Source organism: Artemia franciscana, chromosome 2, assembly GCF_032884065.1.
Source record: "Artemia franciscana chromosome 2, ASM3288406v1, whole genome shotgun sequence".
Taxonomy (NCBI): Eukaryota; Metazoa; Arthropoda; class Branchiopoda; order Anostraca; family Artemiidae; genus Artemia; species Artemia franciscana.
In genome coordinates, this window is record NC_088864.1 from 56,560,608 (window position 1) to 56,632,696 (window position 72,089).

General features: G+C 36.3%; 2 protein-coding genes across 2 annotated transcripts; both read left to right on the top strand.

Annotated features, from left to right (window-relative positions):
- Nucleotides 1-2,104: 2,104 nt before the first annotated feature.
- LOC136043807 (uncharacterized) lies at nucleotides 2,105-41,173 on the top strand. The gene is made up of 2 exons (XM_065728727.1): nucleotides 2,105-2,199; nucleotides 34,273-41,173. The coding sequence occupies exon 2, from the start codon at nucleotides 34,341-34,343 to the stop codon at nucleotides 36,153-36,155; it is 1,815 nt and encodes a 604-aa protein (XP_065584799.1). The 5' UTR covers nucleotides 2,105-2,199; nucleotides 34,273-34,340; the 3' UTR covers nucleotides 36,156-41,173.
- LOC136043806 (brefeldin A-inhibited guanine nucleotide-exchange protein 1-like) lies at nucleotides 19,416-29,771 on the top strand. Its single transcript, XM_065728726.1, has 2 exons — nucleotides 19,416-22,366; nucleotides 27,359-29,771. The coding sequence occupies exons 1-2, from the start codon at nucleotides 19,477-19,479 to the stop codon at nucleotides 29,749-29,751; spliced, it is 5,283 nt and encodes a 1,760-aa protein (XP_065584798.1). The 5' UTR covers nucleotides 19,416-19,476; the 3' UTR covers nucleotides 29,752-29,771.
- Nucleotides 41,174-72,089: the final 30,916 nt, after the last annotated feature.

A 72,089-nucleotide genomic window follows, 5' to 3' on the forward strand; every position in this document is an offset into this window, starting at 1 on the left:
AGAGAGTGGAGGAGGCTACCACTACTGAAGAAAGACTTGAAAGAAGGGAAAATGCCAGTTCTGCAGTTCTGGAACTTGGTATCCACCCTCAAGGATGGAATTGGAGATCCCGCTTTTACCGATCTACCCATATTTATGAAGGGTATTATGTCTCTGCCTCACAGCAGCGCTTCGGCCGAACGTCAGTTTTCGGCATTAAAGCTGATTCGGACACCACTCCGAAATAGATTACTGCCAGAAACGATTTCTGATATGATGCACGTGAAACGAGAAGTTCCGAATCCAGAAACATGGGATGTCCTTGCAGAACTGATCAGGAGCGCAAAGAAATGGAAGCCCTGATCAGCCAAGTAGGACGTCTTGTTTTGTGGCACCTTAATTTGTCTGTGATTGTAGAGAGATTGTAGAATACCTGAAGAAAACGAAAAAGGCAGAAATGTAGTAATTTAATATTGTTGTGTATAGGACTTCCGAATTTGTGACTGATTTATCCATGTTTGATAACCATTCTGAGCCTGTAAGCGATTGGAAACAGTTTGCTTGCTCTTTTTTAATTGTAGAATTACAGCTTCGTAGAAAAGTTTCATCAGAAAGGGGAGCTTGAAGCCTTCAAACTTTCCGTACATTTTGTGCTTCCTTATGGTAGGTTTTCAAACAACGGTTCTCTGACCAATAGGACACGAAACTCCGTCTTCGCTTAACAACTTTGAAGCCTTCAAACTCTCATTATAAAGAAAAATCTATTGCAAAAGTTTTGTTATACCAACAAAAAGAAGCCAGATTAACGCTCCAGCAATTCACTGGCTCAAAATGGTTAACAAAGGCCGATAATTTTAGTCTCGAAGTCGAAAGTCCTATACCTCCTAATGTTAAATATTTATGTTATGCTCCTGTGATGATGGTGTACCGATGATGCAATCTCTATACTAGTTACTTAAATAACTGAAAGATCTCTGTATTTTGTTAATTTCATACCTGAAATAAAAATGTTGCAATCTAAATTCTAGGGCACTATCAGCTACACAATTGTCCTAGCCCTCTGAACAAGAAACGAACCTTTCTGCAACTGGCACTATCAGCAAGTGCCACTGTTTGGCACTGTTCTGAAGAATTCGATATAAGTAAATCTGATAGTGCCCAAAACGTGTGTATCCTTATCTATAGGAGGGTTTTCGCGAGATCTCGGAATCACTTTCCGGCGAGCGAAGCGCATCGCGAAAACTGTGGGAAAGCGATTCCTGGAATCACTTTCCACTTTCCCGCTGGACTGATCGCGAAAACACATGGAAAGCTGATATCCCCGAGAAAATATTGAATTACAAACTATTTCGAATAAATATGGTTTACTTAATGGTTCTTTGATTCTCATACATTCCACCGAAGTCACCCCAATACCGCTTGCCATTTTTCTTTATTTATTAGTGATACTTGAACTGTTTTCTTTCAACAAATTTGAAATTCCCGCCGAAAATTCAACTTTCCGCGGAGCTTTCCACTAACCTCGTGGAATCACTTTCCCGGAAAGCTGCTTCGGTTTCCAACGCGCGAAAACCGATGTGGAAAGCTCGGCAACTTTTCGAAGCAGCGCGAAAACCACTGGAAAGTGATTCCGACTTTGCTTTCCAACTCGCGAAAACCCTCCTTATGTTAGGCTCGCCTTATTCAAGTATGCGACTGGCGCAATTTTTTTTTTTTTTTTTTTTTTTTTTTTTTATGTGCATTTTCGTGTGATGCATTTCTTTTTATTTTTTGTTGCCATGGCCCTCGGGCTGCTTAGCAATTAATAAATCTTAATCTTATTAGCTGAATAGCTTATCATTTCCTAGCAAATACTTTCCAAGACTGTTTGTAGGTGGACAAGATAAAACGGTCTCGAACACAGACACAAAAAAAATCATCTTGCTATGAGGTAAACCAAAGAGATAAATATCGGGTCGAATATGCGCGTGTTGCGTGAAGCGCAACACGCGAAAAATTTTTTGGAAAGTAGTACTTTTTTTCTAAAGTAGTACTTTCTGGTGGTTCTGACTAGTACCATTTATTTTGTTGGAGTGGCAACCCTGCTTCTGGGATGATGATGATGATGATTACGAATTTAATCCTCCTTCTCACTGTCGTGACTTGAGGATCATGCACTTTGGATGAACACTGCTGAAATAAAGAAAGTCAATCATAGGGATTTATCCCTTGAAATCTTGTGTAAGAATTCAATTGTTACTGAAATCACTGTTATATTCTCATCAGTTGCTGCTGAGCTACCAAGAAGATCTTGGTAGTCTTTAAGTTTGTTTACACACATAAGATCATGAAGTTTTTGTCTATGCCAGTCAGTGACTGGGCATTGGATGGTCAATTTGATTAATTAGCCTACGAATATGCAAGTTTTTTAAGGATATTAATCAGATAAATTCTATATAAAACAAGTGATATAGTGATTACAATATAAGAAGCCTCTTGAGTCCTTGTAGGAAGAGAGGAGGGATCATCCACTTCAATTTGATCAATAACCTAGATTCAGTTTCTTGGAAATCCTGACAGTGATTCCACTAGTCAAACCAGCTCTAGAGTGGTCTCCCCTTTGCAGGATATATTTTAATTCAACCAAAAGTAGATACTAATCTATATTTAGTTGTATTATTGAAGGAAAGGGAAAACTTAGAAAAGTAGTGCATCTATTTTGTTAATTAGCCTAGGAGGTGATGGGCTGAATCTTGGGTAAATGTGGGATTGACCTAGGAATAAAAGGAAAATATTACTTGGTGCCTTTTGTGTGCTCTTTTCAGGCACAATAATTGTTTTAGGCTGCTTTGAAATTCAATTTTAAGCCCTTTATAGACTCTTAAAGATTGGGTAGATATATATTTGGCTATCCTACTGAGAATGGGGCAAAGGTCTAGATTAGGAGCTGTTTACCCTCAACCTCTTAATGTGCAAATATGCATCAAGCCCAAACTAGCCTATATACTTCCCACATAGGTCTATTCCACCAAGGGACTCCACCCTATGACTATTATAGAAAAAATCACAGTAAATCTTTAGTTTTGTTCCAAATGCTCTAAAGTGTGTATTACTGCATAGGCTATAGCAAGATTATGATAATCACATATTGTTTCTTTGTCATTATCAAAGAAGCACGTCAAAATTTTTAGCTTTCTAATATCCCCCTCCAACAAGACTAAAAATGCTTAGGTGGGCTTTCTTACAGGTAAAGTGTATTAGTCCATGAGCCCTGCAGGCAGCAGGGCAAAGTCTGTATCCTATGCAAAGAGTGATAAAACTAAAAAAAATCTCAAAAAAGGTCTATTAAATAAATTTAGTATACAGACCTTGCCCCACTGCCTGCAGAGCTCATGGACTGACAAACTTTGCTCTATAGGTAATGTTACCTGTAAGCAAGCCCACTTCATACATTTTTAGTTTGCCTCATGGAGGAGGAGAGTCAACCAGAAATGGATGTTGTTCTAGAATTAACATTTTAAGTGCTCTTAACTAGAAAGTATGGTGCTTTGCAGCATAATTTCCAGTTTATAGCACTTGAAACAAAACTAAACATTTACCAAAATTACTTTATGAGTATAGAATGTTACTATCCTATGTCCTTATAATTAAAAATATTTTTGTCATCTAGTTGGAAAATTTGGCCCATCCTAACAAGAGAAATCTGTATTTACCAACTGGTTGACAAGAAACATTGCCCCAGCAAAACTTTCATTTTCCAACTAGTTGACTAATAACTTCTCCCCAGCAACACTTTATTTTGCCAGCCAGCTGGAAACAAATGTTGCCCCAGAAAACAATTTATGTTCTAACTAGTTGACTAGCAACTCCTCCCCAGCAATACTTTCATTTTCCAACTAGCTGGAAACAAGCTTATCCTATAAACACTTTTGTTAACCATCTAGTTGGCAAGTAACTTCTCCTCAGAATAATTTCTTAGTCAACAACATGAAGATAAAGAAGAAAACATACTATTCCAATTCCATTGATCTGACAGTATCAGCAAAATCAAAATGTGCTTTCAATAAAAGCACTGCAGCCAAGGTAAATCAATCAAACTGAATTTAGGAGTAAATAGTCTGGAAGCCATGAAGCTGAAAGTTTTCTCCCTCTATAAGTGTGCTTTCCAATCTTAGGAAACATTCTGCAGGATAGTCTTACCCCAGGTTCACAGAGATGTAATTTTATGAAAAAATGCAAATTTTTGTGCAACCTGCCAAGTTTGATCCATTGTCCAATGCCTATTTCTGTGTTACAACAGTTCAACACATGCATTGGTTAAAGTGCTTTGAGGCAGTTGATGGTGCTTTGACAAATGTACTGGACCAGATTGGTGTGAACAATTTCGCATTTTTACTGCATGCATTCTGTGTGAGAAAAAAACTGGATCTCTGTGAACTAAGGTTTATTTTAGCCATCAAATGAACCAGGATATAGATTAATAAAGGATGCTTCTATTTTTCTTGCATTTTACAGCAAGAACTATTTTGTAGCTAGACTCAAATCACATATTTTTTCTGCAACTTTACTTACTTAATTTGTCTTAACTAATACTTTCCTAACATATAGACCTTGGCTACATGGCTAAGATCTCCAACTTCTGTCAACATAGACTATGCAAATCGGCTTGCCTTTCAGTTGTCCCACATTTTTTATTCTTTTTGGATTTGGTAGTAGATTTTTTTGACAAGACAAAGGGTCATTGAATTTATTGCCAGGAAATTGTCCTAAAAATGGTTTCTGTGCAGAAGATTGTCATTGAGCAGAAACACTTAGATAAGCAACATATGTAGATGGAATGCAATCCTGTACAAGTAATCATACAAGCAAAGATCAATGGATTGGAAATTTATGCCACTCAAAACTACATTTGAACTACTCCAGAAGCAAGGAAAGATTCTACACTGGTTGTCACCCTTTTTCTGATAGTCTTCTACATGAAAAGAGATACTTAACCTGTGTCTGCTTTATTTTAATTGAAGCTGTTTAATTTTGTTTTCGTAGACTTTGGTTATCAATAAAATAAATCTTATAAGATACGTAATTAGCTGCACTCCCTGATAAGAATGATCACATATCTCCCTGGAACTAAACTTGTATCTTGGACCCTTTTTTATAGCAAGACATATGTAAAGATTTTTGGCAAATGAATGAAACTTAAATAACTAATATATATCTGTTTCTTTCTTGGACAATATACCAAGTACAGGGTTTATGGCTTCAAGATTAAAAAAGGTATGAGGTTTCTTTGTTTCCTTTAAAAAAAAAACATGGTTTTGAGATACAAAGTTAGCATGCAAGACTGTATTTGAATAGCCCCTTGCAGAAGGGAGACAATTGTGGCCTTAATAAATTATTAATGGAAAGTCACATCTGGAATTCCAGCTCAAACCAGGGTTACCACTCCATTTGAAGTTTATTTACTACCCCCTCTCCTTTATTTACTAGCCCATGTCCCTCAAATATCCGCATATGAACCCCTCTTGGCCCCCAACAAAATAGCTGGAGCTTTGCCCTTGGTCAAAAACAGTACTTCACAGAAGAACTAAATTGTGCAGAAATGTGGGTAGCTAAATGTGCAAAAACTGCAGTGTAAACTGCACTCAGGTGTAGTTTACACTTGCACAATTTGACAAAAAAAATGCATGTTTTTGCCTGATGTTGGTAATAAATAATGCAAGCAAAGTAAAAACACACTTGGTTTATTATAAAATCACAGAATCGAGTTGCTTCAGTGCTTACAGTCAGATCACTGAATCAATCTCTTTTGGTTACAATCAAAGTATAGACAGGTTTAGTTTATAATCAAATCTTAAAATCAACTTGCTTCAATGCTTATACTCAGATCACAGAATTAGTCTCTTTTATTTACAGTAAAAGTATAAACATGTTTGGTTTACAATCAAACCACAGAATCAACATGCTTCAATTCTTACATTTAGTCCACAGAATCAACCTATTTAATTTACAATTAAAGTATATTCTGAAAAGAATAAACACTAGACGAGCTACCTCCTTTTTAAGAATTGAAAAACTTTGGTTTTAGAAGGGTTGTTTGTATTAGTTCTTATTCTATTGGGGTGTATGAGACAAGCCCATGGCTTCATCCATTTTAAGAACTTAAATTCTTCCATTTTAAAAATTGAAAAACTTTGTTTTTAGAATAGTTGTTTGCTTTAGTTCTTATACTATTGGAGTGTATGAAACAGGCATATGGCTTCCTCAATTTTTGATTAAAAAAATAAACAACATACATTCTTATAACAGATACACTGTTCTAATAAACACTCATAACCAAAGCATGCCTTCTACAAAAGTGGCATATCAGCTTCAAATGCCTTGCTTTGCCAACATATTGAAGAAAATCTTTTCCCAGTTGGAATTATTGAAGACATCCCTCTCGATAAAATCATATTTATACTGAGTGCAAGAATTTCTGTCTCTTTTGTAGTAGTCCTTTCGTCAAAAGTGCACACTGCCAATTTTCATGGGGCCAATGGACTGGGAATGGTATGTTTTTTGTTTTCTCTTCATGTCATTGGCTAAGGAATTACTCTGAGGAAAATTTACTTGGCAACTAGATGGCTAACAAAAGTGTTTATAGGATAGGTTTGTTTTGAGCTAGTTGGAAAATGAATGTTTTGCTGGGTAGAAGTTACTAGCCTACTAGTTTGAAAATGATTTGTTTTCTTGGGCAATGTTTGTTTCCAGCTAGTTTGAAAAAATAAGTGTTACTTGGGAGAAGTTATTAGTCAACTAGTTGGAAAATGAATTGTTTTCTGGGGTAATATTTGTCTCCAGCTAGTTGAAAAGAAAGTGTTTTTGGGGAGAAGTTACATGTCAACTAGTTGGAAAATGAAAGTTTTGCTGGGGAGAAGTTACTAGTCAACTAGTTGGCAAATCAGATTATATCTATAGGGGTGGGCCAAATTCTCCAACTAGGTGGCAAAAAGGTTTTTAATTATAAGATTGGATAGTACCATTTTATATAAGCTTATAAACTAATTTTTTCCAATAGTCAAAGATCAGATATCCTTCCACTAATGTACCTCTCTTGTTTCAACTCATTTAGGCTACCTGTAAATTAAATCAGCTGGGACAAAATAAAAACCCGAAAAATAAGAGGGGCAGGGAAATGTATAATTTAGGCTATATATTTAGAAATCAGGGTTGGGGGAAATTATAGATGATCTATAGCCAAAGTGTGTTTACTGAAATCATTCTACTTTTTATGAAGTAAGGATTGTTGTTTTTAATTATTTTCTATAGCCAAAAATCAGGGAAAAGAGGTAAATATTGAGCAGTACAGTGGTCAAATATGGCTTTGAAGCATGGGCACTCCAAAAAGCAGATGAAAATGTACTAGATGTTTTCCAGAGAAATTGCCTATGGATTGTTTTGGGTACCCGGCTGGCTGACCGTATTTCAAACAGTAGGTTGTACGAAAAGTGTGCTTCAATCCTGCTTTCTGGGGCTATAATGAAAGAAAGGTTAAGATGGCTAGGCCACACTCTACAGATGAAGGATGACAGATTACCAAAGATTGTCCTTTTTGGCCAACCGTCTGGGGCTACACGGAAAGCAGGTTGTCCTTGTCTGGGTTGGGAGGATGTCATAAATAAAGATTTAAAGGAAATGGGAACTTCCTGGGATGGTGTAAAGAGGGAGGCTTTAAATAGATTAGGTTGGAGGAGGAGCGTGCGTAGCTGTGTTGGCCTCAGGCGGCTTGGCGCTGCAGTGAGTTATTAGTAGTTAGTAGTAGTAGTAGTTCATATTATTGACCTACAAATAAAGTGAGTATTACCTTAAATTGCATTGTCCACCAAATAAGGAGTCATCCTGTAGGTGTTGGTTAGTGAAGATGTTGAGCCAACACTTCAATTGCATCCCATTTCAAAGCCATGGCTTTGATAACCAGTCTTCGTCCACAGCCCCCTTAAAGGCCTCCACACTAGGGGCTGAGACTGATCCTTTGCTTAGGGAGCTTCAGAGCCCCATTCATATTTCAATGATATTATTCACTGTCTGTGATATTGCTTATATACCTTTTTAATACCTGCATGCATATAGTTTTTTTTGTTTAATTAAGATTCCCCCTAAATGTTCCCTGCAAGTTTCAACTTGATGCCCTTCGTGTCATTAATTACTGTAACTTTAGAAGTAGTATTAAGAATATACGTATGGTGTCTGTTGGCTAGTTTAAAATACGCCACAACTCAGCCTGAAATGTGTAACTTAATAATATAAGCTGTTATTGAGATATTGCTTTGTCACTCTTTTGGCAATCAATATAATCATAATTCGTTTGGATTTATTTCAAAATCTGCCAAAATATTCCTTGAAAGATTCACTTTGCCTTTTGGTCAATTGATTTTTCCTTTTAATCATTCTCTGGGAGTTCCAACCTAATACACAAATCAATTCTTAAGATATACTCCTTTGACAATCTAAATGCATATAGTGTGTTTTGTTAGGTCGAATTGGTCATCAATATTCCCTCAAACTTACCTTCATAGACTTGGCCTTAATAGTACTAGTATTACAGTAGTTGCAGTTGTAGTAGCAGAAGTAGTTGCAGTGTTAGTGTTGTATTAGTAGTGGTAGGAACAGTATTAATAGCGGTAGTAGCATGTGCATGTTGCCTATTGGTCAGTTGAATACTCCTTTCATGATACCCTGGAAGTTTCACCTGGACATGGTAAGCTGTTCCAAAAACTGTCGCTACAGAGCCTTTTTGATGCCCTTTCCTCTTAATGCTCTAAGCCTTGCAAGTTATTGCAAATGAAGTAGTAGATAGAGTAGTTTAGTAGCATTAGTAATATTAGTAAAAGTAGTGTAAGTAGTGACATGCATATATTATCTTTTGTCAATTTATCTTCTCCTTTAAGTGTTCTCTGAAAATTTCAACTTATTTTCTCTTGAGACACTAAGCTGTTCCAAAAATATTGCTGATACACCCACATCAACAATCTGTATGTACATACAGATTGCTGATACAGGTGTATCAGTAACTGCTTGTAAAGCTAACAGCATTAAGATGAAAATCTAAAAAAATATTTGAAAATACAGGTCATCAAAAGCACATATCAACAATGTCATAGCGAAGGCTAATTGCATTAAGTTGAGTATCGAAAACTAGTACTGTGACTACTATTACAACTATGCCCAAGGGTAAGAAGGTGAAATTTTCAGTGAATTTTAGGAGGAGAGGTTGAGTGAATCACAGCATGCCATCCATATGCAGGTTGTCAAAAGGGCATATGAGTAATATTTTAGGAACAGTTTTGTATGTGAAGTGAAAACTTGCAAGGACTGTTATGGGGGATGTTGAACTAACAAAAAGACAGTATTTGCATCATAGTACTCCTGATTCCACTCCTACAACTAGGCCTACTGTTAATATTATTATTGCTACAACTACTTCTGGTGCTGCTACTAAGACTAAGGGTGTTAAGGCAAAAATTTTGGACGATATTTATTTATTTATTAATACCAAATACGGTAAGCTTTCAAGCTTGTCGCAATAAATGTAATAAATAGAAGTTATGACAACATAATACACAACATAATACATAATACAACTGACAACACAGTACACACATATAAATCGATGAAAATAACGACTACAACAAACACTGACAAATAATACTATAAATTATTTAAAAATGATTTACTTTGAAAATTTGTTTCTGCTAGTCTTGGTTTGAATTTATTTATGTCGTCTGTTAGAAATGTTTTAGGTGGAAGGTCATTCCATGGCTTCCACACCCTGCTGTAAAATGAATGTTGGCCTATTTTCCTTTTTGAAAGTGAGGGGTACAATTTATGTGGGTGATAACGGGTCCTGTTAGTGTCATTAAATGTGAAGAACTGTGATGTACTTATATTATCAATGCCTTTGATTATACGGAATGTGTTAATAATGTCTGCCCTATCCCTTCGGAATTGAAGACTTGACAATCCTAGCCTTTGCAGTCTATTTTCATACGGCAAATGTTTCAAATAAGGTACAAGCTTAGTTGCTCTTTGCTGTATTTTTTCAACCCTTGCTCTGTCATTTTTATTCAATGGATACCATACTGACGAATTGTATTCGAGTATAGGTCGAACTGTTGATTTATAAATGGCAATGAATGAACGGAGATTAAACTTACGGAAATTCTGTCTAAGACATAATAGCTGATAGTTTGCCTTACGAGTTACTTCAGAGACATGCTTGTCAAACCTAAGACTAGAATCAAAATGAACACCAAGGTAACGGACATTTTCAACAGGTAAGATTGAATGTCCAGCAAGATGGTATTGGTAACTTTGTTCTACTTTGCCGAAGTAATGGACAACCCTACACTTATTTTCGTTGATAAACATGGAGTTAGCATTACACCAATTGTGCTCTGCATCCAAGTCTTTTTGAAGCAACGAAGCTTCATCTGAATTTGTCAAGGAGCGGTAGAGCTTTACATCATCTGCGAACATTTTAATGTGTGTAACATTTTATTTTAATGGTGGACAACAAGAGGCAAGTCATTGATGAAAAGGCAGAAAAGTACTGGACCAAGGCAACTACCTTGTGGAACGCCACTTAAAACTATCTCAGTAGAGGACAAAGCATCACCTACAATCACTTTCTGCGTCCTGCCTGTTAGATAATCACCAATCCAATTCAACGTTCTGGGACCAAGGTGATATACCTCACACTTTTGAAGTAAAAGCGGAATGGAAATTTTATCAAACGCCTTAGAAAAATCTATATAGATGCAATCAAACCTGAGACCTTCATCTGCCATCCTATGGAAGTCAGTAATTACTTCCAAAAGCTGTGTATTAAATGAACGTTTTTTACAGAATCCGTGTTGAGATGGATGCCAAAGAAGATTCGATTCGAAATAATTTTGTATTCTCTTGACAATTAGTTTTTCCATAACTCTGGAAAAAATTGAAGTGTTTGATATTGGTCTATAGTTTTTAAATTGTGTTTTTGTGCCACTTTTATACAGGGGTTTAATTATTGCTTTTTTCCATGCCTAAGGGCAAGTACCAGACGCCAGACACAGATTATACAAATGTGTCAGTGGTTCAGTGAGTACTGTTGCAAGCTCTCGGATCATATGGTTTGAAAATTCATGAATATCTGGTGATTTATTTGTGTCAAGATGCTTCAAGACCTCAAAAACTTGTCAAACAGTTCGTGGTAACGAACTGTAGTAAGGAGCGACCCGGCTCAATAGAAACCAAAACTCTAAAAAATTGAATTTTGATATCAATAGCTACATCAAAAGAATCGCATTTTAATGCTGATTTTAAATATATAAGTTTCATCAAGTTTAGTCTTACCCATCAAGAGTTACGAGCCTGAGAAAATTTGCCTTATTTAAGAAAATAGGGGGAAACACCCCCTTAAAAGTCGTAGAGTCTTAACGAAAATGACACCATCAGATTCAGCGTATCAGAGAACCCTACTGTAGAAGTTTCAAGCTCCTATCTACAAAAATGTGGAATTTTGTATTTTTTGCCAGAAGACAAATCACGGGTGCGTGTTTATTTGTTTGTTTTTTTGTTTTTTCTTTTTCCCAGGGGTCATCGTAACGACTAATTGGTCCTAGAATGTTGCAAGAGGGCTCATTCTAACGGAAATGAAAAGTTCTAGTGCCCTTTTTAAGTGACCAAAAAAATTGGAGGGCATCTAGGCCCCCTCCCACGCTCATTTTTTCCCAAAGTCAACAAATCAAAATTTTGAGATAGCCATTTTGTTCAGCATAGTCGAAAACTATAATAACTATGTCTTTGGGGATGACTTACTCCCCCACAATCCCTGGGGGAGGGGCTGCAAGTTACAAACTTTGACCAGTGTTTACATATAGTAATGGTTATTGGGAAGTGTACAGACGTTTTCAGGGGGATTTTATTTTGTTTGGGGGTGGGGCTGAGGGGAGGGGGCTATGTTGGAGGATCTCTCCTTGGAGGAATCTGTCATGGGGGAAGAAAAATTCAATGAAAAGGGCGCAGGATTTTCTAGCATTACTATAAGAAAACAATGAAAAATAAACATGAAAAGTTTTTTCAAATGAAAGGAAGGAGTAGCATTGAAACTTAAAACAAACAGAGATTATCATGCATATGAGGGGTTCTAAAAATACTTTAGCATAAAGAACGAGGTATTTAGGAGGAGATAAATAACTCGCTCTTTATGCTAAAGTATTTTTAGTAATTTCAACTATTTATTCTACGGCCTTTCTGATTCAGGGGTCATTCTTAAAGAATTGGGACAAAACTTACGATTTAGTGTAAAGAGCGAGGTATTAACGAGGGTACAAACCCCCTCGTATACATAATAAAAATATAAGATTATGAAAGTTTGTTACGTAAGTTAATTCTTAAGTTACGTATAATTTTTACTAATAAAAACATTCGTAAAATAAAAACATGCATTACTTCAAAAACATTCAGAAATTAAATAAAAAAAAACAAGTTTTTTTTAACTACAAGTAAGGAGCGACAGTAAAACTTAAAACGAACAGAAATTACTCCGTATATGAAATGGGTAGTCCCCTCCGCAATCCTTCGCTCTTTACGCTAAAGCTTTTAATTGTTTTAAAAAGTAGAATTGTGGCAAAGAGTCAAACTTTAGCGTAAAGAGCGAAGGATTGCGGAGGGGACTACCCATTTCATATACGGAGTAATGTCTGTTCGTTTTAAGTTTTACTGTCGCTCCTTACTTGTAGTTAAAAAAAACTTGTTTTTTTTATTTAATTGATCATCAAAGGTCGATTCAGGAACGGTCGATGGTATTAACTTGAGACTACTTGTGTTTTGAAGGGAATGTTGAAGAAAACCAAAGGTACTATGTGCAAGATGCTACTAATGCTACTACACAAGCTAATGGTATTAAGGTGAAGCTTTCAAGGAATGTTTTGGCAGAATTTGAACTAAATCCAAACAAATTATGATTATGTTAATTGCCAAAAGAGTGAACAAGCAATATCTCAATAACCACTTATATTATTAAGTTACACATTTCAGGCTTAGTTGTGGCATATTTTGAACAAGCCAGCAGACACCATGTGTATATTCTTAATACTACTTCTAAAGTTACATTAATTAATGACACTAAGGGCACCATGTGCATGCAGGTATTTAAAGGGTATATAAGGAATATAGGCAGTGCTGCTCTTTCATTGCTAATAATATCATTGTAATGTGAGAATAGTTAATTCGACTGAAAATTAAAACTTCTAGTGCCCCTTTTAAGAGTTAAAAGTGATAGGAGGATAATCAGCCCTCCTCTTTAGCTCATAATTTTCCAAACACTTCCAGTCAGAATTTTGAGACAGCTATTTTGTACAGCATAGAACAGTCTATTAACTATATTTATTGAATGATTCTGTAGGTCAACTCTCCACAGTCATGCAATTTGCCCATTATGCTTAAAAACTAAATATTGCTTTAAAATTAAATCAAAACGCACTGTGTGTGTGCTGGTCGCCAATAAGACATCAGCAATGTCTCAAGAATGACTGAGGATATTAAGTTCGAACTTTTGGGGCTACTTCTAATACTGCTTCTACTCTTAAAATTTAACTAAATCAAAAGAGTGTAAGTGTATCCTGGCTGTCAAAGAACATAGATGGAATTTTTAGGAATGGTATTAAGTTTTATTTCTCAGGTCAACTAGTGGAGGTATAAAACTAAATTAAACATTACTATTTGTCAAGATTTTCAAAAGGGTGCATGTTGTTAAAAAATATTGAAAAAGTTTCTCCAACACACAGATAGTAGGCCAAACAATAAATTCTTACATAAAAAAGAAAAGATTTAAACTATTATTTTCTTTTTCCCTGAAAAAAAAACTATGTCAATATAAAACGAACAGAAATTAATTTAAAAACATTTTCCACAAAATAAATTTTCAAAGAATAGTAAAGAACTCCATTAAATCAAAAATGAGCAAAAAATCAAATAATCTACCAAGCGCAAAACTACCAGTAATCAGCATAGATAAATAAATGAAACCCAAAACGAACAGATATTACTGTAAATAACCTAGTAAAATTCTAAACGATATGAAATTAACATGAGTATGGCTTACAACCCCTATGCCTTCTCAAGGCTATAACATAATTTGCAATTTACTGAAAAAGTGTAAGGCATTGTAAGTTTAATATAAATATGCTACTATTTGTTCCTTAAACTCTTAATTTGTTTTTGTTTTTTTTTAGTAATGTGCAAATTATGTTCTACCCTTGAGGAGCCATAGGGAAGTGAGCCCTACTCATGTTAATTTTTGCTTGCTTTGAGTTTGACTAGGCTATTTATTGTAATTTCTGTTCCAATTGAATTTTATTTATTTATTTATAATCAGAACAGAACTTTATTTTTGAGAAAAATTTTGCAGAAGCTTCTCATATGAACAAAGAAAAACATCTTTGTGTACTATTGGGACATTGGCAATACAAGCCAACTAGAAAATAGATAATGTGTTCATTTATATTTTGAACCTGTTTCAGAGCAAACCCTAAAAGCAGAAACAAGAAGACAGAACACTGTTAGACATTTTAGACCCCTTGACGTGGAAACAAGAGAAAAATGTGTCTGAAATTTCTTTGTGTAACCCTAGATCTTGGGGGGTTAGCTATAAGAAATATAGCTAAGAAGGAATTTTCTCAAAGAAAGGATAAGAAATCAGACCATCCTAATTATCTTCCCTTAATTCGCACTTTGCAGCAAATTAGTTGCAAGAACTGTGATGCTCCATAGCTGATGATGGCGATAGATCTGGTTGTTGTGTTAAGGTCAAGCGCATCAGGACTAGGGAGTGCTGAAGAGATGCAATTTAAGCACACTCGGTAACGGTGATCACATGGTAAGAACTGGAGATTGGCTCAAGAACCACTCTCCAGCAATTTAGAGTTGGTACGGCCACGCAACAGCAACTTTGGATTGAGTATGCGAAATGGTTGGGTATGACCAGCCGCATCATCCTCCAAGCTGACTCTCTATTGTCTTCCAAGAGTGTTATGATGAGGGCTGGGGGGTTTTCCCACTGGAATCTCCATGGTTTGGCCTCCCATTCCTTGTGAAGCCTTTTTTTGAATTCCTCTGGTGAGGTTGTGCAAATTGTCTCTTGGATTTGTTGGTGCCAATCTTTCACCACTTGCTGGTTGAAAAAATCTTATCAGACCTTGGTGTTCACAATGGATTTGAATACCATTTTGAAAAGTCCTTGTGTTTGTCTTTGGTTGGGAGAGAAGGTGAAGAGCTTCTGGTCTGCTTGCTGGAGGTACCTGTAGGTGAGCATCACGTCATTACGCTTACTCTGAAAAACAAGTGTTGGGAGGTTAGCAGATTGTAATCTATTGCAGTAGGGCTGAGTGTGTAAACCGTCGATGCATTTGGTGGCTCTCCTTTCGACACCTTGTAGAAAGGACCAGCAAGACATGTTACAAAATCCAGGATAGGATTTGTATAGTTTCAGAAAAACTGTGGAGGATCGATTACTGACGGTTCTTTTCAGGAGTCCAAAATTTGCGTTTGCTCTAAAAACTGCTTGGACGGTGTGTTCATGGAATTTTAAACTGTCATCCAGCAGGACTTCTAGGTCTCTGCCACTACTATATGTAGGAAGCAAGACTGTCGATGATGTTTTGCCATCATACATAGTGTACTGGTGCTGCGGATTACCACGGCCAAAATGAAGATTGACGCACTTGGAGATATTGAGGGATAGAAGCCACTTATCTGCCCATACTTGAATTTGGTTAAGGTCAGCTTGTAGGCTACTGTTGTCTGTGGTACCAAATAGCATAGAGTCCTCAGGATAAGAGTCAATAAGATACCCAGGGTTGTCTTTAGGTATACAAGAACTTGGATTAAGAGTTATTACCAAAAAGTACCTTAAAATTACCTTAGCAAGATAATGTTGTAATGAGCCTCCTGTGGAACACCTCACTGATGGTGTGACATAACTATGGTCTGGCATCCCAGGTTAGCCTACACTCTGCATTGGCCCAGTCCTGATTAACTTCTTTCTTGAACGCATCAATGGTTTGGGACTGGATGGTGGCTTTGGAGAGGCTGTTCCAGAAAGGGACAGCACATACAGAGAAGAAATGCTGGCACTCACGTTGATAGCAACATGGGAATTGCAGCTTCTTTGTGTGACCTCTTGTTGTACTTGCAAGGGATGAGGAGAAAATTTGACTTGAGAGGTCATTTTCTAGCAGTTTACAAGTAGCGATTGCGCCTCCTCTCTTCCTTTGATAGACTAGGGTGGGGAGTTTGATATATACAAGATGCTCCTCACACAGCTTGTCTTGCAAAGCTGGTATGAGCTTTGTTGTTTGCCTTTGGACACTCTCGAGTGCTTTAATTTTCATTTATAATGGGGAAATGCTAGGGGCATTCCAAATTCCAGGTTTGGACGTACAATAGCTTTTTACAGCTTTTTGACCACACACAGCTTCCTGGTGGTAAACGTTTGTTTCGTGAGCTCTAGGGCTCGGTTCGTTTTAGCAACTTCAGCTTGTGTGTGGCTGTGGAGCTTGAGTTCATCATTGACAATACCTTTGGGACTCCGCTAATGACAGGAAATTCATCAGAATCCATATTTTTACTGGTGGCATCATAAACTACTACCTTCTGAGTTCTTCCAGTAAGAAAGGCTTCAATCCAGGCTAACAGAAGGAAGACTTGTAGGGCAATGATCACTGACTTGGTCATTTCTCCCTTTCTTGAAGATGGGCTTGATGTTGGTATGCTTTCAGTCACTTGGGAGCACTTTAGAAGTGAGTGACATCCCAAACATCACTGCTATTGGGTCATCAATTTGTTCAGCTGCTTCTTTTAATAGTCTGGGTTGTAGGTAATCAGTCCCAACAGCTTTATTTGCATCCAGTCTTTACAGCCTTTTCAGAACATTCTCTATACTCATAATTGTCGTGTACAATGATTCTCCAATTGGTTCCTCTGGTAAAGTGGGTGGAAGGCTAGTTATTGGCTGAGTGGAGAAAATTGTACCAAAGCTAGAGTTGAGCAAATCTGAAATTCTTTAGCCTCTGAGGTCTTTGTGTCATCCTCTTTCATGAGGTCTGGGATATCGTGTCTAGAGGGATTAGCTGCTGAAACATCGCACCAGGAACCCATTGGATTCTGCTTTGTGTCAGCTGCGTTTGCCTTGGTTATAACATCTGCAATTTATATATTTGGTCCATGCTCTTTTCTTCTTCCTTCTAGTCCTTAAGACTTCTTTGGGTAGGAAGGAGAGTGTTTTTGGCAGAGGCAACCAGTATACCCAGGTATGTTTGTTTTCTGCAGATAGGACTACTGTCTTAAATGCCTCCCAGCTTTTTTCTATGCTACCATTGTCAACCTCACTCTCCCATTTTATCTTTGACACGTCCTGCTGTATCATTTCATGATCTATAAAGCATTTTTTCACTTTATTTTCTTTCTTGAAGTTCACCTGTATCGAAGTCAAGATACAAATATGGTCACTGCTTCCAATTGCAGGGTGATAGGAAGTAGAAATGATTCATTCAGGGTTGTTTATCACAACTAAGTCTAGCAAGGAGGGTTGTTGCTGGTGCCTGAATTCTGTTGGTTGGTCAATAATCTATATCAGTGAGGGATTTAGTAGTGACACAGGAGGGGCTACTTTCAGGGGGATTCTGCTGTGGAATCCCAGTAATGTTGTTCTTCTACAGTCATGATATACAACAACACACAGAGAGGAAAGTCTGACTAGACTTTCTTGAAAATATTATTGCTATGATTTTACAGCTTCCAAGAGTGTGGCTAAGAATGGATAGTCCTTCTTCTGGGAGCAGAAGAATGGAAACCAAGGGGCAAAATTAATGGGAATTTTTCTTTTTGCAACAAATTTGAGAATTCGATAGCAGAGACACTGTAAAGAATGCTGCAGAGGTCAAAACAGAAACAGCCACAACTTTTCAATACTTCAGCATTGTCAAAGCATACAGATAATTGAGACAACTTTCCTTCTTTTGGGTCATTTGCTAATGATTCTAGATGGTATGCGTTCTGCAGTTGAACATAACATGAGAGGAATCACAGTGTACAGATAAAGTCAATGGATGACTCTACTCCAAACTGATATGACAAATACGGCTCCCTATATTGTTGAGGTTCTGATGTTAAAACACATAAAAGACTGGAAGGCAGCTCATGGTACCATTACCTCATCTGCAATGTCGTAATCAAACAAACAAAAATTCTACTTATAAACTGAGGGGAAAAGTTCACAAGAAATTCATCAGTTGTGAATTCCAAACTGATTTTGTAGAAATACATGTAATGTTAGCTAAATTTGGCCACTGGAATTAAGTACTAAAAGCAGCTTACATTGCAAAAATCTGTGTTTGGAAAGTGAACAAGAGAAACCTTCTGGCCCTTTGCCAAAAGAAGGTGATTGCACAGCCATTCTATTGTGAATACAAAAGTTTTAAAATTTGCAAAAGCGTGAAAGAGACCCTTCTTAAGACTGATGAGGACAAAGAAGTGGGAGACAACCAAATTCTGAGTGATTTACAGCCTGTACTTCTTGTATTTGAGTTTCCTAAGGGGTTCTTCCTGGGTTTTCCTAAAAACAACAGTCTAGCTGATTTGCAGGGATAAGTGTTTAAGATAAGTGTTTTCTATTTGGCACTCTGCCACGTCAAGCAAAAACTAAGTATTGGCTTTTCAGTCAGAACTGCTTTAGTTGAGCTGTTTTTAGCTCTTTCAATTGGATGTGCCATAAAAATTTGACTATCTAATGTAAAGGTTTCAAAAGCACGACTGCTAAAGCAAAACAGTTAATATTTTTTCATCTCCTGAAAAATTTTGAAAAAGGGAGATCTCTGGTTTCTGTTTGACACTGATGATGTTTCCTTCTGCAGGGGGAAACCACAAAATTAGAACCCATGCTCCACCCAGAACCCCCCCCCCCCCACCCCTAATGAGATAATTTATATCCCAAATCATATACTCTCAATGATTTTTCTATATGTTGACTCTTTCTTAATATTAATTTAATGGTAAACAAGCATCATCAACAAGCCATAGAAAATAAGTCAGCCAATAAAAATTCACCATAACCTGGAGAAACTGTCTTTTGTTATGGGGGGGGGGGATTATTGTACATTTATGTTATGAGGATTTTTTTGAGATGATTTAGGTTACAGGGGGCGTTTTATTGTCGATATAACTTATGGGAGATTCAACTCAAGATGACGTCATGGGAGTTAAATAAGTGAGGGATTAGAACTGAAGGACCCCATATCCGTTTATCCCTGTATCCGTTTAGTCTTTTATTATTTTAATTTTTTGTAGAGATAGCAAAAAAATTAGTGTGGAGGGACATTTCCGCCGTTCCTGATTTCATTTTATGGACATTTGCCATCAATTTTAATTTCGTAGTTGATTAAACCTGGGATGTTTAACGTTTTATAATATACAAGCAAAATAGATGCATATTCAAGAGAAATGTTTATTGTCAGAGGCCTTGAAAAAATTCTAGAAGAAAGAGAAATTGAAAAATCATACAATTCACAATTGAAATGTGAATCATGTGAATCATCATTAGAGAGTATCAGAGCAGAAATCCAAGCTGGAAAAATCCATCAAGGTGAAAATGCTACTTCAGCAGCCTTACCTCTTCCTCGAAATGAAGCTGGGAATGTTATGAGTGTGGAAAAATATGTGACTCCATTTGAATTTGGATGTCAGTCGAAAACACCAAGAATCATGGTTTCAGCCATGGACTGCCTCCAAAAGCTCATTGCCCATGGTCACCTGACTGGAAATGAAATAGACCAAAGAAACAAGTCCCGAAGACTTATTGATCGTTTGGTTGAAACCATCTGCAATTGTTTTACTGGTACTCAAACAGATGAAGGAGTACAGCTGCAAATTATTAAGGCTCTATTGACTATAATGACATCCCAGCATGTTGAAGTCTACGGAAAAACTGTGCTAATATCCGTGAAAACCTGCTATGATATCTATTTGGCAAGTAAGAATATTGTCAACCAGAAAACAGCAAAAGCTACCCTCACACAGATGCTGAGTGTCATCTTTCAAAGGATGGAGAATCAAGCGATTGAAGAAGCAGCACGTCATTATAATGCACCAGTTATAAACAAAGGGGGCCAAAAAACAATTAACAAACAGTCCTCTTCAACTAATCTAAGCGATCAAAGTGAAACAAAACAAGTGGAAGAAGAAAATCCAAATTCCAGTGAAAATAAAGTCGAACTAAAAGAAGAAACCGAAGAAATTGCAAAAGTAACGCTATTAAATGGTGAACAAGAGGCATTTCCTGATTCTGTGACAAATGTTGAAGCAGAACAAATTGTGACTGAAACAGTGACCATGGCAGAGGCTTTAGTTAATGAATTAGTTGAGACTGCAATACAAAAGAGCCTTACTGCGAATGTCAAATCTGATAAAGTGTCAAACGTTGGAAGAATTCCCTCTGAAGAAAACTTCAGCAAACAGACAGAAGACGATTGTAGTGGTTTATACTTTGGTCATATATTGCAGAGGGATGCATATTTAGTTTTCCGCTCCCTCTGTAAATTGTCAATGAAGCAAGTGACTGAAGGATATGTAGACCCAAGGAACTGGATGCGCTCCGAGATTTTAGCAATGGAACTGCTATTAGGTGTTATTCAGCAAGCTGGTAATGTATTCAAATCCCATCCCGTTTTTGTAACTGCTATCCGCCAGTATTTATGCGTGGCATTAAGCAAAAACGGAACCTCTCATGTACCAGAGGTTTTTCAACTATCATTGGAAATTTTTCGGTCACTGTTAGCTAACTTTAAGATGCATCTAAAAGCCCAAATCGAGGTATTTTTTCGTGAGATATTTCTTAGCATATTGGAGACAACCAGTAGTAGCTTTGAACACAAATGGCTGGTGATCAACGCCTTAACTCGAATCTGTGCTGATGCTCAGTGTGTTGTTGACATCTATGTTAACTATGACTGTGATTTTGCTGCTGCTAATATTTACGAAAGACTTGTGAATGCACTGTCAAATATTGTTCAGGATCAACATTCAGTCAACATTGGTGCTACTCCTAATCAAAAAAAAGCATTACGAATTAAAGCTTTGGAGTGCCTAGTTTCAATCCTCAAACGTATGGTAGAGTGGAGCAGAGAATTGTACGTCAATAGCCATGCTCTTTCAAATCTCGGTGCTGAAAGTAAGAACAAGGATGTTTCCGAGGATTCGGACTCTGGGAAAAATACAATGGTATCATATGGAAGTGTGAATTCTTTGTCTAGTTCAGCTAGTTCTCCAAATGCAGCCCTTCAGGGAAAAGAGGACAATCCTGAGCAGTTTGAGGTTCTAAAGCACCACAAAGATATTTGGGAGCAGGGTATTGATATATTTAACAGAAAACCGAAAAAAGGTATAACGTACTTACAAGAAAATGGTCTACTTGGCAACCGGGCTGAAGATATAGCATCTTTTCTTCTCAATGACGAACGGCCAGATAAGGCAGTAGTTGGAAATTTTCTTGGAGATCCTGATAAGTCAAACGTTCAGATAATGCACGCCTATGTGGATCTGATGGATTTTAATGGGAAAGATATTGTAGCTGCCCTAAGATGCTTTTTGGAAGGCTTCCGTCTGCCAGGAGAAGCTCAGAAGATCGATAGACTTATGGAAAAATTCGCATCCAGATACTTTCAATGCAATCAGTCTGGCATTTTCGCAAGTGCTGATACCGCTTATGTCCTGGCTTATTCAATAATTATGCTTACTACAGATCTTCACAGTCCACAGGTAAAAACAAAGATGACGAAGGCTCAATATATTAAAATGAATAAAGGAAGTAATGATTCAAAAGATCTACCAGAGGAGTTCTTGTCTGCCATCTATGATCAAATCGCTGGAAATGAGATAAAGATGAGGGCGTCAGCAAATAGTAAAGTAACCAAATCAGGCATGAGAACAGGAACGACTAGTCAGAAGCAGAAGAGACTTCTTTGGAATGTTGAAATGGAGGTATTGTCTTCTACAGCTCGACAGTTAATGGAGTCAGTTAGTCACGTTCAGGCTCCATTTACTACTGCTAAACATCTTGAACACGTTCGACCAATGTTCAAGCTGGCATGGACCCCATTCTTAGCTGCGTTCATGGTTGGGTTGCAAGATTGCGATGACCCAGAAGTAGCGACCCTTTGTCTGGATGGCATTAGGTGCTCAGTACGAATTGCTTGCATATTTCACATGGAGTTGGAACGTGAAGCATATGTCCAAGCCTTGGCAAGATTTACATTATTGACTGCCAATTCACCAATATCCAAGCTAAAGGCAAAAAACATCGACACCATTAAAATGCTAATTACTGTGGCCCATAGGCCTACGGCATCATCATCGAAAACATACGAAGAAGATTGGAAAACTGAACTAAAGAGCATTTTGAGCGATATTACTAGTGCATCTTATAATCGTTTTTCAACCAAGATTTTTGAACTTGTATCGCGATTTGGGAAAGAAGATCTTGAGGAAGTAGTAAATATAATTTGCAGTGTTGGGGCTAAAAGTGGCGAAGATGTCAATATATTTTCTAATCTGCTTAAATCTCTACGGATACAAACCAGCAAAGTTAAAGATTTTGACTTGGAAGCCTATCTAGGATCATTAAACAAGAAATGTCACGCTATAAAAATTGGAGAGGAGCCAAAACCATTGTTAAACATGAATGATTCAGAATTTTTTGGCACTCTTTTGAAAGAAGGTCTTGTTTCTGCTTCGAACGGCAAGGAGGTAATTGAAATGATGATCAAATCTAAACAAGATTCTTCTATAGCTAGGTCTTGCAAGTTATTGACATGTGCTGGAAAGAATTTTGCTGAGCAAAATAAACATATCATTACCGACCTGGAAATTCTCCATGAAAATCCTAACCTTCTTTCCAGCACAAAAAATCATATATTGCGCCTTATGGATCTGGCTTTAGATGTTTGGATGATTTCTTTTGATCTGGACGAAGAAGAGATTATTAGTCCTGATAAAGGAGTTTCGAAAGAGTCAACCTGCAATATCATTGCTATTACTTCTCATGACCAAGTTAAATCTTCTTCAAGTGATAAGCTATCAGCTCTTGAAGCAGAAACTACCGAAAAGGAAATAATAACAATAGGTTGTAGTGAAAACCCTGTTCAGAAGGAAGTGACAAGGGAGAAAAGAACCAGTCAGAGCCAGATTCCTTCTGAAGACCCATTCAAAGATCATCAAGGCCTGACGAAAACCTTTGTTGACGCTCCAATTCAGATTTCAAATGATTTTGAGGTTCTGCAAGAGCCAAAAGAGCCAAACCCTGTTTCAGACAAATCTTATGTGAAAAAACTTATTTACGGTGGCACAGTTTTGTTAGCAGTTGGCACAATAGGCTTGATGTGGTTTATTCGCAAAAAATAAATAAGCAGTAATTAAGGCTGTTGGCTTAGTCGTACCTGCATCTGTGTGCTGAGGTGTTCCTGCTGCTGTTCCCTTAAGTGTATCTTCAATTGTTGGCTTTATTGCACACGCAGCTGCTATGCTATGTTAATTGTAATAATATTGTTGTTTAATTTTATTATAGATATTTTTCTTTATAAAAATAAAATTATTTACATTCCTTTATGTATATTAACTAGAATAGTGTTGATAAGTAGCCTTCAAGGTTGTAGAAAAGTGAAGAAGCTGCAACATCGTGAAGGAAGGAGAAAATAATAGTTGAAGGAGAAAATAATAGAAGGAGAAAATAATAATACCCAAACTACATTTTCTGTTTTTGGATGTGGGTAATAAGACTTAAACGGGGCTAGCTGAATAGGCGAGAAGTTGTTGCTGTGATTTAGCATTAAGCAGCTTAATGAGGCAAAAAAAAAATGGAATAAGGAGAAAAAAAGACTGAAAAAATATACAAGATTTAAAAAACTCGTTTTCTCTTCTCTTATACCTTTTTTTTGTACAGCACATATTTTACATATTATGGACCTCAAAAATCGCATATCGAAGTCAAAAGCTTGAAAAAAATATATTGAAACTATTTGCAAACTATTTTGAAAAATTTTTGCAAATCTTGTCAAATAAATTCATTATATAGACTACCAATGAAGTATTTAGAGCACTACTCAGACTGTGTTGTAGAAAAAAAGCTTTTTACATTTAGGTACTCTAAAGAAATGAATGGTGTGAGAAAGCAAAGGAGGGCTGGCCCCCACCCCCTCCGGTGTTGAGATGGGGCAACCCCCTTCATATACGTAATAATTTCTACTCGTTTTAACTTACAATGTTGCTCCTTATTTTCAGTTGAAAAACTCATTTTTTTTACTTAATTTCTAATTGTTTTTAATATAATGCCAGGAAATTAACCCCATCTCTACGAAGAAACCCACCTACGAAGAAATTTCCTCTAGAAATTCCTATTCCGGTGAATATTTGCCCCGACAATTAGTCTTAACAACTCCGCTCGTAAAATTGAGACGGAAAAGAGAAAGCAATACATATAAAAAAAAATGTATAAAAATTCAGGCTAATTCCCGTAGTATTTAATTTCTGACAAGTTTACTCCCTGGAAACATCCTCCCCATAGAAAGTTCCCCCGTTGAAAATTCCCCAGCAGAAAATTCCCCCCCCCCTCAACCCAAAAATGCATGCACGTATCCCAATAACAAATACTATGCGTAAACAATGGACAAATTCTATAGCTTCAAAACCTCTCCCCTGGGGCTGTGGGGAGGGGGTCCTGTATTCCTAAAGGCATAGTTATTGGGCCTTTCAACTATGATGAACAACTTGGCTATCTGAAAATTTTGATCGGACGATTTTGGAGAAAAAGTAGCGGGAGAGGTGGCCTAGTTGCACACTTAAAAAGTTCACTTAAAATGAGCCTTAGAACTCTAATTTCCGTTCGAATGATCCCTCTTCTGATATTCCAGGACCACTGGGTAGATACGATGACCCCTGCCGAAAAAATAAAAAAAATAAACACGCATCCATGATCTTTCTTCGGGCAAATAATTGAAAATTTCACATTTTTTCAGATAGGAACTTGAAACCTATACAGTAGGGTTCTCTGATACGCTGAATCTGATGGTGTGATTTTCATTAGATCACTTGACTTTTTGGTGGTGTTCTCATTTTTTTTTGAAAATCAGGAAAAATATTTCAGGCTCGTAACCTTTGATAAAGAAGACGCAACTTAATGAAAACTACATATTTAAAATCAGAATAAAAAGCTGATTATTTTAGTATATCTGTTGATATCAAAATCCATTAAAAAGATGTCTTTTAATGTTTCGGTTACTTTTGAGCCAGGTTGCTCCTTGCTTACAGCTCGTTACCACGAACTGTCCAAACCATAATTTTCTCACATTTTTCTTTCGGTTGTAATTACTTATATGAGGGAGTTGCCCCCTCCTTGTTACCTCGCTTTTTACGCTAAAGTGTTTGTAAATTTGTAAAAAGATAATTATTCTAATGAAACGGTCCATGTGTGTGAGGAGTCATTCTTAAATAATTTGAACAAAAAGTCAAATATTAGCGTAAAGAGTTACTTACGGAGAAGAGAGCAAGCCCCTCATTTAGATAATAATTCCTGCTCGTTTTATGTTTTAATCTTGTTCCTTCCTTTCAGTTGGTAAAAACTTGTTTGTTTGTTTAATAGCAATCACAAGCTGAAGGCATACGATATCTTTGGTTTATTATCTCATAAAAATCATAGTTAAGAAGCTACTTAAGATAATATTAAATGCTAAGATTGAACGAAAAATAACACCAACAAATTATTGTTTGTATCACCCTTTATTCAACAAAAGACTAACTTAAGTGTTAAGATCGAGGTACTGATGAGGGGAAGAAACTCCCTCATATACGTAATATGAGGAGGTTCGCCCCGTCGTCAATACCTCGCTCTTTACTCTAAAGGTCAAATTTTGCTCCAATTCTTTAAGAATGCCCCCTGAATCCAAAAAGTCGTTTAATTAGAATAAATAGCTCTTTTGAAATAACTTTGAAAATTTTAAATAGCTCTTTTTGAAATGAAATGATTACTGTGCTTGTTTTTCTCCGGCCTTGGCCATCGCCATGTAAAATAAACAATCTTATAGTACTCTGACAAAGCCACTTGTTGGTGAAGTCTTGATGCCTGGGGAGTTTTGGATCTGTTGACTGTTTTCGCTTGGTGCTGGCTTGAACAGTAATTATTAAACTTCATTTTTTTTTCGCCAGAAGAGAGCATCATTACCATATTACCGTGGTAACTCATTCAATAAGGTAGTTCTATTGTCATCCTAGTTTTAATTTAGTTCAACTTCAACACTTCCTGAAATTTTCATTTTAATACTCTTAGCCATACAAATAGTTGTAATAGAAGCAGTAGTTGCAGTACTATTAAAAATAGCAGTGGAAGTAGACTTAGTAGTAGCGTTCACATATTGTGCCTTGGTCAATTGACTTTTACAGTAAAGCATTCCCTGAAAGTTCCAACTTAATACCACAAACCATTCTTGAAATATCTATCTTTTCGACAGTATGCATGAACATGGGATGTTCTGATGTAGTTCAAATTTAGTAAAAAATATTACTAACTTAAGAGTTAACTTACTTAACAAACTTTTATATTCTTATATTTTTATTAGATGTACGGGGGGGTTTTACCCTCGTTAATACCTCGCTCTTTACACTAAATCGTAAGTTTCGTCCCAATTCTTTAAGAATGACCCCTGAATCAAAAAGGCCGTAGAATAAATAGTTGAAATTACTAAAAATACCTTAGCATAAAGAGCGAGGTATTTATCTCCTCCTAAATACCTCGCTCTTTATGCTAAAGTATTTTTAGAACCCCTCATATGCGTAATAATCTCTGTTCGTTTTAAATTTAAATGCTATTCCTTACTTTCAATTGAAAAAACGTTTTCATGCTTATTTTTTTCATTGTTTTTTTTTTATAGTAATGCCAGAAAATCCTGCGCCCTTTTCATTGAATTTTTCTTCCCCCATGACATATTCCTCCAAGGAAAGATCCTTCCACATAGCCCCCTCCCATCAACCCCACCCCCAAACCTAAAAATCCCCCTGAAAACGTCTGTACAGTTCCCAATAACCATTACTATATGTAAACGCTGGTCAAAATTTGTAACTTGCAGACCCTCCCCCAGGGATTGTGGGGGAGTAAGTCATGTCGTCTGGCAAAAAATACGAAATTCCACATTTTTTTTAGATAGGAGCTTGAAATTTTCGCTATAGGGTTCTCTGATACGCCGAATGCGATGGTGTGATTTTCGTTAAGATTCTATGACTTTTAGAGGATGTTTCCCCCTATTTTCCAAAATAAGGCAAATTAAGGCAAAATAAGGCAAACCAGACGGTAATTATCTTGGAAAATCGTGGATGGATATTTTGAAATGTATATCTCAGCTAGAATTGGCCCAGCTAATAGGAACTGGAGTTAGACCGCAATATATTACAGCTTACAACAATATCAACAATCAGTTGACAAACTTTGGGTCCCCTAATTCTCCTTCCAGTTTCCGTTTATCAGATTTGGCGTGGATGGGTATGAATTCTCTTGAACCTGGCTTTAAACGGTCGATAAATGAAACAAGTTCACAGAGCATTGTTGTAGATGTTGATAGAATATTTACCTGCTCAACTAGATTAGGTGGAGATGCAATCGTAGAATTTGTTAAAGCATTGTTTCAAGTGTCAATAGATGAGTTGAACCATCCAACACATCCTCGTATATTTAGTCTTCAAAAACTAGTTGAAATTTCTTACTACAACATGGGAAGAATTAGGCTACAATGGTCTCGAATCTGGGAAATCTTGGGTGATCATTTCGACAAAGTAGGCTGTTCCCCGAACGAGGACATTGCAGTGTTTTCATTGGACTCATTGCGTCAGCTTGCCATGAAATTCATTGAAAAAGGAGAATTGTCCAATTTTAGATTTCAAAAAGATTTTTTGCGACCCTTTGAGCATATAATGAAAAAGAACAAGTCTCCAGCTATACGCCACATGGTAGTCCTCTGTATTGCTCAAATGGTCAATTCCCAAGCCAAGAATATAAAATCGGGATGGAAAAACATCTTCTCTGTGTTTCATATTGCCGCATCCGATCAAGGCAAAGCAATTGTGGAACTAGCATTCCAAACTACTGGCAAAATAATAGGTCAGCTGTATGAGCAACAGTTTGCTGTGATGATTGATAGCTTTCAGGATGCCATTAAGTGCCTCTCAGAATTTGCTTGTAATTCTAGTTTCCTAGACACCAGTATGGAAGCCATTCAACTTATTCGTCAGTGTTGTAAGCATGTTGATGAAATGCCCCAGTTATTCAGAGAGCACAACATAGAGGATATGACTGTCAACAAAGAACATAGAGTATGGGTTAGGGGCTGGTTCCCAATCTTATTCGAACTAAACTGTATTATAACCCGCTGTAAGCTTGATGTAAGAAGTCATGGTCTTATCATACTTTTCAAAGTTGTCAAGACTTATGGCAGAAATTTCAAATCTCACTGGTGGCAGGACTTGTTTCAAATTTTATTTAGAATACTTGACAATATAAAGTTACCAGAACAACAAACAGAGAAAAATGAGTGGATGACAACATGGTTGATGGTTGATGTTGTGACGCAATATTTTGACATCCTAGGAGGTTTACTTCTTGATGACATTTATTCACAGCTGAAATGGTGTGTTCAACAAGATAATGAAGAACTTGCACGATCGGGTTCGAATTGTCTAGAGCGTTTAATTATATCCAATGGTCGCAAATTTACTGATGAAATCTGGTCAAAGACGTGTCGATGCCTTATGGACATTTTCAACTCCACTTTGCCAAGACAGCTGATTACATGGCAGCCTGGTGACTATCTAGATCTGGAAGAAATGACGGAGCGACGAGACTCTGGTCACATAAGTCTCAGAAGGTTTCCCAGTACTCATAGCATCAATTCGTTATCATCTAATTCCAGTAGATTGAGTAGGCCAATTACATCAGATCAGAGGATATTTTCTGCTTTGCAGATCCAATGTGTTGTAGAACTGGAACTGATAACTACAATTGAAAATATTGTATTCTTCCCTGCAACTGCTAAAAAGGAAGATGCTGAAGCTCTCGCACTGTCACAGGGTGATTCAATATCCCTGAAATCAAGCAGTTTACATTATTGTAGCTTCAATCAAGATCAAGGAATTTATTCTCATATTTCATCAAGTCACATATTTCAACTATTAGATATCTTAAAGGAATCCCACTACTTTGCAAGAGACTTTAACTTGAATGAGGAACAGAGGAATCTTCTGTGGAAAGCAGGCTTCAAAGGGAACGTCTGTCCAAATATACTAAAACAAGAAACCCTTAGCATAGATTGTATTTTTCGGATCCTATTCCAACTATACAGAGATCAAAGTAGACAAGATACATGGCCAGAAATTGAAATAAGACTAACAAAAATTGGAAAAGATGCTCTGTCACATTTTTTAATGCTCGAGAGTGATACCCAGAAAGAGTTGTGGGTTAGTTTAATGTTCAGGTTTCTAACACGAGTTCATAATTTGAATGACGAAAGGTTTTGCACTCATATTTCACATCGGTATCCTCTCTTGTGCAACATCATGTCCAGTGATCTGAAACCCGAGCTTCAATCAGTGGTGCGACGAATCTTTCTTCGTATTGGACCAGTGTTCGGTATTAACTATAGCAGTAACAGTGAAAGTTATCTTCCTAATTCATCTAGTCCCAATTGATGATCGAATTAGGTGCCAGATCCGTGCTGTAATTGAGCAGTTGTTTTTGGAAAAAAAATTATACTATTATTTGAGTGGAAACTCACTAGTGATTCAATGCTTTCCTCTCTCAAGCACTGCTTGGTGCTCAATCAAATTACACCATGCATTTATAATAACTATATCCAGAGCTGAGTTTACATGACTTTATTTAGGGTCCTTGGAACCTTATAAACATTGGTGTGGTTAAGAGGGGCTCTACTCCAAAGTGGGTCTAATCAAGGTCATCTCTACCAAAAATATTTGGGGCAATTATGACAGTTTGGTCGATCAGTCGGTCAGCTTATCGATTGTTTTTTCGTCCATAAATTACATAATTTCGACCATTAATTACATAATCAAATAATTTCCTCCATAAATTACAGAATTTCATTCATAAATTACATAATTTATGTATTGTCTGCTCCTTTAAGGAAATATAGAAAAACTGCAGTGCTTTGTACTGTCCCTTTGCCTTTCTATTTTCAAGTAGACTAGGACATTAGACGGAATCTAATGGCCTTCAACACCAAAATTTGTGTTAAAAATTGAATAAGCATTGAGATTCAAATGATTGTTCAATTCTCCAGTTTTCTGGTTCTGGTTCAGTAACAGTCTATACTCAAAGAAACGAAGGTTCAATACTGTAAGAGACTACCGTGGTTTATTATTTAGGCTCAGCTTGGAGTTACAAATGATATGACAATTTATAAATACTTTAATGATTATTATTAATTAAACAAAAAACGAGTTGTTTCGACTGAAGGCGGGGAGCAACTTTGAAACTTGAGAGAAGCAAAAACTGTTCCACGTATAGGGAGGGGGAAGCCCTTCCTCATCCCTTGCTCTTTATGCTAGTCTTAATGTTCTGTAAAAATACTTCTCATTTAAATTCAATGGCTCTTGTCTTTCAGAAGTTGTTCTTAAGGACTTGTAGAAGAAGTCAAAGTTTAGTATAAAGAGCAAGAGATGAGGAAGCAGAAGCTCCTACTCCTTATATGCAGAGTGATTCTGTTTGGTTTGAGTTTTAATGTTGCTCCTTACTTTCCGTTGAAAAAACTCGTTTGTGTTATTTAATGTCTGACAGTTTTTCAAAGCATGCCAAGAAATCCCCATCCTCCCCTTGTGTAAATTCCTCCTAGAAGCCTCCCCCAAGGAAAATTATCCCTGTGGAAGATTCCTCCCCCGCCTGCATGGAATTTTCCCCTAAAAATTCCCATATATTTCTCCATAGAAAACACTATATGTAAACAATGGGTAAATTGTATAATGTACAGCCCTTTCCCCAGGGACCGTGGGCGGGGGGGGGGGGTCATGCCATCCTCAGAGGCATAGTCATTGGATCTTTCAAGTACAATTAAATAAAAAAACTAGTTTTTTTAATGAAAGTAAGGAGCAACATTAAAACTTAAAACGAACAGAAATTGCTCCGTATATGAAAGGGGCTTTTCCTCCTCAACGCCTCGCTCTTTACGCTAAAGTTTGACTCTTTCTCTTAACTCTATTTTTAAAACAGTTAGCAACTTTAGCGTAAAGAGCGGGGCGTTGAGGAGGAGAAGCCCCTTTCATATACGGAGAAATTTCTGTTCCTTTTAAGTTTTAATGTTGCTCCTTACTTTCATTTAAAAAAACTCGTTTTTTTTACTTAATTTCTGGACGTTTATGAATTAATGCATGTTTTATCTTGGCTCTCCGCACATAAATAATTAAACGAAATTTGTATATTAATTAATTGCAATTAATCGGAAGATTTTGAGAAAAAAGGAGCGAGAGAGGAGGCCTAGTTGCCCTCCAAGTTTTTGATTACTTAAAAAAGCAACTAGAATTTTTAATTTTTTATAAACGCTTTCATTGGTAAAAAATATTCGTAACTTACGTAACGAACTTCTATACTCTTATGTTTTTATTGCGTATATGAGGGGGTTCAACCCTCGTCGATACCGCGCTCTTTACACTAAAGCTTAGATTTTGTCCCAATTCGTTAAGAATGACCTCTAAATCACAAAGGCCATGGAATATATAGTTGAAATTACTAAAAATACTTTAGCGTAAAGAGTGAGGCACAACGAGGAGGTAAACCCCTCATATGCATAATAATTTTTGCTTGTTTTAAGCTTTAATGCTGCTACTTACTTTCAGTAGAAAAAACTTTTCATATTTATTTTTTCATTGTTTTTTTTAAATAATGCTAGAAAATCCTGCACCCCCTTCATTGAAATTCTCTTCCCCCATGAGAAGTTTCTCCATGGAAATATACTCCCACGCAACCCCCCCCCCTTCAACTCTCCCCTCTAAACCAAAAAAAAATCCCCTGAAAACGTCTGTACACTTCCCAGTAACCATTACTATATGTAAACACAGGTCAAAGTTTGTAACTTGCAGCCCCTCCCACGGGGACTGCGGGGGAGTAAGTCATCCCTAAAGACATAGTTATTGGGTTTTTCGACCATGGTGAATAAAATTGCTATCTCAGAATTTTGATCCGCAGACTTTTGGGAAATAATGAGCGTGGGAGGGGGCCTAGGTGCCCTCCAATTTTTGGTCACTTAAAAAGGGCACTAGAACTTTTAATTTCCGTTAGAATGAGCCCTCTCGCGACATTCTAGGACCAATCAGTCGATACAATCACCCCTGAAAAAAATAAAATAAAAAATAAATAAACACGCATCCGTGATCTGTCTTCTGGCAAAAAAGTGCGAAATTCCACATTTTTGTAGACAGGAGCTTGAAGCTTCTACATCACGGTTCTCTGATACGCTGCATCTGATGGTGTGTTTTTCGTTAAGATTGTATGATTTTTAGGGGGTGTTTCCCCCTGTTTTCTAAAATGAGGAAAAATTTTTCAGGCTCGTAACTTTTGATGGGTATAACTGATCTTGATGAAACTTGTATATTTAAAATCAGCATCAAAATGCGATTCTTTTGATGTAACTATTGGTATCAAAATTCCATTTTTTGAGTTTTGGTTACTATTGAGCCGGGTCGCTCCTTACTACAGTTTGTTACCACAAACTGTTTGATGTTGAACCAAATGGCTATCTCAAAGTTTCCATTGGGTTGCTCATCCTGATAAGGTGAAGAAAAAGATAACAAGAGAATTGGTTAACACCATACTTGCAAGAAAACCAAAAATGTACAGTTTTCTGGAATGGAAAGATTTGAAAATTGTTTATAAAAGATATGCAAGTCTCTATTTTTGCTGCAGCATTGAACACTCAGAAAATAAGCTGATTACATTAGATATTATACATTGCTATGTTGAGCTGTTGGACAAATACTTTGGAAGTGTAAGTGAATTCAAAATTATATTCAACTTTAAGAAAGCCTATTTCATGCTCAATAAATTACTTCTGGGGAGATAAAATCCAAGAAACCAGCAAGAAAAACGTACTGAAAGCTATCCAAGCACAGGATCTCCTGCAAGAGGTTAGTGATATTAAGGATACTGCTGAATTATGGTCATCTAAATTTAAGCTTGCCCTAAATTATAAACACTAAAAGAAGATATGACATTATAGGGAACTCCAATAATCTTTGTTATAGATGATGTTAGTCTATACATATTATTCCATTATTTTGATAGATAAAGAGAAGATTAAGACTTTTAACTTTATAATACTGTCACTAAAATAAGGTGATCTTAGTGCAACTTGTGGTTCCCAGGATGAATATGGATGGGTTTTCTTGAAACTTAAGACTACCAAAACGTGTATTACACCATCTTAAATGCTGCTCAGAATTATTGGCAACACTGTTTTTTTCTAGATTTGCAATAACAGAAATGTTAATGGAACATAAATATTTGTCAAAAATATGTTTTTGACACAATTAAAATCGTAATTTCATATTGTAATTAAAATTCATTGTATATTATTATATTGTTCTTGTTTGTGAATCCAGACACCAGGTATAATTCTTGTGGTCTTTAGGAATGCTCTGAAGGGAATCTATAGTCTAAGATGATTCTATGAATCTAAGATGATTCTATACCATAAATATTGGGCATTATTAACAGAGTTCCTCAGTTCCAATCCCTCACTTATTTAACTCCTATGACGTCATCTTAATTCGAATCTTTCATATGTTATACTGATAATAAACCCCTTACAATTTAAATCATTTTATGAAAACCCCCATAAAATAATTTTTAATACACCCCCCCCCCCCCTTGTAACGCTTTCCAGAAGTATTTTCACACTTCAAACATAAATACAAGAGGACACCAAGAAAAAATATTCAGACATATTGCAGTAATTCAATCAAGGGCCAATTTTTGGAGTGTCCAAGCAGTGGCTGACTGGATATAACTCCCAGAAATAGTTGCAAACTCTAAAAACCTTGAATAGTTTCAAAAATGGCTAGGATTGATTTTGAAGAGAACATTTTTATACACATGACTCATAGACCAGGGTAAGGAAGACCCTTGCAGTAATGCCTGCTTACAAATTGTTTAGTGTGCGCGTTGCTTATTTACCCCCAGCTTATTGTTGTTGTTTTTTATAGGTGCTTGGGTTTTGAATAAATAGACTTCACACCATCCGACGCGAACATTACATGGTGTCAGAAGTGGGATGGATGCAGAAACGCCTAGGATCAACTGGAGCTCAGATAATCTAGAATCCAAATGGACGAAGTTTGAAAACCATGCTAAGTTAATGTTCATTGGACCACTTGCTGGAAAGACAGCAAAACAGCGATGTGCATATCTTCTCATCTGGGCAGACGAACAAGGGAGAGAAATCTTCAGCACATTTGACCTAACTGATGCTGAAAAGAAAGACATTGATACAAACTTTACAAAATTCAGAGAATATGCAGCCGCAAAGAAAAATCAAGTCTTCTCACGATACATCTTCCAAAAGCATGACCAAAAGCAGGAGAGCATAGACAAATACATTACCGATCTGAAAATCCTAGTGAAACCAGGCAGTTACGCGGACAAAGACAAAATGCTAAGAGACAGGATAGTGGGCGGAGTGGCCAATTCCAAAATACATGAGAAACTCCTCTTGGTAGGAGACACCCTATTCCTGAACCAAACAGTAACCATTTGTAGAGCATTCGAAACAACCCAAGCACAGCTGAAAGCCTTCAAAGTCAGAGAAATCAAGCAGGAAATCGATTCCATTGCCAAAAGTCGGCCACACCCCAAGTCCAAGAAACCAGAATGCTACTTCTGCAGTGGAACGTACTCACAGAACCATATTTGTCCAGCAAAAGGGAAGACTTGCTCAAAATGCAGGAGGCCAAACCACTTTGCAAAGGTTTGCAGAATTGCAGAAAAGAAAGCTGTATATACTGTGGAGGATGGTGAAGCAATATCTGAAACAGCAGACAACATAGACGAAGTGTTCCTGTACACAATACAGAACAACACTAGCGAAGATGAAGCACTTGCCAAATTATCCATTGAGGGGCAAATGTGTGTAAAATTCAAAATCAACAAAGGAGCACAGGTGAATGTGCTACCACTCCAGTATTACAATAAATTGCCAATAAAACCCGGCCTGATAAAAGGCTGCCACAAACTGACAAGCTACTGTGGATCAGGTATCCCCTATGCAGGAATCAGTCACCTGACCTGCCAATACAAAGATGGAAAGACACACTCACATACATTCTACATTGTCAGGTCCAACACAATTCCAGTCATGGGTCTAAAAAGTTGCAAAGATCTGGAGCTGATCAAGCTGATATTAAACATCCAAAAAGAAGACAGGACAACTAGTGCTTGTTCCAAACAGGCAAATGAGTACAAGGACACTTTCAAAGAAATTGGAAACCTGGAAAACAAATGTGATATCCACCTAAAAGAAAATGCTATCCCTACTGTTTACCCTGTGAGAAAAGTACCTTTAGCAATGAAACAGAAACTTAAGGATGAGCTGGGCAGACTAGAAGCCCTAAACATAATTGGAAAAGTCAGTAAGCCAAGTGACTGGGTAAATGCCATGGTCATGGTCGAAAAGAAACATGGAAGCGTCTGCCTATGTATAGACCCTGTGGATCTAAACAAAGCAATCCGACAACCTCATTACCAAATCCCCACGTTCAAAGACGCAACAGAGGACTTACATGGCATATCAACCATAAGCAAGCTTGACGTCCGATTGGGCTACTGGATACTGCCACTAACCAAATGGTCATTTGGTCATTGGTCATTTACACAATGTTTAGCACTGTCTTCAGAAGATACAGACGGAAAAGATACCCATTCGGTCTTGTTTCAGCACAAGATGAATTCCAGCATCAAATGGAAGAGATATTCAAAGGGTTGGAAGGCATCCACATCATCATCAATGACATCCTTGAATACGGAAAAAGTGAAGAAGAGCACAACAACAGGCTCTATGCAGTCCTTAAACGCACCAGGGAGAAATGAGTGAAGTAAAATACTTCGGTCACATCATCAGCAAAGAAGGGATCAAACCAGACCCCAAAAAACTCAACGCCATAAAAAAAATGCCAAGTCCAACAACCAAAGAAGAACTCCAAACCCTTCTGTGCATGATCAACTTCCTATCCTGATACATCCCCAGTCTCTCATCTAGAAACAAGACCCTACAAAATCTCATATAAGAAGTAGAGTTTGAGTGGAGATCACATCACAAAGAATGCTTCAGCACCATCAAGTGGTCAATCACTGACAATCTAACCTTCTTCAGGGTTCGGACAGGTCGGTTCGTTTCAAATTATAGGCTCTGTCCTGTTTTTATAGGATTTCCCGGGCCCAAATATAGGCCAAATATAGGATTCGGAAGTCCTCGGTATCAGATTTGTGGTAGATGATGTGGGATGCCTGGTCACATAAATTACCAAGTTTCATCCCGATCCCTCCAATCTAAGCGTTTTCATGATTTTAGGTCCCCCAAAATTCCCCCCAAATGTCACCAGATCCGGTCGGGATTTAAAATAAGAGCTTTGAGACCCGATATCCTTCTAAATATCAAATTTCTTTGAGATCTGATCACCTGTTCGTAAGTTAAAAATACCTCATTTTTTTTTCAGAATCAACCCCCTCTCCCAACAGCCCCAAAGAGAGCGGATCCATTCTGGTTATGTCAATCATGTATCTAGGACTTGTGCTTATTTTCCCCACTAAGTTTCAGCCCAATCCCTCCACTCTAAGTGTTTTCCAGGATTTTAGGTTCCCCCCTCCAAACTCCCCCAATGTCATCAGATCCAGTCGGGATTTAAAATAACAGCTCTGAGACACGATATCCTTCCAAACATCAAATTTCATTAAGATCTGATCAGCCGTTCATAAGTTAAAAATACTTCATTTTTCTATTTTTTCTGAATTAACAGGCCCCAAACTCCCCCCCCCACCAGATGGTCAAATCGGGAAAACGACTTTTTCTAATTTAATCTGGTCCAGTTCCTGATACGCCTGCCCAATTTCATCGTCCTAGCTTACCTGGAAGTGCCTTAAGTAGCAAAACCAGGACCAACAGACAGACAGGCCGACAGAATACCAAGTATAATACCAAGTTAATACCAAGTTAATACCAAGTACCATAAAAACACTATGCTACAATGAGATTAACCAAACAGACGGACCAAAGGATGATGAGGCGATAAACGGTAAAAAGCTGATTCCGACAATCTTCCATGCAGGAGGGCCAACTCTGCACTTATATCAGGGACATCAAACTTACGAATTATTTTACCATTGCTATACCAAGGGGGGAGATAAAGTAAAAATTTACAATATCTGAAATAAAAAGCCCGAATCTGATTAACATCATCTTTCTTTAGAAGGGGATAAAGACCAGAAAGATAAAGGACAGATTGATCACAGAATGTAGCATATAGCCTACCCAGTGCACATCTATTATACTTCCCTCAATTAGCAACTATCTTAGAATAGCCCATTGAATAACTGGGCCATATTCACATCAGCCAGCCAGCGTTCAGCCAGGAAACACATAAGTCACAAGAACTCCAGTCTCATTAAGCAGAGACTGCTAGCCTATATACTGATCTTTGCTCATTTTGGACAGGCCCAACATGACAAAAAACAAAACATAGGCTACTAAGTCAACACAACAGCATAGCCCAGGCAGAAGCAGCTTACTAAGCCCAACACAAAGCATTAGTTAAGTTCAAAAAGCTCAACAGTTGTAATTAATTATCAATCTACACCAAAAGACAGAAAATTGCAAAACATGAGCAATGTTCTTAGTGCTCTTCAGCCGAAAATATAGGAATAATAGGATTTTAGCCAAAATATCACAGCAGCCGCACAGTTGACTTGAAAGCTGACGGCTCAAAGCAAGGACTGGGGGCAGAGATCTCAACCAATGGAAACATTTGTGGCTATGCATCTAGAGCTCTCAGCAAGACTGAACAAAACTACTCACAACTCAAAAAAGAAATGTATGCAATTGTATATGGATTGAAACATTTCCATCATTACATCTATGGGCAGAAGGTAACAGTCACCACCAACCATAGACCACTGGAAACCATCCTGTCAAAACCTCTACACCAAGCGCCAACATAGCTGCAGAGAATGATGATCCAAACTCTGCCATATGACCTGGAAGTCATCTACAGCCCAGGTTCCAACATACCTGTAGCTGACCCACTCTTGCAACTACACCTCCCAGACACCAACTTCCAGATACAGAGAGACATCAAAGCTTATGTTCACTCAGTAATGAAAACACTGCCTGTGAGCAACAGCAAACTCAGCAAAAATCCATCAATTGACCAAACATGATCAGCACCCTTCAGTCTGTCATACAGCATGGTTGGCCATCAACTCAAAAAACATGTCCTGCTGATGCATCAGCATTCTGGAACATAAAAAGCAACCTGGCAGAAGTTAATGAAATAGTTTTCAAAGGCCAGAGAATCATCATACCCCAGGTCCTCAGACAAGACACTCTGATCCAGCTACATGCAGCACACCTCAGCATTGAAAAAACAAAACAACATGCGAAGATGCTGGTATACTGGCCAGGCATGAACGCCAACATCAAATCCTTCATTGGACAATGCAAAATATGTGCCCGTCATACCCTGAACAACCAGAGAAAAACCATTCATCAACACAGAAATGCCATCACTACCATGGCAACATGTAGCAGTAGACTTATTCAAATGGGAAAAAGCCCAATTCCTTATCATGGTTGACTAAAACAGCTGTTATTTCGAATTCAATCAACTTCAGAACCAAACATCAGCAACAATCATTGGCAAACTCAAGACTCACTTTGCATGCTTCAGGATACCACAGCAGATGACATCTGACAACAGTGCTCAACTCTTCTTGCACAAATTTGCTCAAACTTGGGGAATTGAACTCAAGACTTCAAGCCCAATATATCCCAAGGCAAACGGACTTGTTGAGAAATCTGTGCAAAAATGTAAAAGAATCCTGTCAAAATCAAAGGATAGTGGTAGCAACCCATACATAGCTCTACTACAGTACCATAACAGCCTGGTAGACAATTTTGCCTCACCCACACAGCTACTACAGAGTTGACAGCTTAGATCTTCCCTACCATCTACATACCAACACCTAAAACCAAAGGTTGTCACCAAGTAGGACTTCCTCTACAGTTGAAACGTCATGCAGAGATGCAGAAATCCCATCATGACAAATCTGCAAAACCCCTTCCTGAACTTGAGGTTGGAGACACTGCTTTTGTCCAATGAAAACCAAACAACACATGGACCAAGGGAAAGATAACTGCATACCATAGCAACCTGCAGCCCTACATCATCAAAATACCTGATGGCTCAAAACTAAGAAGGAACAGGATTCACATATCCAGACAACCAGCCCCGCACCACCACCCATACACTACTGGCATGTCCGGCCACAGTGCCAATGATCGCCAAACACTCCACACTGAAAGTGAGCAGATAACAGAAAACGTCACCAGCAAAAGTGAGAAAACCCCAGCTCTACCACCCCATTCAACAGTCACCAGATCCTCCCTGGTGGGGCTTATGTCAGCAAAGCCTACCTCAGTAGGGCCTACCACAGTAGACACATCACCTGTCAGGGGCACCATATACTCATGAGACAGCAACCACCAACCTTACACCACAACACACCAGAAGCAGATGTGTCATAAAGCCCCAAAACATGACTTGACATGTGACCTTGCAAGCACTATCTTTAAAAAGAAGAAAAAAGATGCAGTAATGCTTGCTTACAAATTGCTTAGTGTGCGCATTGCTTATTTACCCCCAGCTTATTGTTGTTTTTTTTATAGGTGCTTTGGTTTTGAATAAATAGACTTCACACCATCTGATGTGAGCATTACAGCCCTTACCCTCAGTTTAGATTGCAAAACCCTTATAGCCATTGACTTAGAGGAACACAACTTTGATGAACTGACTGACAGCCATCTAGAGAGTTGTCCCTAATGGCACTGAGGATCTTGTAAGATAATCCTGTAAAGGCCTAGATTAAGGGCTATTGAGAAGCAAACATGTTAAAAAAAAAACAATCTTTGCTTCATAATATGTAGAATAATTGTAGTTAACACTACAATTAATTGTAGTTTAAGGTAATATGCTGATGTCTGCACAGTTTACCCTGCAATGTAAACTGTTAGAATGCTTCAAACACAACAGTATCTCTGTATCAGTCAAGAGTCTAGATGACCATACCTGCACATAGAGCTCAAAAATCACTATTTATCTTCTTATATTTCAACTACTAGAATCAAAGATTTACTGCAAGATATCTGAGCAGATTCAAGATAAATAAGAAATAACCTATTAAGTAGCTCTGTCCATCTCACAGAGTGAGTCAAAAGGAAGAGGGCTGAATAGTCTTGACTGAAAATCCCATGTCTGCTGAAAAAGAAGAAGAAGAACACATTTTGGATACAGCTCTGCTTATTATCCACTTTCATTGTTTTCTGACTTTTTCTAACAAATATATTAGCTTTTCAGTAAATATTGAGCAGTTCATATAAATTATCTACAAATAAAGCAAACATACCACTCGATCCCATTTTTAAGCTCTTCCTAAATATAATAATTGGTTTACAAACAAAATCAATTTTAAGCCCTTTACAGACCCTCAAAGATGATACCTTCTTCTTTTATATTAGACATGGCCTATACAGCCTACCTCTGTTAGCATCAATCTTGTTAAAACTGTTTTACCTGTATATTGAATCAATGGTGGCAAAATCAAGAATAAATAAATGCAGAGGAAATATATAAAATGGACTCTATATTTTGATAATGGTAGAAAGGCTAGGTTAAAATTGAATTTGTGAGTAAAATAACTATTACACATCAGGAAAGAGCATAAAACAACATCAAGTGGCATCTTCACATTTTTTGTAGGTCATTTAGGTAAACTGCTTAATATTTACCAGCTTTTCAGTAGTATTCTGCCAGTGTGTCTCTCTTGTTACAACCTACATAGGACCTACCTGTAAATGGAATCAACTGTCACAAGATAAAAACCAGAAAAACAAGAGTGGCATGGGACAGAATGCCTAGGAAATATGTATAATTTGGGCTAGGGATACTTATAACAATAAATAATTCCATTTTGTTACACTTATGTGGGCTATTATTATCTTGGTAGAGCTTATTATATAGAGAAGGGAGGAGGTAGGGAAATTGTAACACAATTCCAGGACAAACTTTATAGGATGTAGAGCCTACATCTATACCTAATAATTTCTTTTTCCTAACCTAAACACTTTCCAGGATAGCAAAATGTTTGTAAACTTAGAGCTTAGTATCTCTGCTTCTCAATAGGGTAAAATTCTAGTAAATTGACTTCTTGCTATCTCAGAAAGGGTTTAGGTTAGGAAAATGAAACCTTCAGGGATGGGTCTACAGGCTAAAGTATGTCCCTGGAAGGTATTTTAAAGTACCCACCTCCACTCCTTCTCCCTCTAGAGGGCCCTGAAATTTGCCTACTTGACAGGTCTATTACCTATTGAAATTTTGACAAAACAACATTTTACCTTAATTTTCAGTTACTAGTTCCTTTTTCTCTGCCTTTAGTTCTGAAAATACAATTCCTGTTATTTGAGTAGAATTTTGAGCCATATCAATGGGTTTTTTTTTTTGAAAATTTAAGAAATGTATTTGCATATCTTTAAAACCTTATAAAACGGGATTGAGGAAAGTTATGAAGCTGAAAACAATTTTGTTGTACTTCATTCAAGCAGAAGATCTATTTTGCAAAGTTTCACTTTTATAACACACACATTTTTAAAGGTCATCCAAGGTCAGGGCCCTCTAGAGGGAGAAGGGGTGGAGGTAGGTACTTCAAAATACATTCCCGGGACATACTTTAGCCTGTAGACCCATCCGTGAAAAATTCATTTTCCTAACCTAAACTCTTTCCAAGATACCAAGAAGTCAATTAACTAATTTTACCCTCAATAGCCCCTAAACTAGAACTTTGAGGGGGTTTCTGCCAAACAAACAAAAACTGTAAGCTAGCAATTTCTCTAACAATAGTGTTTCTGTCATTCAACTAAAAACTGTTAGCTAACACTGTTGGAGAATATCATTAACAAAGTGAATGCTTGTAGCAGAAAATTACTGGAACATAGGGGCCTATATTTTTGTCAGCTAACAATTCTGCTTCTGATAAGCAAACAAAACCTGTTAGCTAACATTGTTATCAAACAGTTGGATGATGGAAAAACCCTATTAATGTATTTAAAAAATAATTAGATAACATTACAGAATGTTAAAGTGTTTGGACAGAGGGTTACCACTAGATAACAACCTACTCTAACCTAAATAAAAATTTAATTATTACTCTGCCCAACTCTCAGGAGCTTCAGAGTATGACAAAGAGTCATGTCGTGCTTTCCCAAGTTCAGAATCAGGATCTGTAGCTCCAACAGGAGCCCATCTTTCTCCTTTAGAAATATGCTCTTCGTCGCTACTCTGTATATCTTCTTGTTGGGTTTTTAGCTCTAGATTCTTATCCATTTTGCAATAATTATTGTTTCCTACACTCAAATAATCAATCAATAAGTAAAAAATGTAAGTAATCAGCGAAGTAACAAAAATATCGGGTGTGTTCCAGGGACTTACTGTAGTAACCGAATGGTTACTATTTCCGTTCCTAGCGGGAAAATGGTTACTGCCCAACCCACTGGGAACGAGAATAGTTACTGCCGGCAGTAACCACAGTAAGTGATTTTCTTACCGTGCTCAAAAGAATGGTTAGCGCAGTAAGTACATAATTCACCTTCTTCAACAAAAATATCATTCAACAAAAAATAAATATGGACAAGAATGAAGTAATGGAATATCAAGTTATTTGCTTGGAAGAAGGTGGGACAGTGATTTTGCAAAAGAAAGAGGGATCTGAGCCAGGTTAGTAAATCACCATATTTTGGGATCAACATTAAAGGACACCCTGAGTAGTAGGCTATCTATTAGCAAGTAGGTTAAATCAATGAAAAACTTATTATTTAATTTAAAGATTTCCATGTTTTCTGGCATATCCAGGCATAATTATTACCTTAAATTGCCATTTGGAATCATTCTAAGGATTGACTTCTTCCAGGTAATATTGAGGCTCCATTAAATTGCCACATGGTAGCATTTTAAGCATTAACTCCTTTTAGGCTCTGTAAACAGGCCTAGGTGAAGTATTACAGATAAGTTGAGGATTTATGGGCTGCCAAATCATTATTCTGAGACTGTCTTTAATCCTATTGAAGAAGTAGGCTAGGGTAGACTATTCAGAGTCTATTCCAAAGGATGGTAATTTTATCCAGTAAAATTCTAGTTGATTGACTTCTTGCTATCACTGAAAGGGGATAGGTTAGGTTAGGAAAATGAAACTTTCAGGGATGGGTCTACAGGCTAAAGTATGTCCTGGGAAGGTATTTCAAAGTACACATCTCTACTCATTCTTGCTCTAGAGGGCCCTGATCTTTGATGACCTTGAAAAATATATATATAGCTGAAGTTACATGATTCCCATTGATTCTGCCAATCTATCCCTCAACCTTTAACTCTCTGTTAATTGAAGCAACTGTAACAAAGCAAGAATAGGGGAAAAGGTAACAGGTGACAGAATACATTGGAACTAAATAATTTTGGCTATATATTTGCACATTAGGCAGGTTGGAGGTAAATTATAGTATAGAGATGCATGCTTTTCCCTTTGGTATGTAGGCTAAGTAGAAGGTCACTTGTACCTGATGCTGTCCGTGTTGTTTTTAGTTGGATGGGAAACATCCAAAGAAAGTTTCCTTTGAAAAGGAAAGGTGAGAATACCCAAAAGTGAGATTGAATTTGTCAAAGCTTGGAGGTTTGCCCCTTCAGTCTGTTTAAAGGAAAATGGATTCATATTTGAAGCTTTGTTCATTTCAATCTTAAGGGTGACCTATATTTGTGACAATTCATTAAATGGTTGTAGAGTGGTACTTTTGTTTATTCATTTGTCTTCTTTGTTTTCTAACAGTTTTTTTAATATTTAAATTGATATCCATTTCTTACAAATTTTTATTGATACCAGAGGTTCATTTGCAAGTTTTCACCTACTTTGTAATCCTTGGTCTCACAATTACATTTAAATTTACTGAAGCTAGGAATCATAGAGCTACTATCTATTTAAAGAAAATCAATGGATATAAGTAGGTTTTATTGTATTTAAGCCCTAGGGCCATGGCATTTAAAGACAAATTAAAGAAGATTAACTTTAAAATACTGGACATTAAATAAGCATGATAGTCACAAAGAAAAACAAATAACAAAATTATACTTCTGTGTTCAGTTGCCAACCTGAGCAACAGTCATAAATTTTTTAAATCTTGCAGAACATTCACCCCAATTACATTCACAAGCTATCTCTCATGACCCACAACTTGTCCATACATCCATATTTCAGGGAAATAGAAGGACCATCATACTGGTATTCTTCATTTTTACTTATATTTAATGGGTTTGAAAGAAAGTTTCTATGGCTAAGTCAGTAGGCCAGTAAAGGACCTGGTGGTCCTTTAGCCAGGTAGTGCAATAGGAAGCTAGGGACCAGCCAGCCTATGCTCTTGCATGCCCATCCTTCTTACTGTCCCTAGATTTCCATCTGTACTCATTGAAAGTTAGGCCAATTCTAGCTGAGGTTAGTCATATCACCAACCCCTATCCAAAACAAAATAAACTGACAATGCCAGGAATTAAACCTGTGCCCCTTGGACAAAGTATTCCAGCCCAGAGCGCCTACGACTTAGCAAGGAACACAAATTTGACCAGAGAACAATAATTATTTAAAAAAAAGTAGAATATTGAAAAAAAAAACTTGCTATAGTTGTCCCACTACTATCCTGTAAATGCTATAGGCCCATTTTATTTAGACAAATCAATTTAAGACAGGTATCAACAAAACTCCATCAGGAATTGTATATGCTTAAGATACAATCAAGCTATTTGAATGCTTAGTTTTCTGATATTCTAGTCTTGAAATAATAAAAAAAGAGAAAAGGTATATGATCCATTTATTTTTCACCAGCTCATTTGAGCAAAATCATTTGTGACAGCCAAATGCCCATGGTTGGCTTAGAACCTCTCTAAATGGTCTGAAGCAGAAGGAATAAAAACATTATGCTAATCAGCATTAAACTATCCCTTAAATTTAAACACGTGCATTTAATTCGAAAATGACGCTACTGCTAGTCAGCCTACTGTGCCGTTCCCACTGGCTCTTCTGCAGTTAGAAATGGGCAGTTACCGCGCAGTAACTGCAGTTACTGAAAAACCTGCAGCTGGAACACACCCATCAAGATCGGTTTGTATTCTTTTACTTCTTCTTTAAATGGACATAGAAATCAACCAAATGAGCAAAATAAGCTGTTTTTTCATGTAGCAGGTTTTACCCACAAACAAAACGTATGGAATATATATTTTGTCAGTGGTTTTTTACTCGAATTGACGCTCTGTGTTCAACATGGATCTACTAAAAACTGTTTTTACCAAATGTCCCCTAGTTCAGTATAACTTATTACAATCAATTGAATTGAATGCTATCACTGACACCAAATAAAAATATTCTCTTGGAAAAAAATTGTTGTCTTTAGTCTTTGGCTATTAGAAATGAACCTCGATTGTAATAAACTGTATTAACCGACGAGTGTGTTTCCTCTTGCGTATAAATCGGATTTATTAAATTTAGAACCTCCCGAACAGGACTTGAAATTAAAGATATCGAAGTCCTTGACCTTCAAATTCATGATAAAACCACACAAGTGAAAATGAATGACCAAAATAAACTGAAAGAGCTTACCAATCAGACGTCACGATCTTAAAAGCAAGAAATTTTCAAGCAAACAAAAAAGCTCTGAAAAATCGTCCTTTTAAATTTTCTGCTGTCAGATGCTTTCCCTCAGTATTAACCCTTAACTAAAATGTTAGGGTATTTTAGTCTCTTGCGCTCAGTTTTTCGTTCATCTCTTACCGATGGAATATGCTAGGAGGCTATTTTCTTGTATATTCTTAGGTTCAATTGAGTTCTATCGACAAAAAACGTATTTACATCACATACTGATACGTAGATACTGGATTCTGGACTATAACAGGCCCCACTTTGCAGTCTGTGTAACTTTTCATAGCTTAGCAGAGAAATCAACTTTAATTTTTACAGTCTTTTTGGAGAACAATTACTTTCGTTTCAATTGATTGAAGGGACCAACTTTCGAGGGAAAAAGAATTTTGTTTTTGTAGGACTCTTTCTAGTTTGTTTCTTTGGGAATTGTCTTTTGTTTTAGAGCTGGAGAGTATAGTGTATAGCTAAAATTTGTTATCTTACGAAGTAATCGATCGATTTAAATGATGCCATGAACAAGCCGAAGACTTTTTACAGAGAAGGATACCTGCACCATTCTGCAAGACAATAATGAAGGACTAACAAACAGCGAAGTCTATATCTTGCCTCATGAAAGTGTGGCTTATCTCTAAAACTATAAAAGGGTCAGCACCCTAAAATGAAATCGCAAAATCTGAATCGATTAGGTTCGGTAGAAGTAATAAAATATGAAGAAAACTATGAAATATTGAAAATAATCGGTTAAAATCCTTAAGACCTAGAAGGTCAAAAGACAAATGTTTAAATACAGAATAAAAGGGTGCGTAGGGGGCCTGAATATGCAAAAAGAAAGCTAAACCATACCTGGAAGGCTAAAGACCCTTTTGAAGTGCAATGAGAGAGGCAGACCGTAAAGATAGTAGAGGCTTTACATAGAATCGGCATTATTGTCCCTTCGGAGCAAAGGATTTATGAAAAGCCACTCTAGCTTATGGAAAATCTGAATAAAATAGAAAAAAAGTTGAGGTTCTTTGGTTATGCTTGATTTTTTCTTAAACAATACTAAGAAAAAGAGTATAAAGCTTCCCTGGGTATAAGAGAGGAACAGAGCCATTCCCCTTGTTAAAAAAGGAATCAAATATTAATATTAAAAAAAAAATGGTTAAAATTGAAGTGTGGAAAATGAAAAATTATAGGCAGCGTAATAACGCTGCCTAAGTATAGGGCGGTTCGAACACAATGTACTATTTATTTATTTTTTGGTTTGTTGGTTTGTTTTAAACCAGGGCATTTTGTATCGAAGGAGTTGTCACAGAAACTTCGAAAAGGGTTCACTTGAATGGACCTTGAAAGGGCTAGTGCTCTATTTAATAGTCGAAAGTGATTGGAGGGTGACTAACACCCCTCCCAACTTACACCCCAGCCCCCCTGTTCAACGTGGTTGAAAGGTCCAAAAATTATGTCTTTGAGGATGAAAACCCCCACACAGCCCTCAGTGCAAAGATTGTAAGTTATGACCTGGGAGCATATAATGTTTATACAGAAAGGGTGATCGAATAAACTTTGAAGAGGAGTCAATGGATCGGTAATCAGAAGTTCTAGTGCCCTTTTTAAGATTCGGAGTGATCGGAGGGTGGATACCCCCCCCCACCCTTACTTGGTGTTTTCCTGAAATACATCTGATCGAAATTTTGATATGGCTATTTTTTGTCGTAGAAACTTCGAAAAACGCTCATTCGATTGGAAATTAAATTGGCTAGTGCCTTTTTCAATAGTAAAAAAAGATTGGAGGGCAACTAACCCCCCTCCAACCCTCATCATTTCCCCAAACATATCCAATACAATTTTTAAGTTCCTACGTCACATTTTACACAAATGCATCCGATAAAATGTTTTAGATAGCCATTTGTTCAAAAATAGTCCAAAGATAATATAAGGCCTTTGGGATGGGCAGAGTTTTCCAGTGTCTGGGTGTTTTGGTTTTGTAATTTATGCCCGAGGGACATCTTAGGTTTTATGGAAGGGGTGGTTTTATGAACCTTAAAGAGGCTCATTTTGTTAAAATTTGGAAGTTTTAGTTCCCTCTTACGAGTCAAGCATAATGGACAGAAACCAAAACCCTTCCCTGACATACTCTTTTCCCAAATCATATTCAGTTGAAATTGTGAGATAGCCATTTTGTTAGCAATAGCCCGAAAATCGTACAAAAATGCTTTAAAAGGAGGGATAATCCCTCACAGCCAATGGGCTAGGGTTGTAAGTTATTACCAGGGCATATAAGGCTTTCAAGGGACGGGCAGTCGTATAACCTTTGGAACGGATGGAGCTCATTTGATTGGAAATTGGAAGTTTAGTGCCCTTTTTAAGAGTCAAAAGTCAATGGAAGCCAATCAGCCCTCTCCCCCTAGCCTATCATTTACCAAAAAATACATGATCAAAATCTTAAGAAAGCTATTTTGTTCTTCCTTATTGAAAATTCTTGTAACTATGTCGTTGCGGATGTTAACCTCCCAACAGTCCTCAGGACAAGGGCTTTAAGTTTGGTAATTCGTCCACTGTTTACACATATTATATGTTATTGGGAAAGGTATGCGTGTTTGAAATATATTTTCCAAGAAGACAAAGGGTATTCTAGTGAGCCTTTCAAGGAATGTTAAGGGAAGGGTTGGACTAATCACAACACCTTATGTGTATACAGATTGTCAAAAGGGTGCAACACAGAATAACTGAGTATATTAATTTGGAAAATTCAAAACATGATAAGGGAGATGTACAAAAAGTTAATATTTGCATGCTACCAGTACTACTAAAACTACCACTACTACTACTACCACTCTTTCATTCACAGTACTAAGGGGAAATTTGAACTACATCAAAAGACGCTATGTGTATGCACATTGTTAAAATAGGGTATCTCAAGACTTAATTTTGGGTATTAAATCACAACTTTAAGAGAATACTTGTTTGGGAAAATCATCTTACCAAAAGTAATATGTGTACGCTCCTGTTAATACTATTGTTATTTCTACACTTACTATTACTAATACTACTACTACTACAACTACAGCTTCTTTTACAACTACTTGCATGGCTAAGAACATTGAAAGGAAAATCTCAAGAAGTGTATGAACATACAGGTTATACTTATACAGTATACGTTCAGGAACATATTAGGCTAGTTCTACTAAGTTGAAATTTTCAGGACTTGGTGAGAGGGATGTTCTACTTATCAAAAGGCAATATGTTAATACTACTGCTACTAGTAATACTATCGTTATTCAAAACTATTGCTGGCAATTTCAATACTACTTATATGACTACTATTACAAATATCCCTGTGGGTATGAAGGTGAAATTTTCAAGGAATTATGAGGGGGGAAGTGAACTGAATCAGAATAAACCCTTCGTATGCAGGTTAATGAAAGGACGTAAAGGCAATATCTTAGGAACAGTTTAGCGTGTGAAGTTGAAACTAATAGGGCTTGTTGTGAGGGATGTTTGCCCTCACAGAAAATATTTGCATCCTAATGCTACTTCTTCTGCTCATACCACTGCTACTGTTACTATTATTACTAATTCTATTACTATTACTGCCACTAAGGCTTATGCTACTAAAATTAATTCTACAGCTATTACTACTACTACTGCTATTAAAACTAAGGATATTAAGGAGAAAAATTTGGTATTAGTAGAAACTGTAAGGAAATAATTCGGAATACACCATACCCATACATTTTGTTAAGTGATCACATCAGAACTGCTTCGGGAATGGTTGATTGTATGTATTAAGCTGAAACTTTCAGCGTGTGTTCAAGAAGATGTTGAAGAAACTAAAGATGCTGTGCGCATACTGCTACTAATGCTTCTACAACTATTGTTACTTCGCAAGCTAAGGGTATTAAGGTGAAGCTTATAAAGAATATTTAAGTGGATGATGAACTAAACCAAAACAAACTATGAGCGTTGGGCTTTCAAAAAGGTGACAAATCAATATCTTAAGAACAACTTGTATTATTAGTTTATACCTTTAAGATTATGTTACGGGCGATTTTGAACTAGTAAGAAGACATTATTTGTATTTTTTTAAATACTACCACTACAGTTACTGCACCTAATGACACTAAGGGTATTAACATGAAACTTTCAGGGAACGTCAAGCAGTTCCAATTAACCGAAAAAACAGTATGCATACAGGTTTACGAAAGGGCCTATAAGTAACATCATAGGTGGCACCACTCTATAATAGCTACTAATACTATAGAAAACTTTAAAGGAGCTGATCCGAATCACAATTACAAGTTCTGGTGGCCTTTTTAAAAGTATAAAGAGATTGGAGGGCACTCTATTCATTTTCTAAACTTATCCATTCAAAATTTTGAGGCAGCCACTTTGTTCAGCATATTAGAACGGTCCAGCAACTATATCTTTAGGTATATTATGCATGTCACCTTCCCCCACAATTATGCTTCAAACCTAAATGTTGTTTTAAAATAAATCAAAAGGCATTGTGTTCATGGTTCTGAATAAGACACCTCGGCAGTATATCGAAAACGACTTGGGGCGCTAACTTGAATCTTTTGGGGAAACTACTATTACTGCTTCTGGTCTTACAATTTACAAAAATAAAAGATTTTAAACGTATCCAGGTTTTTAAAAAGAGCAGAGATATAATCTTCTGGGAATGATATTAAGTTTTATCTTTCAGGTCAACTTCAGAAGCTAAAAAAATAAATTAAAAAAAAAACTGTTTGCGTCATGATTAAAAACTGTTGAAAAAGCTTCTCCGACATACAAATAGCAATAAACACTGTTGATTCTTATAGAAAAAAACCGTAAAATGTAAAATATTATTTTTTTCCATGAAAAAGACTCTATCAATAAGAAACGAAAATAAATTCATTTAAAAAACTTTTTCCAAAAAACAAGTTTTTTGAAGAAAAGTAAAGAAATATATTAAGCCAAGAATTAGTAGAAATAAAGTCCAACAATCTTTCAAGCATAAAACTACCACAAATCACTATCAATAAATAAATGAAACTCGAAACGAACAGAAATTCCGATAGCTAGCCGAGTCATACTCAAAACGAGCAAAAATTAACATGAGTAGAGCTAATTATCTCCATACCTTCTCAAAACCAGAACATAACTTGCGCTTTACTGAAAACAAAGTACATTTCAAATCTTTTCACTTTTCTTACTCTCATAAATAAAAAAAATAAAAAGTTTAAGGATTAAATATTAGTATGTGTCACTTAAACTGACAATCCATGGTCATTTGTTTTTTGTTTTTTTTCTTTCTGTAAGGCACAAATTATGTTCTGGTCTTGAGAAAGCATAAGGGCTATCAGCCCAACTCATGTTAAAAATGGAAATGTAGTCTTCCCTTCAAGCCTAGAAGGTTTAGCGCCTTGAAATGACATGGCAAAATTTGAATCTGTTAAACCTGAGAAAATAATGAAATATGAAATTAGCTTAAAAAGTCAAATTTCTGTTATTTTCAAATTTCAAATATTTTTAACTTAGAATCGTTTCACAGAGTTACTAAGCAAGCTAACTTACTTAGCACATTAAAATCAACAAACCTCTTCAATATTATAAAACAAAAAGGACTACAAATAGACAATTTGGCGAGATGCCATCGTACTGATAGCGCCCTTGTGGACCAAAATTTTTCTCCGTGCCGCAACGTCTTTCATGGTGGTTTGTCAGTGATAAATTGACGTGGTGTAAAAAAACGTGAACAGTAGTTTTTAGAATGTAAGCTAGGGTAAAGCCCTGTGTTCATTATGGCTTTTTCAGGCAAAGTAGGTCGAGTAAAATCAGCTTTTTGTTCATCGAAAAACAAACATTTCTGAACAAGGTCATTTGAAATGTACCTGATTTGCCTTTCTGAGCTGTAAAAGAGCAACAAAAGAGACTGGAGTTGCCTGAAAAACTAAAAGAGCACGAGCGATATTGCCTGAAAAGCCATAATGAAGACAAAGCCTGAGTAAACACAGACTCCTTGTCTGTGTTTAGAGACGCCTGTTTTGCGGAGTGAAGGGAATGGATCTTTTTCATTGGGAAATAATTGGCAATACTGTCGTGATTCTGCTCTGATTGATGGTCACTTGTCCAATGGGATTTTTACTAATCGAGGTTTAACCCCTAAAAGATAGCAACAAATACTTGTCTGGCCACGTGTCACTTAAAACGGCAAGATTAATTGCGAATTAACAACATTGGTCACGTGTAATTATTGTTTTAATGCTATGTGAAGTTTTGACAAGGAAGAGGCTAGGGGTGCGTTTCTTTACTTGTCCGATTATTAATCTGATTAATCCAAGCGTTTCTTTAGACACATATGACGTCAGAGGTTAGTCGGATTATCCCCACAAACGCTCAAGATTACTTGTCCGTGGGCTGGCACTTTATAACCCCCAAATAAAAAGATTATTTGAGGATTGTGACGTCAATGCTATATATTTTTTTAAATGGATAAACATGTGAAATCGTTAAGTCTAGAGAAAAGACAAGGAAACTGTAAATAATAGAAATAATCTTAGCTTTTCAGTGACCTGTAAGTAATATTATGCATATTCCTTAGTATCTAAAGGGTTTTTGGTGTTCTAGGCCTGTCTTGCATAGGCTAAGCTTCATAAGGAGTCAGAAGAAAAGTTTTTTTGTTATTAAAAAGGTTGATTCTTAGGGAGGCAGCTATCACATTGGTGAGTTAGTCAAATGTTATTATATCAAACAGGTCTAGTTTCTAAACCATCCTATAATTATTAGTTGGAAAAAATTTAGAATGATTAGGCCAATACCTATAGCCTTTTATATAGTCTATATTTGTTGAGACTGCTATTTAAACTGGATTTTTAAGATACAGTAGGGGTAAAATTTTACTTTAGCTACTTTTGGCTATCTTTGAAAGAGGTTAGGCTAGGAAAATGAAACTTTCAGGGATGTGTCTACAGGCTAAAGTATTTCCCAGGAAGGTATTTTGAAGTACCTACTTCTACTTCTTTTCCCTCTAAAGGGTCCTGAAATTTTTGGGTGCCTTATTTTTTTGGTTATCAGTTTCTTTTTCTCTGGCCTTAGTTCTTAATTATTCTGGCCTTAGACAACTCCTGTTGATTGAGCAGAACTTTAAGCCATAACGCTGTTTTTTCTAATTCTAAAAATAATCTTTTATGCCACCTCATTATAGGTTAAATATATGGCTTATATTATTTATTCTCCATGAATTTTTGTTTTATTTGATTTCATTGATGTCAGTTGCTTTCTGTTAAAAATATATTTATTTTTTTACATCAAGCTTCTTCTTTTGTGAAAAAATTTGAACTGTTTTTCTTTTTATATATTGTATAAAATGTAAAGGAATACCTGGCCCTTCATTTCACAGATTCAACTGAAAGTATTAGAGGCATCTTACATCAAAATTCATTTGACACATTTTAATGTTGTTTTTTTTTAGATGACATAGGACACCATTAAAGTTTTGCATTTGCTTTGCTAAAAATTGTCTTAAAAAGTGCCAAGTTTAGAGAGTTATGTTAATATTTTTCTTGCTGATGAGTATAATTTTTTTTTAAATTCCTTCTGTTTAAAGAATTTTAGAGAGATTCTGAGCCAACCATGTGTATATTGTTGTTACAAATGATTTTTCTCAAATGGGGTTGTGGAAAACAAGTAGAACATATAATTTCTCTTTTTTTATTATTTCAAAACCAGAATATCACAAAACTAAGCATTAATATTTCTGATTGTACCTTAAGTAAATACAATCCCTGATGGAGTTTTGTTGATACCTGTTTAAAAATTTATTTGTCTTAATGAAATACATATTGTTTGTGGGACAGCAATGAGCAACTATGACTTGAGTTATTTTTTTTTTTCAATATTTTCTTTTTTCCAAATAATTTTTGTTCTCTGGTGACATTTGTATTCCTTCCTAAGTGGCTGGCACTCTAGGTTGAGAATCCTTTATCCAAAGGGCACAGGTTTAATTTCTGGCATTAGCAGTTTATTTGGTTTGGGACGAAGGTCAGTGATGTAACTCTGTAAGTTCAGCCAGAATTGGCCCAAACTTAACAGGTTACCTAGAGAAATCTGGGGTCAGTAAGCAGGAAGGACATGCAAAAGCATAGGATGACTGGCTCCTAGCTTCCTATTGCACTTCCTGTCTAAAGGATTACCTGGTCCTTTACTAGGCTTCTGACTTAGCCATAGGAGCTTTCTTTTAAACCCATTAAATATAAGTACAAAGGAAGAAATGTCAGTAAGGTGGTCCTTCCTTTTCCATGAATTTTTGGTGTACAGACAACAGTGTAGGTCATAAGAATTGGCTGGTGAATGTTTTGCAAGGTTTAAAAATTTAGGGCAATTGCTCAGGTTGGCAACTGAGCACAAAAGTAAAATTTTGTGAATGGTTTTTCTTTGTGAATGTCATATTTATGTCATGTCCAGAATTTTAAAGTTAATCTTCATTGTTTTTTTTTTTAATTTCCATGGCCCTAGGACTTTAGTGTATTAAAACCTACCTATGTCCATCCATTTTCTTTTAAACAGAGAGGAGTTCTATGTTTCCTAGCTTCAATAAATTTATAGTCAATTTTGAGACCAGGGTTACAAAGTAGGTCAAAACTTGCAAGTGGAACTATGATATGACTAATTAATTTGTAAGAAATGTATATCAATTTAAAGATTAAAAAATTATGTAGAAAACAAACAAGACAAATAAATAAAAGTATCCCTTTACAACCATTTAATTAAGTGTAACAAATGTAGATTATCCCTAAGATTGAAATGAACAAAGCTTCAATTATGAATCTGTTTTCTTTAAACAGACTGAAGGGACAAACCTCCAAGCTATGACAAATTCAATCTCACTTTTGATCTCTTTCCTTTTCAATAGGAACTTTCTTTGGATTTTTTTTCAACCAAGTAAAAACATTAGGGACATGATCAGGTATAAGTGACCTTCCACTAAGCCTACATACCCAGGGGAAAATTGTGCAGCTATACTAATAATTGGTAAATTTTTTGTTGTTCATATGTTTGATTTACAAATAAAGTGAACATACTCCTTGATGCCCTTTTTTATTTTTTACAAACATAATAAGTGCTTTAAGTACAAGTTTTTGAGCTCTTGAAAATGACCAAAGTATACTCAAATAGTTTTTGGGTATAAGAAAGCTTAAAACATTGGTCTCAAACTTACTGTTTCATTATTAATCCATTTTTTACATGTTGTATAATCTATGAGCACTGATTTTCCACAATTAAGTTGGATTAATAAATTTTACAATATTATGCTGTATTTCTTCTTCTTTGATGCCAAATTTTCAATTAAGGTATGTGTTTTTGGTCATTTTTGACAAAATAATGTATGTTTTTCACTGCCAAAATTTGTTAGGTTAAGTAAGGTCAAAAAGTGCTTAAACTTGAACTAGCAAAATAAGCAATTATTATATTTGTAAAGAACATACAAAAAGGCATCAAGTGGTATATTCATTTTATTTTTAAATCAAAATATGAACAACAAGAAATTCACCTCTAACATGCCTAATTTGCAAACATATAGCCCAAATTATATATTTCCAATGTTTTCTGCCACCTGTTACTTGTTTTTCCAGTTCTTGTTTTGCCACAGTTGCCTCAATTAACAGGTACAAGGGTTGAGGGATAGATTGGCAGAATCAATAGAAAATATGTAATTTCAGCTATAGATTTCCATATTAGCAGGGTTGGGGCTAAAGTAGAGCAGGGCTGCATGTAGAAAGCTATAATTATTATGTAAATTACAAAGAATCATCTTTTTTTAACAGGTTTTCTTCTATAGGTCTACAGGTCCTTCTCTTGGCTTATACCACATCAAGCATTATATAACCAAAGAAGAATAAGTAGCAAAAAGCTATATATACATAAGCACATGTTATTTAACAATGACTTCTCTAGTGCTTAACTATGACCCCTTAGTAATATTAACAAGAAACAAGGGTAAAACTGGTGCAAACAGTATTACTGGCTTTCATATAAAGTGAATATACCACTTGATGCCTTCTTATATGCTCTTTACAAATATAATAATTTCTTCTACTGCAAATTCAGATTTAAGCACTTTTTCACCTCTTGACCTCTTAAAAATGACCTATTAATGGAGTCATTACAAATCTGTAATAGTTTAGAAACAAATTTGGGCTATATATTTGCACATCAGGGGGGTGGGGGTAAAGCATAGCATATATTATATACGTAGACTAACCATTGCTGTTTTTTTTTTAATGTGTTTGTGCACATCAAATTTTAATGAAAAGAGAAATCACCAGTGCAACAGCACACACATGAAAAAATTCAAGCAATGGTTAGTTTACATATTTAATAAATGCTACACTTTACCCCCACCCCCTGATGTGCAAATATATAGCCCAAATTTGTTTCTAAACTATTACAGATTTGTAATGACCCCATATATAGGTCATTTTTAAGAGGTCAAAAAGTGCTTAAATATGAACTTGCGGTAGAAGCAATTATTATATTTGTAAACAGCATTACAAAAGGCATCAAGTGGTATATTCAAATTATATGAAAGCCAGTAATACTGTTTGTACCAGTTTTACCCAATGGTAAAACTGGTGCAAACATAAATAGGTAACAGAAAAAGTGAAATTTAGTGTAAATGACAATCAGGAACTGGATCAAGGGGGCCAAAAACAGGGCTATATAATTGGAGTTCAAAGAACGTGGTGATTTTTTAGTGAAAAAAAAAGCACTTCCCTGGCTAATTTAGGACTTTGAATTAATTAGCCTACCAAAATTTTCCTATCCTATGCAATTGAAATAATTTTCCCTTTTCAGAGCATTAAGACAATTTATCACAATAAAAAATATCCAAAGCATCTTGAATGGAATGACTTAAAAAGGCAAATGACAACCACAATTTGAAATCTTACAATTAAACTTCTGGTCACACAAATTGTATTAGGCTACCCAGCTCTGAAATAATTGCTGAAGCTGTATTTGCCTGTAAAATTTGAAACAGGCCCAAAGTCCTAGCCTCTTCCTTGTCAAAACTTCACATAGCATTAAAATAATAATTACACGTGACCAATGTTGTTATTATTCGCAATTAATCTTGCCGTTTTCAGTAACACGTGGCCAGACAAGTATTTGTTGCTATCTTTTAGGGGTTAAACCTCGATTAGTAAAAATCCCATTGGACAAGTAAAGAAACGCACCCTAGGACTTTGGGCCTGTTTCTAATTTTACAGGCAAATACACCTTCAGCAATTATTTCAGAGCTGGGTAGCCTAATATAATTTGTGTGGCCAGAAGTTTAATTGTAAGATTTCAAATTGTGGTTGTCATTTGCCTTTTTAAGTCGTTCCTTTCAAGATGCTTTGGATATTTTTTATTGTGATAAATTGTCTTAATGCTCTGAAAAGGAAAAATTATTTCAATTGCATAGGATAGGAAGATTTTGGTAGGCTAATTAATTCAAAGTCCTAAATTAGCCAGGGAAGTGTTTTTCTTTTCACTAAAAAATCACCAAGTTCTTTGAACTCCAATTATATAGCCCTGTTTTTGGCCCCCCTTGATCCAGTATCCAATTCCTGATTGTCATTTACACTAAATTTCACTTTTTCTGTTACCTATTTATGTTTGCACCAGTTTTACCATTGGGTAAAACTGGTACAAACAGTATTACTGGCTTTCATATAAAGTGAATATACCACTTGATGCCTTTTTTAATGCTGTTTACAATTATACTAATCGCTTCTACCGCAAGTTCAGATTTAAGCACTTTTTGACCTCGTAAAAATGACCTATATATGGGGTCATTACAAATCTGTAATAGTTTAAAAACAAATTTGGGCTATATATTTGCGTATCAGGGGGTGGGGGTAAAGTGTAGCATATATTAAATATGTAAACTAACCATTGCTTGAATTTTTTCATGTGTGTGCTGTTACACTGGAGATTTCTCTTTTCATTAAAATTTGATGTGCACAAACACATTAAAAAAAAAAAAAACAGCAATGGTTAGTTTATGTATATAATATATGCTATGCTTTACCCCCACCCCCCCTGATGTGCAAATATATAGCCCAGATTTGTTTCTAAACTATTACAGATTTGTAATGACTCCATTTATAGGTCATTTTTAAGAGGTCAAGAGGTGAAAAAGTGCTTAAATCTGAATTTGCAGTAGAAGCAATTATTATATTTGTAAAGAGCATAAAAGAAGGCATCAAGTGGTATATTCACTTTATATGAAAGCCAGTAATACTGTTTGCACCAGTTTTACCCTTGTTTCTTGTTAATATTACTAAGGGGTCATAGTTAAGCATAAGAGAAGTCATTGTTAAATAACATGGGCTTATGTATATATAGCTTTTTGCTATTTATTCTTCTTTGATTATATAATGCTTGATGTGGTATAAGCCAAGAGAAGGACCTGTAGACCTATAGAAGAAAACCTGTTAAAAAAAGATGATTCTTTGTAATTTACATAATGATTATAGCTTTCTACATGCAGCCCTGCTCTACTTTAGCCCCAACCCTCCTAATATGGAAATCTATAGCTGAAATTACATATTTTCTATTGATTCTGCCAATCTATCCCTCAACCCTAGTACCTGTTAATTGAGGCAACTGTGGGAAAACAAAAACTGGAAAAACAAGTAAAAGGTGGCAGAAAACATTGGAAATATATAATTTAGGCTATATGTTTGCAAATTAGGCATGTTAAAGGTGAATTTCTTGTTGTTCATATTTTGATTTACAAATAAAGTGAATATACCACTTGATGCCTTTTTGTATGTTCTTTACAAATATAATAATTGCTTTTTTGCTAGTTCAAGTTTAAGCACTTTTTGACCTTACTTAACCTAACAAATTTTGGCAGTGAAAAACATACATTATTTTGTCAAAAATGACCAAAAACACGTACCTTAATTGAAAATTTGGCATCAAAAAAGAAGAAATACAGCATAATATTGTAAAATTTATTAAGCCAACTTAATTGTGGAAAATCAGTGCTCATAGATTATACAACATGTAAAAAATGGATTAATAATGAAACAGTAAGTTTGAGACCAATGTTTTAAGCTTTCTTATACCCAAAAACTATTTGAGTATACTTTGGTCATTTTCAAGAGCTCAAAAACTTGTACTTGAAGCACTTATTATATTTGTAAGAAATAAAAAAGGGCATCAAGGAGTATGTTCACTTTATTTGTAAATCAAACATATGAACAACAAAAAATTTACCATTTATTAGTATAGCTGCACAATTTTCCCCTGGGTATGTAGGCTTAGTGGAAGGTCACTTATACCTGATCATGTCCCTACTGTTTTTACTTGGTTGAAAAAAATCCAAAGAAAGTTCCTATTGAAAAGGAAAGAGATCAAAAGTGAGATTGAATTTGTCATAGCTTGGAGGTTTGTCCCTTCAGTCTGTTTAAAGAAAACAGATTCATAATTGAAGCTTTGTTCATTTCAATCTTAGGGATAATCTACATTTGTTACACTTAATTAAATGGTTGTAAAGGGATACATTTATTTATTTGTCTTGTTTGTTTTCTACATAATTTTTTAATCTTTAAATTGATATACATTTCTTACAAATTAATTAGTCATATCATAGTTCCACTTACAAGTTTTGACCTACTTTGTAACCCTGGTCTCAAAATTGCATATAAATTTATTGAAGCTAGGAAACATAGAACTCCTCTCTGTTTAAAAGAAAATGGATGAACATAGGTAGGTTTTAATACACTAAAGTCCTAGGGCCAAGGAAATAAAAAAAAAAACAATGAAGATTAACTTTAAAATTCTGGACATGACATAAATATAACATTCACAAAGAAAAACCATTCACAAAATTTACTTTTGTGCTCAGTTGCCAACCTGAGCAATTGCCCTAAATTTTTAAACCTTGCAAAACATTCACCAGCCAATTCTTATGACCTACACTGTTGTCTGTACATCAAAAATTCATTGAAAAGGAAGGACCACCTTACTGGCATTTCTTCCTTTGTACTTATATTTAATGGGTTTAAAAGAAAGCTCCTATGGCTAAGTCAGAAGCCTAGTAAAGGACCAGGTAATCCTTTAGATAGGAAGCTAGGGGCCAGTCATCCTATGCTTTTGCATGTCCTTCCTGCTTACTGACCCCAGATTTCTCTAGGTAACCTGTTAAGCTTGGGCCAATTCTGGCTGAACTTACAGAGTTACATCACTGACCTTCGTCCCAAACCAAATAAACTGCTAATGCCAGAAATTAAACCTGTGCCATTTGGATAAAGGATTCTCAACCTAGAGTGCCAGCCACTTAGGAAGGAACACAAATGTCACCAGAGAACAAAAATTATTTGGAAAAAAGAAAATATTGAAAAAAAAAAAACTCAAGTCATAGTTGCTCATTGCTGTCCCACAAACAATATGTATTTCATTAAGACAAATAAATTTTTAAACAGGTATCAACAAAACTCCAACAGGGATTGTATTTACTTAAGGTACAATCAGCAATATTAATGCTTAGTTTTGTGATATTCTGGTTTTGAAATAATAAAAAAAGAGAAATTATATGTTCTACTTGTTTTCCACAAGCCTATTTGAGAAAAATCATTTGTAACAACAATATACCCATGGTTGGCTCAGAATCTCTCTAAAATTCTTTAAACAGAAGGAATTTAAAAAAAAATTATACTCATCAGCAAGAAAAATATCAACATAACTCTCTAAACTTGGCACTTTTTAAGACAATTTTCAGCAAAACAAATGCAAAACTTTAATGGTGTCCTAAGTCATCTAAAAAAAAAACCATTAAAATGTGTCAAATGAATTTTGATGCAAGATGCCTCAAATACTTTCAGTTGAATCTGTGAAATGAAGGGCCAGGTATTCCTTTACATTTTATACAATATATAAAAAGAAAAACAGTTCAAATTTTTTCACAAAAGAAGAAGCTTGATGTAAAAATATAAATATATTTTTAACAGAAAGCAACTGACATCAATGAAATCAAATAAAAAAAAATTCATGGAAAATAAATAATATAAGTCATATATTTAACCTATAATGAGGTGGCATAGAAGATTATTTCTAGAATTGGAAAAAACAGTGTTATGGCTTAAAGTTCTGCTCAATCAACAGGAGTTGTCTAAGGCCAGAATAATTAAGAACTAAGGCCAGAGAAAAAGAAACTGATAACCAAAAAATAAGGCACCCAAAAATTTCAGGACCCTTTAGAGGGAAAAGAAGTAGAAGTAGGTACTTCAAAATACCTTCCTGGGACATACTTTAGCCTGAAGACACATCCCTGAAAGTTTCATTTTCCTAGCCTAACCTCTTTCGAAGATAGCCAAAAGTAGCTAAAGTAAAATTTTACCCCTACTGTATCTTAAAAATCCAGTTTAAATAGCGATCTCAACAAATATAGACTATATAAAAGGCTATAGGTATTGGCCTAATCATTCTAAATTTTTTTCAACTAATAATTATAGGATGGTTTAGAAACTAGGCCTGTTTGATATAGTAACATTTGACTAACTCACCAATGTGATAGCTGCCTCCCTAAGAATCTACCTTTTTAATAACAAAAAAACTTTTCTTCTGACTCCTTATGAAGCTTAGCCTATGCAAGACAGGCCTAGAACACCAAAAACCCTTTAGATACTAAGGAATATGCATAATATTACTTACAGGTCACTGAAAAGCTAAGATTATTTCTGTTATTTACAGTTTCCTTGTCTTTTCTCTAGACTTAACGATTTCACATGTTTATCCATTTAAAAAAATATATAGCATTGACATCACAATCCTCAAATAATCTTTTTATTTGGGGGTTATAAAGTGCCAGCCCACGGACAAGTAATCCTGAGCGTTTGAGGGGATAATCCGACTAGCCACTGACGTCATAAATGTCTAAAAAAACGCTTGGATTAATCAGATTAGTAATCGGACAAGTAAACAAACGCACCCACTGTTTCCACTTGATCAAAGTAGCTACCAGTGTTTCCACTTCTACCGATTTATCGGTAGATCTACCGAATTTCGGAGCTTTCTACCGAATAAATTTCAAGCCTACCGAAATACTGATTTTCTACCGACTTTTGGCGATTTTCTGCAGATTTTTTTCTTTTTAACTGAACATAATAGGTGTGACTGCGAAAAGCACAATTTAGCGCAATCTCGGAACCATTCACAGCCACTTCAGTCATAGTGCAAAACGAGTGAATTCATTGAAAGCTTACTAAGACCTCTTAGAAATTTACAATCACAAGATATTTTCCCCTGAACAAACTAGATGGTAATCTATACATAGATGCGTCAAAAGGATTCTTGAGCAATGGGATGCTCTCACATTATATTTTTCTGAGGCTGTGTTTGATGATCCTACACATGGAAACGATTTAGCTCTTTGTGGCTTGAAAAACCCCTTTATGAGAATAATGATGATGTCCATGGACTATATTTTGGGCATGTTGGCTGACTTCAATGCTCTTTTCCAATCACAGTCCCCCCCTTTTCCATACATTACTCTTTCCAAGAACTTTCTTGAGGTAGAATATGTAGACAGTTTGAAGAATCCACTAGATGTTGATGTAAATGATGACAATTATTATGTGGATATCCAAAATATTTATCTTGGACTGAATGCCCAGCTAACTATTTCAGAGCTTGTAGAGCGTGACCCTAAGGTGGACCATAATAAAGAGATGAAGGTATACCTCACAGCAAGTGAATTTTACAAGGAAGCAGTTGCATAGATCAAAACCGGATTCGTGTTTGATGATGATTTTTATGAGATGTCCTGTCTTGTAGAGCCTTCAAATGCTGCCAAGCTGAATCTTTCTAGTCTTGCATCACTTCCAGTTAAGTATTTTACTCCTACATGTCTTAGAGCTGCCATTGACTCGGAATGGCGTGAATAAAGCTCTGTTGATGTTCCGAAGGTAGAATATTGTAGATTCGTTTTTTCCCTTGTTACCCCAAGTGGTCAACCAAGGTTTGTAAATCTAAGGCAGGCTATCTACTTTTTCTTTTTACTGCCTTTCTCGAATGTTGTTGCAGAACGTCTTTTCAGCACTTTAAAAGAGGTGAAGACTGATAAACAAAATAAATTGTCGACATTGAGCTTATAGTGACCTTATTTAGTACGGGGACCTGCCATCTCCCGTACTAAATGCGGGACGATGAGAATGAATATGCATTCTTCATCGCTGAACGAATGAATGAATGAACTTTATTACCCGTAAAGTATAAAAAACACAAAGTACGGAGTATTATAAATAAGTAAACAAAAACAAATACAATAAACAGCGAAGAAAAACAAAATTCAAACTAACAAAAGACAACATGGACAAATCAACCAGTATCAATATGGAAAAAAGCCTGCAGAGGGTCATAAACGTGAATAAAGTTGACAGTCTTTTTACATAAATCGTCACTGGAAGACCGAATCCGAGAAAGCACATCTACTTTACTAAATCGAGCAATTATTTTTTTGTTTCGGTGCCATCTAGGAAGCCGGAGGAGGAATTTGCAATATCTGAAATAAGCCGTACGTAGAGCATGTTGATCTTTCTTACGAAACAGATGAGCCATGCCTGATAAAAACAAAAGCACAGGGGCGCAATAAGCATTATAAATCATGCACAAACCGTTGCGGTTGTAACGGCTTTTGTTTGGGGATATTTTTCCGTAAGCGACGCGTAGGTTTTTCACGGCTTGATACACTAGGGATGAACAGGTAGTGGAAAGTGTTGGGTCGAAACACAGACCAAGCCAACTAACTAAAGAAGAACATGGCAGAATTGCAGTCCCAGCAACAAATGGAGCGACCGCATAAGGGCTATTAAAACAAATAAACTCACATTTAGACGCATTAACTGACAGTCCAAACTTAGATAATTCATTGGTTAATATAGTAAAATTAGAAAGCAATCCACGGCGAGTCTGGGCAACAAGAAGAACGTCATCTGCATATGCAATAGAAGACAAACCAGTATTACCGTAAAAAACAGAACTTCTAAGGGAACGCAGGCACGATGCAAGCACGCATTTAAATATACTAGGAGACAATATGGCACCTTGCCGAACTCCATTATTAATTTTTACCGGGTCAGATATTTGGGCATTCCAGGTAACTTGAATTTTAGACTTTGAATACCAAGAAGACAATAAACTTAGTACGGAAGGATTAACACCTGAAGACGCAAGGGAAAATAGAGCCTGAGAGTGCACAATATTATCGAAAGCTCCAGAAATATTAACAGTAAGACAGTATAAAGACATTTTAGCTTTTACGGCATCTTTCTTGAGTCGGCTTAAAACATGATGTGCATGGGAGCAACCGAAACTTTTCCGAAAACTAAATTGAAAAGGCGTAAAATCACAATTCGACTCAATTTCTGGTAGTAACAAATGTTCAAGCAACTTACTTAAGAAACACGATACTGTAATGGGACGATAATTCTTACATGACGTGGGGTCCTTGCCTCGCTTTTGAATAGACTTTACACGGCCACAAAAAGAAATATCAGGAAAAAGCGACTTTTTCTAAGCAAGACTGGAAAAATATTTGTAGATGGTTAAGTAGAGCAGGACAATCAGAAGCAAAAAATCGGTAAGAAAGGCCGTCAGTATCAAGGCTATTTGAACGCTTAATTTTTCTTAAAGCCCGGCGAATTTCAGATATTGCTACAGGCTGGACATGAGCCTGCAGGAGACGGTATGGTAAAGGCGGTTTAAGCAACTTATAATAAATAGACTGAAGAAAACTATTAAATACACTGAACACACGCTTATAATGATCAACAAAATCAGCTAGCTGGAGACAAGATAGGGTAGATGGGGAACATTTCTTACTATTAATAACCTTATTCCAGGAGGTCTTATCGGTGGGGCCTGGCCATGCATTCAAGCGTGCCCTCTTCAAACTGGCCTTATATTCAAGTTTACACTTTTGTTTCACAGAGAAAACAGCTCCAGAAGATGGTCGGTCACATGATATCCACATACGTAAAATTTGGCTTTTTGCTTAGCACGTTTTACTTCAGGATTAACGTTTCAATTAGGCTTTCTTGTACCAACCGTAACTTTATCCACAGGCACTGCAGCTTTGGAAGCTGATTTAAGGCAATGGACGATTTGACAATAATAGAAATTTAGGTCAACTGTACTTGAAGGCGAGGAAACTGACGTTTGCAGCAGGTGATATGGCAGTTTTATGGTCGAGAGTAAAGCAGTTAGCGTAGCAAGGTATAGTGGGACATTAGCACGATCCTAATTCAACTTCGTATACCACTTCGGCTAAGCCGAAAGTGTTTTGCCAGATAGCTCACAAGACAAATTACAGCTATGAATAAGGTGATCGTCGTCAATCTTCTCTTCGTCCACCCTGACAATCGATGATATTAAGCTGGAACTGGAAGAGATCACGTGATCCAGGTTCGATTTTGAACAGCCTCTGTTATGAATATACGTGATTGGGAGGCTCTTAACTGCAACGTGATATATGCTAGGAAGTGATTCTAGCAAGAGGATTGATCTATCGGAGGTACCAAGAATATTACAGTTAAGGTGACCAGTTAAAACCCAATTTAGGTCTTTCAAACGTAGACTTTCGAGTAGAGACTTTAAACTGGAGCAACATTTAGCGAAAGATGTGAACGATGCTATAGAACGTCGATTGCAAGGTAAGTAAACGTTTATAAAGGCGGCACTGTCACATTTAATCGCTAAGATGTTATCATCACAATGAATCACAGAGGGCTTTGATGGGGAACGGAAGAAAATTGCTAGGCCACCGGAAGGGCGGCCTCTAGTTTTCTTGGCCTCTTGCGAAAAAAAATGGTGGACGAAGATCGCTTCAGGCTAGAAACGTTTGATTTGGTCAGAAGATGTTCTTGCAAGAACACTATGTCATGGACTAATAATTCATTAATTAACAAGTCTTTGTCTTTTGTGCCGTTAATATTAAGAGAAGCAAAACTTAAAATAGTGGCTTGGTTCATTTTGGAGCAGAGTTCAGAACGCGTTTTATCACTGGGCAATTCATACTATAGGAAACATGAGCTTCGCCGCAGTTGGCACATTTTGGAGCCTCTAAGCAAGGATTTTCTTTAGTATTGGAATGGCATCCAGAACATTTAGAGCACTTCATCTCATTCGAGGCACATGGGCTGTGAGCTAACGAATGATGGATACTTTGGCATCTGAAACACCGTCTGGGCAATTCTTTGTATTCCGATATTTTAAAAGACTCATAACCCGAGTGCAGACCTGTAGCGATGGCAGATTTTAGTGCAGCGGAATCAAGGAACTCTAAACGGAATGTATGATAAGAGCCGATCTGGCTGGCCTCAACAAGACCAGGAATAACGGAGATGAGTATACTGCTAGAAACACTAACGGGAAGTCCCCTAATTACTCCAAGAGGTTTGCGATCAATCACTTTAACAAGAATATTTGGATAGAATATTTGAATATTGGATTTGGGATATTTGGAATATTTGATAGTTGATCAGGAACTAGAGAAACGGCTAAAGGAAGTAGGAGCATCTGGGATAGTTGAAGAGTGTATATTAGTGATTAAAGTTAGTCTATAGTAGCAAAAGTTTCTGTTTTGTGTTGCATTAGATATTTGAAACATACACTGTTCCAAAGTATGCTTTATTGATTTATTATGATTAAAAGTACCTAATTAAGTAGATTAGAATTCAATCAACGTATGTATTGATACGATTCTAGGCTAGGCCTTCAGAATGTTAGTGATGTATGTCTACAGTGGAGGAGCAAAAGTTTCTGTTTTGAGTTGCATTAGATGTTTGAAACTGCCGCTGTTCCTGAATTGTTGTTTGTAGACCAAAGTGTGCTTTATTGATTTATTGTGATGAAAAGTACCTAATTAAGTAGATTAGAATTCAATCAATGCATTCTACCGACATCATCATAGGCTTGATTCCTTCGTTTGCGGTTGCGTCTCAGTTGCTTTAATCATTTGAATCCAGTATCTCATTTGTTATTTGAAGTCCAATTTTAAATTCTTTACTATGATGAACAGTACCTGATTCAGTAGAATAGGATTCCATAAATAATAACTAAGGAGATTGAAAGTGCAATTTTTAAGCCTTGTCTGGTCTGGCTAGCATCTCATGCGTGTCTGGCTAGCATCTGTGTTTACACGCGTGACAGGCAATGTATTCGTGTCTAAACATATCTTGTTCCCACGTAGGCATAAACACCAGATGCCAATTTAATTAATACATGAAAATCGTTCTTTGCTTATGTGAGAATTCGGATTCACAGGCGCTGCAGATTTGCAGCAACTACTGCAAATGCCGCGTTTGCAAAATTTTAAAATCGCTCCTAGCTCAAGAGTATACCATATTAGTATACTAGCGATTTACAAGAACCACTGAAAACGCTGCATTTGCAACGACAGCAACATTTCGTAACTGCCGTTATTACAGCGAGATCAAACAACACCCCATTACTCTTTTGCAGATTTAAAAAAAACATTGCTTTAAATCATCGTATGATCAATCGTAAGTCGATAGACCGTTGTAGAGTGGTCTAATTCTGAATTGATCTAGGACTTCATTAGAAAATTGAGCATTTCTGAGAACTTAACATGCACTTAGAGGGTTTGGGCATGTCTAGAAATTCCCTACTGATTTTTCTACCGATAGCGTTACACCACCTACCGATTTTCTACCAAATTTTAGGCATGCCATACCGATTTTCGAAGCATGCGAAGTGGAAACACTGGTAGCTACACTTGGGTTTTCATTATAGAAGCAGGCTAAGTATGAATTTGTTCTTACATGTTCTGATCGCAGCCTGAATAATATTTTGCCCTGTTGTCTTGATAACTTACTGTAAAGTTCTTTTTCAAAAAACTCTTTCTGTTTCCTGGTAACAAACCAGTTTGAACTTTTAGCTTGATTATTTATGAAAGATTCGTGTTTTAACTTCTGTACAATTGAACTAATAGCATAAACTATAGATGGTGTTACAGCACAGGATGTCTCTTCTCCTGATATAGTTGCATCTTTAGCTACCAGATCTGCTTGTTCGTTTCCTGGTATGCCCATATGACCAGGTATCCATTGGAGGGTTAAGTGTATACCCATAGTGACAACTTCTTATAATTATGTGTGGCATAAAACGGTTTCTGGGGCTGGTTTCTTAGACCAATAAAAACTTTTAAGGGCCGAAATAGCACTTTTAGAGTCAGAGCAGATTCTTACATTAGCTCCTGGGGTAAATGAGAGAGATACAAAGTTTGCAGCCTTGGTCAATGCAGTTACTTCAGCATCAAATACAGTCAAGTTTCCATCAAGTTTGAATTTCTGCACTATGGACTTGGATAGGACAACAAATGCAGCTCCAACTCCATTTTCATTTTAGAAGCATCCGTATATATGTCAATATGATCAGTAAAACTTACTTCTGTGAGGTACTTGAACGAATTTGCAATATCCAGCCCTTCCCAGGTTTCAAGGTCTTTAAAGAGCTCTATACTCTGATAGTCCCATATGGGGGTGGGTATTAGATCTCTTATATGAAGCATTTCAGATAATTTGGGCTCAATGCCTTTTTCTCTAAGAGCATTAATGGCAGCTGACCAGCCATTATTTTTATTTGTTGAAAGCCACAGTTGTCCATGTTTCAGCAGGCAAGATTTCAGAGGATGATTTCTTTCGGTCAGGCTTATTTTCTTCAGGTGTTTAAGTCCACTGATAAGACGCCGTACCTCTAAGTCTTCTAGGCCACTTTCAGATATTAAGAATGTTACGGGTGTGGTTTCTTGAGCCTGGAATGCTATGCAAAGGGCAGAATTCTCAATACCCTCCAGTTTTCTGAGGGTGGTTTTACTGGCTATTTGATAAATTATTGAACCATATTCCAATTTTGGCCTAATGTATTTAGTGTAGAATTCAATTAAGAAGTCACATTTGGAACCCCAACTTGTGGCAGACATCATCTTCATTATATTTAACCTCCTGATACAAGCAGCTTTAGTTTGATTTATATGAGTTCTGAATGTAAGTCTCCTATCAAAGTGACACCCTAGCCACTTGATTTCATCAACAACATCCAGTAGAGTACTATTTAATAAGATTTTAGGATTATTGACTTTTGTTTTCCTAGTAAATATCATTACTTTGGTTTTCTCTACTGAGAATGAAATATCTGCTTCCTTAGCCCAACGGCTTATCTGATTGAGTTAATCTTGAAGAATTGATTCTACTTTATTAACTGATCTACCAACAGCCCAAAGACAATTATCGTCTGCAAAAACAAGCCATGATCCTATGTTTCATTTATGATGCCTAGTAGAATTTGCACCCAGTCTGTTGGTAGGTTTTGAATAAAATGAGGGTAAATGCCATCATCTCCAGGCGAAGTGTTCGGGAGTGACTTGATTACAGTAGTCAATTCAGGGAGAGAAAAGGGGCTGTTATATGGTGTGTTGTTGTCTATCTAGGACTTACGCTTCACCTTGGATTTTTGAGTAATGGCTTCTTCAACAAAGGGGTCCTCAACACTAACAATGCTTGCAAGATGCTCTGCAGCAGCATTTGCTTTATCAACATCTAATATTAAAAACTTGTTTTTATAAACTAAAGGTGGGCTTATGGTTTCTTGACTGTCTCTGGATAACAGTTTCTTAATGGTGCTGTATGTTTTAGTCACTGGTGTACGAAAGTCCAGACCATCTAGGAATTTAATCCATGAATCTTTTTTGCTCTAACTATTGTCTTTTTGAGTCTTGCATTATTTCTTTGCATTTCTACATACAGCTCATAGGATCTATATCGCTTGTAGAGCCTTTTAGCTGTATCTAAATTATACTTGGCAATAGAGCAATCTTTGTTCCACCAAATTGTGACTTTATGATGTTTCCCATCTCTTTTGATGTGAGTAGCCTCCTTTCCAGCTTTTATTAATAAATTTTGGAATATTGCAATTTTTCATCGGTGTTAGTAGTTTGCTCTAGTTGGACATTCACATTAGATCTATTAAGTACATTTCTAAATACATTCCAATCCATACATCTTAATTGAGACATTGATAATCTATGTCCGTCAGTATTTCTATCAGGAGTTGGCACATGATAATTTTTATCTAACTCTAGCAGGATAGGGTTATGGTCACTATATAATGAGCTGTCTTCACAACAGGATATGTTTGATCTATTCAAAAGTGAAAACATCAAATCAATTGTGGTATATGAGCCTGTGTTACTATTTAGTCGGGTTGGTAAATTCTTTGGGGTTAGGAGACAAATATTATCACTATTCATCAAAAGTTCTTCTATATGATTTCCACTTCTATTTGTAGTTCCACAATTACACCATATATTAGAATGTGAATAAAAATCACCAACAATGATAAACATGTCTCTTGGGGGGATATTTGTGACTATTGTAGACAAAACATCACTACTTTGGGGAGAATCACCTTGAGGGTTAAACACATTAAATATATTAACAGTCATATTTTTACTTAAAATACTCTACAGCCCTTGCATTCCAAGATAATAATTTTAGGGAACTGGTCATTTTCTTGTACATTCTGAATTGATTTGGACAGCATCTACCTCACCAATATTTAGGTTTATCAAATATGCTTAATAATTTTAAATTATTTGCCACTATTATTTTTCGTAGACATCTATTTTACTGAGCTACATAGATGGCCAAAGAAATGACATGCAGTCATACCCCTGGTTCCTACTGCTTCGTCAATCCCAACACGATATTTTTCTGGTGGAACAGACGTACAGAATTGGACGGAGGTTTACAAAGAAACACAGACTTTTGCGTCGCTGCGACAAACTCTAGAACAGCCAAAATTAGCTTTCCAATCATACGATGCGATGTGTCGTATGAGTAGAACTTACTCAACGCATCCGATATTGCAGCAAAACAGATGGTTTTGCGTCACTTGTTGCACGATTTCTGTCATTTGTCACATGTTGCAGGATTTTACACGAAATTACAGCAGTGGGAAACAGGGGATAGCTAGACGAAAAATATGAAATACAGACGTCCAAGTGAGATAACTTTATGGTACCTACCAATTTGGTCGTTGTAACCTTCTATTTTCAGTCCCCTTGGCTTATTGCCCGCAATAATGTCATCAAACATAGCCTAAGGGCACTAAAACAACCGACCCTTTTTTACATTATAAGAAAGGGTAACTAGGCTGGAAATTTCGCGATGCAATCTTATTAAACCTTAATCTAACTGTAATAGTGATAAAAAATCAACAGGATTAGGCTAGTAATATCAAGACAAATAGCACATGATTGGACTGATGCCCCGGATTGATTAGCCTGAATTGAAGGATGTGTAAGTAAAGTCAAGCAGACTCCCTCCAAGCAATTGAAGATTATGGTGCTAATAGGCTTCGAAATTTCAAAAGATTAGATTTTTTATACTGTTAAGCTTTGAAGCCTGCAAGTTCTTGTTTAAATTTTTCTACATGTTTGTCCGTGGACTTTAAATTTTTTACTGGGAATTATATAGTCTTAAGATTTAACTTGCCATAGACAATTTATTGAGTTAAAGTGACACTCAGTACTCAGTGACACTAATAAACACTTTATTTATATAGCAAAAGTACTATATAACTGGTTATTGAAGTATGAGATAAAGTCATACTATATAGCTACCCAAAACTAAAGTCAGAATGTTTTTGATAGGCAAACTACCGAAAACTAAAGTCAGAATGCTTTTTGATGGGCAAACTCGAACTAAACCCCTGTTAGAATTCTGTTAAAATTTTATTTTCATTACTTTTTTGCATTACAAAAAGCATTGCCCATGCAACACTTCGCTTTAGTTTGTTTTGTTGAACAACTATGATTCCGTAGCTATCAGGCCATTAAAACTACAAAATTGTTTGGCTCAAGAATTCTTTTTTCAAATACTTCAAAGTAAAAAAAAAAAAAAAAAAAAAAAAAAAAAAAAAAAAAAAAAAAAAAATAACAACAAACGATGATTCGTTTTTCAAAGGCGTTTTCAAAATACATTGCTTTAAAACCAAC

Bases quoted from the DNA above. Each gene is read 5' to 3' on its own strand.
- LOC136043806 (XM_065728726.1), top strand. From the start codon at position 19,477: ATGTTTATTGTCAGAGGCCTTGAAAAAATTCTAGAAGAAAGAGAAATT. The intron at 22,367-27,358 runs GGCCTACGGCAT...AATAAGGCAAAC, and splicing joins GCTAATTACTGTGGCCCATA to CAGACGGTAATTATCTTGGA.
- LOC136043807 (XM_065728727.1), top strand. From the start codon at position 34,341: ATGGATGCAGAAACGCCTAGGATCAACTGGAGCTCAGATAATCTAGAA.